This window comes from Misgurnus anguillicaudatus, chromosome 19, assembly GCF_027580225.2.
Source record: "Misgurnus anguillicaudatus chromosome 19, ASM2758022v2, whole genome shotgun sequence".
Lineage (NCBI taxonomy): Eukaryota > Metazoa > Chordata > Actinopteri > Cypriniformes > Cobitidae > Misgurnus > Misgurnus anguillicaudatus.
Window position 1 is genome coordinate 45924798 of NC_073355.2, and position 60948 is coordinate 45985745.

A 60948-nucleotide genomic window follows, 5' to 3' on the forward strand; every position below is an offset into this window, starting at 1 on the left:
CCGGCTCAGACTGGGATCAATGGTTGCCGTATCTGCTTTTTGCCTATCTAGAGGTTCCACAAGCCTCAACAGGCTATTCCCCCTTTGAATTACTCTATGGCCGCCAGGTACGAGGACCACTGGACATTTTGAAGGAGGCCTGGGAGGGAGACATACCTAAAGAACAGACTAACATTGTCTCTTATGTCCTAAAGATGAGAGAAAAGATGGACACTATGGCAGAGCTTGTTCACACTAACATTGCCAATGCCCAGAACCGGCAAAAAGCTTGGTATGACCAGTCTTCACGGAAGAGAACTCTGAGTGTGGGCCAAAAAGTGCTACTGCTTCTCCCAACTTTGGACAGTGGTCTACTTGCCAAGTGGCAGGGCCCTGTTCCTACAGACTGAACCACTGTAGTGAATCCACCCTTACAGCCCCTACGAGATACTGAGGAAAATAAGTCCTACAAATTATGAGATCCATTTGCCAGATCGACGAAAGAAGAAGCAAGTCTTTCATATCAACCTTCTAAGACCCTGGCAGGACAGACCAGAGCCGTTGTCAGACCAGCTGCTTGCACGTAAGGTGGAGGAAGAGGAAGAGTCTATTGAGCAATACTTCCCAACAGTCAAGGATTCCATGATCCTTCCAGAGCTGGGACATCTAACATCAGAGCAGCAAAAGAACCTACGGTCTTTGATTCCAGAGGGCCTTTTCAACGAGAGGCCAGGCAGAACTGAGGTAATGAAACATGATATCCGACTCCTATCACCTGTGCAGTATATCAGTCGGAAGCTGTTTCCCCGTGAGGTAAACTATTCTACAATAGAGAAAGAAGCTCTAGCTATTAAGTGGGCCTTGGACACCTTGAAGTATTACCTCATTGGCAAGGACTTTATCCTAGAGACTGATCATCGGGCATTACAATGGCTTCATAGAATGAAAGACAGCAATGCCCGCATTACACGCTGGTATCTTTCGCTACAACCTTTTAAATTTCAAGTGAGGTATAATGTTGGAACCCAGAATGTGATTGCGGACTTTCTGTCCCGTCACTGTGATTAGTGACTGGCTTTGGGGGTATGTGATGACGGGTTGTATGTGGTCATCACTATCATTCTACCCTTGGTGTAGAATCTCACATTATGTGTATTGATACCTGTCTTTTTAAATAATCATTAATCATTAACATTGGGTTCTGTGGGTTGTGTTTTATGTGCTTATCTTAAATTCTATCTGAGCACATGCAGTGCACATATGCTATGTGTTGTTCATTAATAGGTGCACATATTATTGAGTAATGCTAAGCTGAGTACCTGCAATAGTTTCCAATAATGTATAATGAAACACACTGAAGCTATTTTGAGTTTAAACACAATTTATTTCAAACAGAGTATATGAACAATGGCTATTGTATAGCATGTGGCATACTCACTACTTCCTGGTTTGGTGACTCCGCCTTAGGGAGGGCCGGACAACTGTCTTGCAAATTTATTCATTTGGGTCAAACCATTTTGTTGTGAAGGGGGAAATGAATATTGCCTTTTGTCTGGGTTTATGGTCAGTGCTTGTTTAATGCTGTTTATAGCAGTACATTTTAATGTTGGGTAGTTAAAGATTGTACTTTAATTTGCTGTCTTCTGTGCATTTTATGTTTATGTATGTAAAATGTTGCAACAGTGATCCCTGTATTTGGTAGGGCTCATCAATTAGTAAGATTGGCCTAGGTTATTTAAGTCAGTCTGGGCAGTACACCGGAGGACAGAGGGTCGTGTGTTAAACTTAAGCTTTTTTGCTGCATAAAGCATTTTTCTTTGTCGAGGTACTGACAAATTTGGCACTGATTTGAATGCCTTTGTTTGAAATGTTTTGCTGTACATAATTTTCTTTCCTTTTTTTTGCACTTTTTTGAATTTGACACTCACGCCATGCTGCCTCTTATCGTTGTAATAAACAACTCTTGGAAATTAATTTTGTGTGATCCAAGCCTTCCTACCACCTCCCCTTGGCCTCACTCGGGGCACACTACGACATATTAGTTTTTGCTCAACCTCAACTCTGTAACGCAGTAATATAAGGCCTTACTAATAACATTTTTGTAATATTTTACTCGTTACAGTCTTAGTAACGCGCGCGTTACAACAATGCATTTCAAAAATAGACTGTGTTATTTTTATTTTTTTATTTTTGCCCAGCCCAGAATCCACACAGGAAAAATCTGCTAGGCTGCGTCCCAAACCGCATACTTCCATTCTATATAGTAGGCGAAAAGCACTACTTCTCGTACTCTTTGCCTACTATATAGAATGGAAGTAGGCGGTTTGGGACGCAGCGTATGGCTGTTTACAGGTGCTGTATGCAGCATGTTCATTTTTAGTTTAATTTTGTATTTAAACAGCGATTTGGACGCGGTGCGCGTTAAATATAGACGCGTTTCTTAAAGAGCCGAATATGGGAAGTCCGCATTGACTAGTGGTCGCAATCAGGTCCGGTAGCGCCGCACACGCATAATTCTGCACTAAGTTAAAGCAACAGAAAGTTTCTATCGGTCTCCCATGCTGCTTGAACCTCAGAAGTAAAGAGACTTTTAGAAATCTTGCCAGTAAAATCCATATCACACCAGCAATGACAAGGTAAGTTAACGTTGCTATGGTTACAGTCCATATACATAATAGATTGCTAGGCTATTACTATCTACAGTTTTATTACAAACAGCAACCAAACCTACAACGTAGTGTAGACTTAAACATGGTTATCTAAATAGAACATTTAAACATCACTGTTTAAAGTTTTTACCAGCCTTTGTATGGGAGCCTATATGAATTGTTTGGCAAAAAGCAGTGTTCCTCTGTTTGTCTGTTACTTTTATATGTTAGTCTACATGTAATCCTTATATTGTACTGAAATGAGCTGTATTCCTTGAGGCCTGATCCTCCAATAGCACTTTTTGATAAGTTGTGTCAACCCAGTGCATGCCAGGTTTGTGCTGTGAATCTGAATTAAAAAAGAGGAAGAATAGAAATTAAAAGAGGTTGTGTGTCTTGCCATGTTATTAGTCTATAGGTTGCATTATAGTGGGCTCTAGCTCTATTGTGGTTGGTATGTGTACCATAATTTACCAGACTTTTACCAGATCATTTGTCTATGTTTATGATTCTGACAGTGACTGTTATTGTATTTTGCCATAAGTCTTCACTCTGCCTATTCAAAGCTCAAGGGCCAACACATAACTTCTAGATTTATAAGCAGCAATAAACTACATTTTAACATTTTATAATGCCTAGTCATACTTCTGTTATTTTGATGAAAGTAACTCAAAAGTAATGCAAAAGTAGTGTAACTCATTACAGTTCAGAGTCAGTAATATTGTAATGTAACTAATTACTTTCAAATGACAGTAATTTGTAATATATAATGTATTACACTTTGGAAGTAACTTGCCTGACACTGCACGTGAGCACATGAAACTAAATTTTAGATTTTTTACGCCAACGTCACCTTAGGGGCTCAGTACAACCGCGCCTAGTGCCATTAATAAATTACGTGAAAACAGAAAGAAAGAAAGAAAGATATGTATGGAAGCCCATTTCCGCCACATAAGAAAAAAACATGCTCTGATAAATCATAATTATGACTTTAAAAGTAATAATTATGAGATAAAAAAGTCAAAATTATGAGATAAAAATAGAAATTATGACTTTAAAAGTCAAAATTATGAGATAAAAAAGTCATAATTATGAGATAAAAAAATCAAAATGATGACTTTTAAAGTCATAATATGGCATAATTGGTCATTTTTGACCTATTATGGATGGCTGTTCCGAAAATAATTGAGTTGTAACGTGTAAATATGTATTGGTTCCCTAATTCATTGTACAGTTAGTTAAAATGTACATTGGTTTGTTCAGCTATATATTGGTTTAAATACATTGGTTTGTTCAACTATATATTGGTTTGTTCTGGTATGTATTGGTTTAGATACATTGGTTTGCTCAAACATATACTGGTTTGTTAAACTATACATTAGTTTGTTTAGATATTCGTTTGTTTAGTTATATATTTATTCATTCAGTTAAATAAGATGCATGTGGTGAATGGACATAGAGGGGCTGACGCCACTTAAAGCCACTCTATGCATTTTCGGCGTTTTTGTCAAACAACGACCCATAGAGTCGCTGGAGAATACTTGCAACTGTCGTAATTTCTCACTCTAGTACACCTCCGAAGATAATAACCAGGTAATGTTTCACAATTTCATACAAATATTAGGCTACTGCATAGTCTACTAAACTACAGATGACCCAGGTCAAAAAGACGTAGTATTTAATGTATTAAAAATATACTTAAAATACAAATAGTATGTTTATAATACATTTGTATTTCCAACATACTTATTTGAAGGGTATTAAAAATACGTTAAATTGCATTTAAACGTATTTTTTAAAAGTACACTGGTAATAAATATATACTTAATTACATTTTAAAGAAATATGCTAAACTTAAGAATATTTTTAATGTATTTATATTAAGTGTACTAGAAGTACATTGGTAATAAATATATGCTTTATTACATTTTAAAGAAATATGCTAAACTTAAGAATACTTTTAATGTATTTATATTAAGTGTACTAGAAGTATGCTGGTAATAAATATATGCATAATTACACTTTTAAGAAATATGCTAAACACAAATGTACTTCTAGTGAAGTTTTAGTATATTTGGATAAAACATACTTTTTTCAAAACATGATTCATTAATTGTAATAAGCTAACATTAAAATTTCCTTAAGCATTTCAACATCATATCATTCCGATTGCATAATAAACTATTTTTTCAAAGATTTGCTTAAAATCTTACGTTTGCTAGTGTTTATTTTCAAACAACACACGTGACACACGTGACTAAACCTGATTGGTTGTTGTCATAGTAACACGTCACGGTGCTATTTGAAAGCTGTTGTTGTTCAGTTCAGTTCACGAGGTGCATGCGGTTGCTTGCATTAAAGGTATAAACTGTTAAATTAGATGGCGACTCTGCATTAAACATATTTATTTAATTAATCGGCGGTCATGTTTCACCAGAGGACTAAGATAAAACAACTCGATTTAAAATGTGAGCAGTTTTAGTGCATCTGACGTCGAGGGAAAAAGTATTTCGCTTTTTGTTTGGAGATGAACGAGACAACACGAGGGTAAGTGATGAAAGATTTTCGCATTTCTTTATTTAGTTAACTATTAAATAAGTAAAACATTACAGTTGTCCTTATTTTAACCCAGCTTCTTTATGTAACGTTATGTCGGTGTCACGTGTGGTAATTGGAAGCATTTCTCTTAAGCATTTCAGAAATCATTAAAACCTTTCATTTTTTTTAGCACAGCGACATAAATATGTCCAACCAGAGCAAAGTAGACAGGAACAAATGAAGATACAGCCCATAGAAATACTTATTCTTGGTGGTAAGTTTGTTGTTGCTATTTGAATAAGATTAAGTTCACGTTTAAGTTTTTCTAATGTTTCTCTTGCAATGCTAACGTTAGTTTAAAATGAATGTTTGAGCTGTCTTACCTGAAAATACCATGATATGACCATATGGTTATTATAACTCCAGTAATGTTCAATGGCTAATGTATAGCAGTTCAATCTTGACAACCTTATTGTCTTTTTGTTTATTTTTAAATGTATTTCTAATTACATATGGACACTTGACTTTCTCACCTCTTCGCTGGTTACAGCCTACGGTAAGTATGAGGTTCACAACGTTCGTTTCACTGGTATTGAATCTCTTCTCTCTCTATCCACAGTCAGCAGCTGGGACACAAGACACAGTTAGTTAACTTGACTTTCTCACCTCTTCGCTGGTTACAGCCTACGGTAAGTATGAGGTTCACAACGTTCGTTTCTCTGGTATTCACTCTCTTTCTCTCTCTCTCCACAGGCAGCAGCTGGGACACAAGACACAGTTAGTTCACTTGACTTTCTCACCTCCTCGCTGGTTACAGCCTACGGTAAGTATGAGGTTCACAACGTTCGTTCCTCGGGTATGCACTCTCTTTCTCTCTCTCTCCACAGGCAGCAGCTGGGACACAAGACACAGTTAGTTCACTTGACTTTCTCACCTCTTTGCTGGTTACAGCCTACGGTAAGTATGAGGTTCACAACGTTCGTTTCTCTGGTATTCACTCTCTTCTCTCTCTTTCCACAGGCAGCAGCTGGGACACAAGACACAGTTAGTTCACTTGACCATCTCACCTCTTCGCTGGTTACAGCCTACGGTAAGTATGAGGTTCACAATCTTCGTGTCTCTGGTATTCACTCTCTTCTCTCTCTCTCTCCACAGGCAGCAGCTGGGACACAAGACACAGTTAGTTCACTTGACCTTCTCACCTCTTCGCTGGTTACAGCCTACGGTAAGTATGAGGTTCACAACGTTCGTTTCTCTGGTATTCACTCTCTTTCTCTCTCTCTCCACAGGCAGCAGCTGGGACACAAGACACAGTTAGTTCACTTGACTTTCTTACCTCCTCACTGGTTACAGCCTACGGTAAGTATGAGGTTCACAACGGTCGTTCCTCGGGTATGCACTCTCTTTCTCTCTCTCTCCACAGGCAGCAGCTGGGACACAAGACACAGTTAGTTCACTTGACTTTCTCACCTCTTTGCTGGTTACAGCCTACGGTAAGTATGAGGTTCACAACGTTCGTTTCTCTGGTATTCACTTTCTTCTCTCTCTTTCCACAGGCAGCAGCTGGGACACAAGACACAGTTAGTTCACTTGACCATCTCACCTCTTCGCTGGTTACAGCCTACGGTAAGTATGAGGTTCACAACGTTCGTTTCTCTGGTATTCACTCTCTTTCTCTCTCTCTCCACAGGCAGCAGCTGGGACACAAGACACAGTTAGTTCACTTGACTTTCTCACCTCCTCGCTGGTTACAGCCTACGGTAAGTATGAGGTTCACAACGGTCGTTCCTCAGGTATGCACTCTCTTTCTCTCTCTCTCTCCACAGGCAGCAGCTGGGACACAAGACACAGTTAGTTCACTTGACTTTCTCACCTCTTTGCTGGTTACAGCCTACGGTAAGTATGAGGTTCACAACGTTCGCTTCTCTGGTATTCACTCTCTTCTCTCTCTCTCCACAGGCAGCAGCTGGGTGCGGCGCCCTCCTGTTTCGGTAAGTCACAAACTTGGGGGTTATTTAAGTTCCAATAAGGTAAGTACGGCAGACTTACTAATCGTGGTTTCCCTCTCAATAGGTCAGATCTATAGGTAGATTTCTGGCGACGTCGCGGGCAACCCTCACAACGAGCTCGTTGGTCACAGGGGGGTGGACACGTCACGTCGTCTCACCAGGCCGAGCGCTGCCCTTCTCTGTCTGCCGTCTCGGCGATCGTATCCCGAGCAGGGGCGCCCCTTTGTAGAGACCCGGGACGGCGGAGTGCCTACACCTCACTCTCTGCAACAGTAAGTATTGGGTAGATCAACGCATCAACAATAATGACCTTTAATTGTACTCACACATCCACTGATCATCCGGTCCTTCACCGGCGTTTCTCCAAAAATACCCCCCACGTCTGGACGGGAACTCGTTTCCGTAACACCGCTTCACTATGTAGACTTAAAGCGTATTCTCAGCATAAATTCAGATATTCTCTGCTAAACCGGCAACCTCTTCGTCTTCCTTTGACAGAGTGTACAGAGGCGGGGGTTTGTCTGACAAGACACACAGCAATACACAGCAATACACAGCAATACACAGCAGTACAAAGCACCACGTCAAAAGTGTAAGTTTCCACGACACAAAGACTCACCCACCACGCTCAAGTGTACATACAGGACGCCCGTCTCTTTACACGCTGCCCAGGTCCGATGGTTGATGGAAATATTCGGTCTAGCTGATGGTCTTGTCGCTGCGTTTAGCTTCCGTCGGATGTTTCCTCGGCTCACCCACCACGCTATCTCAGGGGTAGGGCCGCCCTCCTTCTCCTGGAGGTATCCACTGAAAATACAGGTTAGTGTACAAAGCGTCTTCACCAATATGTTATACTCACAGGCACCAAGGACGATAAATGTCACTGTCCTTTGTTTCTGATCCACACAACAGGCCAGCATCAATCCTGCCAAGCAGGGCGTCTCTCCAGCGTTTACACAAAACCACTTGCAGGTCTGTACTCACAAATACTCCGTTTTCTGCTTACGTTATGGCTGCGCTTCCGATTTCATCCGTTCGGTTTCCAACCTTTAAGGTTCACAACATCTCTCCAACTACACTGCTTCAGCCTGGGAAAGAGAGCCGGACCGCTACCAGCAACGCACCTGATGAGTATACACCACACTGCAATACAACGTCAACAACCAGCCCAACTGTGATTTAACTGTTCTTTTTATACTGGCCTGCCCGGCGTGTCCTCCAATCATCGCCGCTCCAGTTAACTAGGCACAGCTGCGTCTAATTCCGCCGATTTCCCTCTCGCGGCGCTACCGGAAGTTCCGGTGTTTTTCCTTACTGGCCCGGGTAGGAAACACTTTCGGGCGGAACCAAACTTCCTTAACTTTGGTTCCGCCCCTGAAGATCGTCACCTTGTGACAATTATGTATGTCTCTGTGCTTGATTAATTTACTTTAGATATTTTTGTAATGTACACAACACAATAAATTGTTCTGTATTCAAAATCTGTGTATGTGTCTTAATATTTAATGATTTTAATGTAACATTTTCAAATATTAAAAACAGCTTTATAATAAAATAGAAGTGTAATGCTAATACATTTCTATTAATGTAATGCTAGTATATTTCTAATATGCTGAAGTACTTTTAAAGTGTTCTTAAAGCACAGTTAAATTAAGCTTTAAATGTATTCTAACTGTATTTTTAAGTGTATGGGAAGTGCATTTCAAATGAATTTTAAAGAAGTACACTTAAATTGCACTAAATATATTTGAAGTTGTTCCAATTTAACACAATTTCAATATATTAAATATAATGCAAATAGAATAAAATTGACTTTAAATATATCTCGAAATGCATTTAATATATTTGAAGTGGTTTCAATATAATACATTTAATATGCATTTAGTAGCATTTAAATATATTAAGTATGTCCCAAAAAATACTATTTAAATATATTTCTTTTTCACCTGGGGATGGTAATAGGATAATAAGAAGTTTATTCCAAGTGTAGAGTGCATATAATAATAAAGTATTGCGTTTGCTAGCTTATAACGTTTTTACATGATTGCAGCTAAATCACAAGTAAACAGTCTATAGTCTATGTCTACTGTGATGCCATGACATGAAGTTAATTGTGTACATTGCATTATTTCATAACATTGGTCATTATAATGTCACTATACATGATTATTGATATTTATCATAATAGTTTGCAAATTGTGCATGTTTACACTATTTACAACCTCTAGGCTTATTAATGTCCTGATAATTATATTGACAACTGTTGTCATGATAATCGCATGACATACTACAAGCAAGCGCAACAACATACAACATAGGCCGCAAACAAGTTTACTTACTAGTCCATCAACAAGATCGCCTGATCAGCATCTCATCCAGTGCTGTCTTTTAGTTGCCTCACGCCAACAAGTAAAAACCTGACCGAGTGGGACTCTTGTCTGGTTCCTAACGCGGTCAGATTCTCTTTTCCTTTTCCTACTCGCTTCCGAACGCGCTTTCTTAACTTTTAAATAGTTTAGCCTCTCGTCTCAAATTCGCGCGTGCAGTTGTTGTTATAGGCTTGATCGACTCATGCATCGCTGCAAGAACCGACAGCTGGATGACGTCAAAGTGCCGTCTCGGATCATTCTCGCGGTACTTTGATGTCATCCGGCGGTCGGTTCTTGCAGCACCACACGAAGTCGAACAAGCCTAACGTGTGTGACGTCGTTGCCGTAAAGCAAGTCGTGATACTCGCGAGATTTGTCAGGGGCGCTTCTCTCAAGCTTGCATTGCTGGTTTTGCTAGCGGCGTCTTCCCCGAGCTTCAACAGGAGGATGATTCACCCTACTATGACTTTGTTTACCACCGAAATAACTTTGAAGCTGTTATATTAAGGTAAAATAACTGCATAGTGTGTCTTTAACTGCAGATCAGTACAGTAATGGCAGAGGGGAAGAAGCTGTTCTTGTGTCTGGTTGTTTTAGTGCGCAGGGTTCTGTAGCGCCTTCCAGAGGGTTGGAGGTTAAAGGCAGGATAGGTAGGAATTGTCTAAAAAACTTTTTTCCAAATTTGTTTAAACTGTCTTTATATACCAATACATAAGTAAAATGTAAGTACTCTGAAAAAGAGAGTATAAAACTTGAGTGTCTGTAGACCTTTTACGATTGTTTTAAACACAACTAATTATTTTCATTCGGGACGAAACAAATGACTGGCTTGCGCGACTGTCACTCTCTCTCTCTCTCGCAACCATGGCACCACCCCTGTTCCTACAGGATCTGCCCACACATGCGCACACCCGTTGATTTGAAGTGCACATGGCACTCTAGGAAGAGTAAACGTACGGCAGAGAAAGAGCATTCAGAAGTCACAGTACCTGCATATGCAGTCTGCGAAGGCAAACAGGGCAAAAAAATTAAAAAACAAAGAAATCAAACGAGAGTAAATATCGCGTGGCTTTTCCTTGAGTCGACGATGCGGTAGCAGTATTGTCTCCGGAGTGTAGTACTCATCCGAGTCAACAATGCTTTCATCACGGAAACTCTTCCATGCAAAACACCTTATATGTTATGAATCTTCCACAAAATTCACCTTCATCACAGTGTAACTGATGGTAATGAAAAAAACTTGTATCAATGCAACCTGTTTTTAGCTTTATCTTATAAATATAACTAGCTCGTTTGTTACCGAATCAAACAAAATATATTTTAAACTTTACCAGTATCGATATGCTAGTATGATAGCGAGTACCAAAAGCCATTCTATTTGTTTATATTCATAGTGATAAAGTTAGGTGTATTATTACATGTGATTGTGACATGATGTTACGTGCACCGCGCTCCTTCCTCTCCGCTCGTCTGAGGTAAATGCTTCTCCCAGCAAAGCAGGCAGCGTAGCGTGTTAATGTGTTTCGGGGCGTGGCTTTAGAAGAAACCCAGAAGGGAGGGGGTGGAGTGAATGGAAAAATTAGCTGTATTTAAAACCGTCGTGAGAGGTCTACAGACACTCGATTTTTATACTCTCTTTTTCAGAGTTCTTACATTTTACTTATGTATTGATATATAAAGACAGTTTAAACAAATTTGGAAAAAAGTGTTTTAGACTATTTTAGACTTAAACCTGCCTACCCTGCCTTTAAAGAGGGTGTATGTTGGGTGTGTGGGGTCTTTAAAGTGTAACTAAACCCCTGGTCAGAGCCTGACTCCACCCACTGACAACAATTGATAAATGCAAGAAAAGTGGCCAGATCCCAACGAAGATAGGGGGGACAAACTAAGCTCGTATCAAGTGTGTGGTGAGATCGTTACAAGGGCGTGGTGAGCTTGAACCTGCTTACGTCACAAGGTTTTTTTGGACCCAATATCCAATAGGAAAATTCAACTGCAGTAGCCACCATTCAACCTGAAGAGTGCAGCAACATTTTTACACCATCAATTCAATTCAATTCAATTTCAAGTTTATTGTCCAAAAAAAGTGGAAATTTGTCTTTGGCTCCACAGGTGGATTTCTAAAACACATACACAATGAATAGACAATAAATACAACAGACAAACAACACAGTAACCCTTACAAACAACAATAGATAACACCTTTATCACACACCAATATAAAAAAAGATAAATATGGATATCATGGACTATTGTGAGTTCAGTAATGATATAGCACTCGGTATAAATGACTTTTTGTAAATATTTTTGGTTGCTAATGCAGCTGTGTACCTCCTTCCTGATGGTAATTTCCTAAATTCTATGAACAGAGGATGCACTGGGTCAGACACAATGTGGTGGGCCTTACGTCTCATATGTGTAGTATATAAATCTGCCAATTGTCCCTGTCCTTTACCAACAATTTTACTGCCCAGCTTTACACTTCTGGATAGTTTGTTTCTGTCCTTAACCCCCAGGTTTTCAAACCAGGTACACATATCGAATGTCAGCACACTCTCAATCAAACTCCTATACACAGTCTCTAGAATTTCCTTTCTGACCCCATATGAGTTCACCTTCCTAAGTAAATATAGGTGCTGCATTGCCTTTTTAAAAATATACTCAGTGTGTTTAGTAAAACTAAGAGTGGAATCAAAGAATGTTCCTAAATATTTGAACTCCTCTACCTCCTCTACATTTTTATTATTGATTACAGCAGGTATAAGATCATGGCAGAAATTTTTCTGCCTCATTATCACCATCTCTTTGGTCTTCCCTTCATTAAGGAGAAGGGCACTATCATGGCACCAGTTAATAAGCTCCTCAATAACATTAAAATATACAGATTGGTTGACCGTATTCCCTGCCTGCATTAGACCAACCACAACCATATCATCAGCATACTTATACAAGTGACAGGTGGAGTTCATAATATGCATTTCATTGGTATACAAAGAAAACAGGACAGGTGAAAGAACGCAACATTGTGGTGCCCCCGTATTTAAAATTACAGTCTCAGAGGTAATGCCACTGAATACAACCTGTGTGGACGATCTGTAAGGAATTATTTTATCCACTGCACAAGGAAACTATTTGTGCCAATTTCACATAGTCTTTTAACTAAAATATGTTTCTGCATACAGTTAAAAGCTGAACTGAAGTCAATAAATAATAGTCGTGCATAGTTTTTTGGCTGCTGTATGTGTTTGCTAACCGTGTTCAATGTTCAAACCGTGTAACAGTGTCAATGTTGCGTCACCCGTTCCCCGCCCCCTCTTATATGCAAAATGGAGTGGGTCAAAATGTTCTTCAAGTGAGGATGAAAGATGGTTAACTATTACCCTCTCCATACACTTGCACAGAATACTGGTCAAAGCAACTGGCCTAAAATCATTAAGCTCTGTGGCTTGAGATTTCTTAGGGACATGAACTATATGTGAAATTTTCCATGACTTTGGAACTTGATGGTTATTCAATAAAAGCTGAAACAGTTTTGTGGACACAGGGGTGAGCTCAAACCTACATGTTTTAATCACTCTAGCCTTAAGTCCATCCGGGCCGGGAGCTTTGCCTAATTTAATTCTGGCTAAAATGGTTGCTACCATGTATTGCACCATATATTGTAGTATTGAAACACTTTATATCCGAATGTCAAAACACTAAAATCAATGAACAGCACTAATAAAGCATCAATCTTACAGATCATTAACTAAAAAAAGTTGGTTTAGGGTTTAGTTACTCTTTTATGATGTTCTCTGCCCGCTTCCTGGTCCAACAAGTGTTCAAGTCCTGGAGGGAGAGTTCTACAGAGGATTCGTCTGCCTGTTTTGGTCTGCCCATTGTGTCCCTGCGCTGCCGAGTCTCTGATCTTCTCTGTCTGCTTCCATCTTGACCAGCTCTCTTTTGACTACTGTTGTGTTTAAATAAATTCATAATTTACTTGCTATTGAATCTGTGATTGTTTTCTTCCCGCACCATGGCATTAATAAATATTGCAATTTAAGACAAAATTCCAAAAGACAAATTCGGCATGGACCAAGGAATCCATAGACACCAAATATCATAATTTTCTGGCAAACATTTCAGTAGTTATGGGCAAAAATAGCAATTTTTCATATCTCATGACCCATAGGTGGCATTGTCATCAAATTTGGCATGGACCCCCAGTTCCTGGTGCCCATTATGTAAGGTATTAACTGCAATGATTGTGACGAGAGCAATCCCATGTAGTAAGTAGAATTTTCATAGATCAAAAGGAACACCAGTTATAACAGTTTGAATAGTGAATTTATGAATTGCGGGTGGCACTGTAGAATTAATGCTAGAGACAATATTTATTACTCAAACAAACCAATGTATTCCCGAACAAACAATATATAACTGAAAGAACAAATGTATAACTGAACAAACCAATATAAGCAAACCAATGTAAAGTTTAACAAACCAGTATATATTTGAACAAACCAGTGTATCTAAACCAATACATACCTGAACAAACCAATATATAGTTAATCAAACCAATGTATCTAAACTAATATATAGCTGAACAAACCAATGTATACATGAGCAAACCAACATATAGCTGAACAAGGCAATGTATATTTGAACTAACTGTACATTGAACCAATAGGGATTATTGGTTACAATAGGGAACCAATAATCAATGGGGAACTTAGATCAGGTCTCCACACCATAGACAAAATAAAAAACGATCCAGCCCCAAATGCCAGATCACGTCAGAAAATATAAGTTTACTTGTTTAACAGGCTTCTGTCAGTTAAGTGGTGGATCAATTGTTGCTCGAGAAGAGCACAAGCAGAGGACATGAGACAAAGGTTTAGTTTACAAAATAGAACAGAGTTTTATTGATGGACAGCTTCAGTTGCATATGTCTCAATGTTCAAACCTCGTTCAACCCATGTCCAACAAGCATGAATTCAACATGCACTGTTATACAAAATGCTTAATAGCAACATCCCACAAACCTTGAGCTTCCATAAACATTCTCTTTATCTATCTCTTTTAACAGAGAGACAAGACAGCTCGTGAGACTTCACAAATGTGAGACAACTTTAAGACTGAACAACAATGAAATCAATAAGACATATAAAATATAGAAATATAATGAATGAATGAATAATATAATCAAATATAGAAATATAATAAAAAAATGAAAATATAATGATAAAAATGATAATAATGAAATTGATAATGATAAAATAATATTTAATAATCAAATACTTAATTATATGTATAACTAATGATTATAAAATGATTATGATGATTGTGTAAATAAATGATTAGGAATAAAACTATGTCAACAATAATGCCATATTTCTGACTTTTTTATCTCATAATTATGACTTTAAAAATCATAATTTCGACTTTTTGTCTCATAATTTTGACTTTGTTATCTAATAATTATGACTTTTAAAGTCATAATTTCGACTTTTATCTCATAATTATGACTTTTAAAGTCATAATTTTGACTTTTTATCTCATAATTATGACTTTTAAAGTCATAATTTTCACTTTTTATCTTATAATTATGATTTATCAGAGCTTGATTTTTTTCTTATATGGTGGAAATGGGCTTCCATAGTAATGGGCCGCGATGTACGAGTGTTATGGGCTGGTCAGACAAAAATAGTGTGAGATGTATTGGCCCAAAAAGTACTTCGGCCCCACCAGGAAATTGCCCGGTCTGCCAGTCCGCCCCTGAAAATACATAACGCACCGGCCCAACCAGACCGCGGGCCACCGGGAATCTCCCGGTAGACCCGATTGCCAGATCTACATTTCTTCACTGCGGCTGGAGTCTTGCGCTTTGCGCGCTCCTTCAGTGCGTGCACGGAGCCGCGGCAATAACGCGCCGCGCCCAGTCCTGTAGATCATTCACTGTTTTCGCTCCATGTAAATGTGCATCGAGCAAAACAATTTTTGGTTCCCAAAACGTTCCTCTAACGTTAGTTTTTTTTTTTGTTGTTGTTGTTCTTAAAACTTCTAACGTTAGTTTTTAGTTCCCATAACGTTATTTTCCAAGGTTTTTGGTTAGCCAGGAAAGTTTTCTTTCAAGAAATAGAAAGTTATTAATAACGTTCTATTTCTGTAAAGAAACATTTCCTGGCTAACCAAAAACAACCTTGGAAAAAACGTTATAGGAACCAATACTAACGTTAAGGGAACTTTTGGAAACTAAAAATTGTCAGATCGGTAACAGCACAAACCACACATGTAGTATAGATATTTATGTAGGTTACTTATGTTTGTTCTTGTTGGCAACTTCTACTTAAAAAAATGTACAGATTAATAAATGTGACCACAGTATTTCATTTTAAATATTTTGTTTAATCTATTTTAAACAATCCTCTTATTTAAAAAATCCATACAAATTTCACTCAAAAAATTTTACATTTAACCTGAAGACAAATATATTGTTAAACTGTTAAATGTTTGTATGAAAACAAGAAAACACCTACTGGAGAAAAGACAGGAGGAAACACAAAAATTGTAAAGTCATCAAAAATCCCCTGCTCCAGTGAATTCCTGGCCTGACAATTTCCAACCGTGTATCAGTCCCGCCCAGTCGAAAGTGAAAGTAATTTAGCTGAGAGTTAACGGTCCGTCGAGATTTCGTGAGCTGGATCGTCCGTCAGCACAAAATATAGGCTACTTTGACTTCAAATTATAGTAAACATGATTATTTTGTTGAATTGTGTGTATATAAAGACGCATCTGCTTTATCTTCTTTCAATGTCAACATTGCTGAGGATGTCTGATGGTGAGTCATATCTGCACGCTCACACACGGGTGGTGAATCCTGGTTTTCTACCCAAAATCTGTAGTTAAATAATGTTCTTCTCGTTTGTGCGTATACGTAGTTGAGATGGCAACCATAAAAGACAAACGATACCGCAGACTGTTTAACAATACTTGTGGAAACATTAAACAAGTTACGACTCGCCTTAACTCTTATTAATGACTGGACACATGAAGAAATATCACGACTGATATAATTTTTCCATAATACAATATGTCCTCGTTTTACAAAAATGTAATTAAGTGATTATTTTACTACCACAGATTAAAGATGTGGTAAACTAAAATGTTTTATTTGTACCAGATTAGCTTCCTTAAGTAAAACTTGGTTACACTTTATTTTGATGGTCCCTTTTGAAATTATATTGAAATTCTGTAAGTCCTTTTCGATAAAAGCATCTGACAAATGCATAAATGCTCACCTGAAACCAAAAATTCTTAGATCATTGATGAATGTGATTTTTTTATTTAAAGTGAAAATTAAACCGAAAAGTACACAAAATGTAAATGTTCTGTAAAACTTCTGTGATATCTTTATTTAATAAATAGTTTTTTTTATTGTTTAGGTTTCACACTGAAGGGTTCCTCAGGTCCTCTGGTTGTTCCTCTGGGAGGTTCAGTGGTTCTGCCCTGTTCTGTTGATTCACTCTTACCACTGAAAGATCTGGAGGTGGAATGGAGAAGATCAGACTCACAGACTCTCATTCATCTGTATCAAGATGAAGATATTAGACCAGAGGCTCAACATCAGGATTATCATGATAGAGCTCATTTCTTCACTGAAGACATTAAACATGGAAACTTCTCCCTCCTGTTGAACAATCTGACAGCTGAAGATGAGGGACAATACACATGTAAAGTTTACTCTGGACAAGAGTCTGGAGAAACTGTGGTGGAAATTAAACATGTTGGTCAGTAAGAATCACATAAATTCAGGTTAAACTTTAAACACAGATTACATATCATGTTGTTGAACTATCCTGTTCTGTTAAATTCTTTCAGAGCGTTTGATAGTGTCAGGATCAAGTCAGTCCATATCTGCATCTGTGGGTGGTGACGTCACTCTGAGCTGCTCTGTGAACTCTCACATTAAACCTGAAGAGATTGAAGAGGTTTCATGGAAGAAAATAGATAAAGATGAAGAAATTCCAGTTCTTCTTTATCAATACAATGAAACTTTATCAGACGCATCAGATGAGCGATACAGAGACAGAGTTGAGTTCTTCACTGATGAAATCCACAGAGGAAACTTCTCTCTCAGACTGAAGAGAGTCAGAACTGAAGATAAAGGAGTTTACATCTGTCAAGTGATTAATGGACGACTTTCAGCAAACACAATTGTTAAACTGGAGAGACTGGGTGAGTCATTACAAGAACTGTTACAAGAACATTTAAGTCTGTATTTCCAAATTTTGTTAATTTATTTACAGACATTTTTAAAATATGTTTTGCTACTTTAATAATGCAGGTGTGTCATTTAGCATGTCAGAATTAGGATGACTCTCTCAATCACTTAGCATATATCGTCTCGGTTACATATGTAACCCTCGTTCCCTGAAGGAAGGGAACGGAGACGTCACGCCGTGACCGACGAATTGGAAACGCATCTCGCGGGACCAATATACTTTGAGAAACTTCTTAACCGCCAATGAACTTGGCATGCAGGTATTTGCATCTGCTGGCGCCGCCTCCACCGGTTACCGGAGTATTTAAAGAGCCACACAGATTCAAAATCGAAACTAACCTTTATTGCAGTGTGTCGTGTAGCTGTCCATCAATGTAAACAACGTGTAAAGTCGTTGAACCAAAAAGTGCACGATTAATAAAGTTATTGGCTTCTAAAGCAGGGAGTCGACTCTGAATCGCTGAAACGAGTCGTTATATGGATTGAATCTCCTGCCTGTCTTTATCCACGTCACACGAACGCATCCACGTCACATGAGATACTATCTCCGCCTACAGCCTTGCCCGGGAGAAATGAACACTTTGACCCGCCCACAGCTAGTTAGTCTGTGTAAACAACATCAGCTCACGCTGTTTTCAGTTTGTGTTGTTTTCACTACCAAAGGAGACTTTTTCAAGGAGGAATATACTAAACGCGTCTGGCTGTGAAGAATCAGTGGTTAAAATTAATTTTTAACGGAGGGATTTAGACGTTTGGCAATGAAAGATGGTTTAGTACCCACTTTATTTGGAACAACATGCGTCTCCTAACCACAACCTGTAAGTATGATTATAGCTACATACTTGCTTAAATGAGTGTAAAATGTCTATAGTCGTTTTTATTGCTTGGATTAATGATGAATGATATCGTTGTTTAAACTCTAACTTATATACTGTCAGAGTCATGATAGCAAGCGGTTTTGCTATGACCTGGTTAGCTTACATAAATGCTTAAATGAGTGTAAAATTGTTAGTTTCGATCGTCATTTGTATTGTTTGGATTAATGATGAATGATGTTGTGTGTTTAAACTGTTAATTTACTGTCAGAGAGTCACGTTAGCGAACGGCTAACGCATGCTCATTTACGGTTTTGCTATGACCCGGTTAGTTTACATAAATGCTTAAATGAGTGTAAAATTGTTAGTTTCAATCGTCGTTTGTATTGCTTGGATTAATGATGAATGATATCGTTGTTTAAACTCTAACTTATATACTGTCAGAGTCATGATAGCAAGCGGTTTTGCTATGACCTGGTTAGCTTACATAAATGCTTAAATGAGTGTAAAATTGTTAGTTTCGATCGTCATTTGTATTGTTTGGATTAATGATGAATGATGTTGTGTGTTTAAACTGTTAATTTACTGTCAGAGAGTCACGTTAGCGAACGGCTAACGCATGCTCATTTACGGTTTTGCTATGACCCGGTTAGTTTACATAAATGCTTAAATGAGTGTAAAATTGTTAGTTTCAATTGTCGTTTGTATTGCTTGGATTAATGATGAATGATATCGTTGTTTAAACTCTAACTTATATACTGTCAGAGTCATGATAGCAAGCGGTTTTGCTATGACCTGGTTAGCTTACATAAATGCTTAAATGAGTGTAAAATTGTTAGTTTCGATCGTCATTTGTATTGTTTGGATTAATGATGAATGATGTTGTGTGTTTAAACTGTTAATTTACTGTCAGAGAGTCACGTTAGCAAACGGCTAACGCATGCTCATTTACTGTTTTGCTATGACCCGGTTAGTTTACATAAATGCTTAAATGAGTGTTTCAATCGTCGTTGTTATTGCTTGGATTAATGATGAATGATGTGTATTGATGTTGACAATGTCTTCTCAGTAAATCATGTTAGCACGAGGTCAATACATGTTGCACTGTTGTTGGTCTGTGCCACTGACTGATCTGTGGTCTGTGAGACTGATCTGTGATCCGTGCAAAGACACAATGTCAGTTGACCAATCAGAGCAGAGTAGGCTACTGAAAGGTGGGGATTAGGCAGACTGAGTCGTTGAACGGCTTCACACGAATCGTTTGGGGATCTCTGAGAAATGGGGTAATTTTAAATTTATATTTTGAGAAAATTACAGTGTTTTTGACCTAGCATGCATTTAAACCTGTTGTCCGGGACTTATAAATAGTGATAGGATGCTTAAAATTGTCATCTTACTGGCTCTTTAACGAGAGGCAAGTGCAATTACCAAATCACTATTTTCGCTGAGAAAGATGAGCATCAGTCTCCGGCCAGTAATCAACAGTGGAACAGCAAACCGTGGCAACGGGACGTGATGTCTCCATTCCCTTCCTTCAGGGAACGAGGGTTACATACGTAACCAAAACGTTCCCTTTCAGTTGGTCACTACGACGTTACGTCGTGACCGACAAATTCGGAATCCCTACCAAAGCGCCACTGAAGCTGACCCTTCCAGTGAGTAAAACTCTCCGAATCCACTAAGGAGACGGAGAATTAGGTTCTAATGCAGATGGCCGGTCACTACTTGTTCCTTAACCCACGATAGTGAACCAGCAACTGGGAAGCGACCTGACTGCGCAGAGTAGGAATGCTGCAGAAGCCACCTCCCGTGGGGTATGGGTGGTACAAGATATGAACAACCAATGGTTGACATCAATAGGCAGTAATAAGACATACTGGGGAGGTGCAGAGCGGGCTCTGCTGGAGGGAAAATGTGGGTTGGTAGGATTAACCCCACTGAAATACTCACAAGGGAACCCCACGTAGGGGACGCAATGTGGAGGCACGAGCCTAACACATAGGATCACAGGGATGCAGCTAGTTAGAGGCTGACAGCCGATGCTCCGCAACATGCGCTGCCAGGGCAGTGGAGGATGGTCAAAAAAACATTTGCGCCTTTTGACCGTATGGCCTTCCATACTGGTACTATAGTGTAGCGCCGGTATGGGGCTGCAAGCCAACATGCGAGCCGGTTCTCAGTGTTCCACCAGATGATGAGAGAACACGAGAGGAGACCGGCTCAAAACGAGCACTGTAAAACCTAGTAAACGTGTTTGGTGTCGCCCAACCAGCAGCTCTGCAGATGTCTGTCAGCGAGGAACCACGAGCAAGAGCCCAAAATGAGGCAACACTTCTGGTGGAGTGAGCTCTCAAATTAAAGGGGTGCCCTGCAGTTAATAAGCAAGGGAAATAGTGTCTACAATCCAATGAGACATCATATGCTTGGTGACAGCTTTCCCTCTCTGCTGACACCCGTAACAGACAAAGAGCTGGTCTGAGGTCCTGAGACTTTGAGTTCTGTCAACATACAACTGCAATGCGCGTACGGGACATAACAAAGTCATGGTTGGACTGCCTCCTCCGAGGGCAGCGCTTGCAAGCTCACCACCTGATCTCTGAAAGGAGTGATGGGAACTTTGGGCACATAGCCTGGCCTGGGTCTCAATGTTACACTAGAGACAGCAGGTCCAAACTGAAGGCATGACTCGTCGACTGAAAATGCATGAAGGTACCCTACCCTCTTAATGGAGGCCAATGCGAGCAGGGTCAGAGTTTTCATTGAGAGAAACTTCAGACTCACAGACTGCAGAGGCTCGAAAAGGGCAGCCTGCAGGGCTTTCAGCACCATGGACAGGTGCCAAGGAGGAATAGAGGGAGGGCGCGAAGGATTCAGCCTTCGGGCACCTCTTAAAAACCTTATAACCAGGTCGTGCTGACCCACTGATCTAGCGTTTATCAGGGTATGATGAGCGGATATCACAGCAATATAAACTTTAATGGTGGAGGGTGACAGCCTACCATCCAACCGATACCAAAGGTATAAAAGCACGACACTGATGGGGCATTCTTGGGGGTTCTCTCGTTTAGAGGAACACCAGTCGACGAACAGGTTCCATTTTAGCAAGTAGCGTGTCATGTAGACGGTGCTTGCACTACAGCAATGGTGTTAGATACCGCTTGTGGTAAATCACTCAGAACCTTCGTGCCAAAAGGACCATATGTGGGGGTTCCACAGGTCAGGGCGCGGGTGCCATAACGTGCCACCCCTTGAGAAAGAAGGTCATTCCTCAGGGGAAACCGCCAGGGAGGGGTTGTCGCGAGAAGCATGACTTCAGGGAAGCAGTTTCTGGTGGGCCAATAAGGAGCAACCAGTAAGATGCGCTCCTCGTCCTCCCTGACTTTGCACAGTGTCTGTGCGAGAAGGCTCACTGGGGAAAATGCATATTGCGTGGACCCCGCTGCCAGCTGTGTGCCAGTGCATCCACGCCTAATGAGACATCGGTTAGGGAAGTAAACAGGGTTGTACAATGGGTTGACAATGGGTTGTATCCAGAGATGCAAACACATCTATTTGCGTTCTGCCAAAACGTTTCCAAATCAGCTGAACCGCCTGGGGGTGGAGTCGCCATTTGCCGGGATGTGAATGGCATGAAGAGACCTCAGATTCTTCTGACTCCAAAAGGAGGAGATGACGGGCGAGATGCGACAGGTGACGAGAGTGCAAACCGCCTTGGTGATTGATATACGCAACGGTCGCAAGTTGTCTGTGTGAACTAATACATCTTTTCCTCGTAGCCTGAGACAAGACGAATGAGTGCCAGGTATACAGCCCACAGCTTGTGGCCATTGATGTGCCAGTGCAGTTGGGGTGCTGTCCACCCTCGAGACTGCTAGCCTGTCGTACGTGGCCCCCACCCCGTGTTGGAGGCATCTGTATGTACTACAGCATGTCTGGAGACCTGTCTCAAGGGCACACCAGCCCAAAGAAATGCTGGGTCTATCCACAGAGTGAAAGTCAGACGGCAAGCAGGTGTGATAATTACATGGTGTATGCCGGGGCTCTCCTCTGGATTTGGTCGTGAAGCCAATGCTGAAACAGTCTTATATGGAGCAGCCGAGTGGTGTCACAGCCGCAGCTGCTGCCATATGCCCCAGGAGCCTCTGAAATTGTTGCAGGGGGACCACTGACTTGCATTTGAGAGTTTGAAACATGTTAGAATTGACTGTACACGGGCTTCAGTTAGGCGGGCTGTTAATGCAACCAAATCCAGTTCCATACAGAGAAAAGAGATCCTCTGCATAGGGCAAAGTTTGCTCTTTTACCGGTTGACTCGAAGACCCAAATGAGCAAGATGCCGAGGCGTTAAGTCTCTGTGTTTGCACAGCGTCTGCCTCGAACGCAAAGCGGAGAAACGACCTGTGGTGAGGGAGAATGGACAAATGAAAGTAAGCGTCTTTCAGGTCTATGGCTGCAAACCAATCTTGGGGGCGAATACATTGAAAAATAGTCTTGGGCGTTATCATCCTGAACAACATTTTAAGAAGTGCATGGTTCAGTACACGCAAATCCAAGATCGGACGTAACCCACCGCTCTTCTTGGGTACTATGAAGTATGGCTGTAAAACCCTGACATCATCGAGGTTAGAGGGGCCGGCTCTATTGCGTCCTTCGCCAGTAGGACAGCGATCTTCGCACAAGCATCGAAGCAGCACAAGCATCGAAAGTATGTGGTGTAACACTGACCTGAGTCCGCTGAAGGGTGGCATGGTCGTCTGGCTTCTGAAACAAAGTGTCCAGACTTCCGGTAGCACGCGCTGGTGATGGAGGAAGAGGAGGGTGAGCTGGTATGGGCCCGCTCACAGCTCTCATGTTCCTCTGGAGACCTGGAGAAAAGGGGGAATGCACTCTTGATAATTGTGGGTGCCGGCTGAAAAGCCGGCGGAACAGAAACAAACTAACCTTTTGAGAGTGATCCTCTGCATCTCCAGGTCGCCCATCTTATGACCGCTTTGACCTTTCTTTACCTCCATGGGTGGCGGGCTGAGCGGGCAGGGTGGGCTTGCTACAGCGGGTACCTCAGAGCTGCCTTGGCGGGGAGCAGGCTGAGGTGGCGGCGTAGATGGACCGGAAGGGGTAGCTGGCTACTGACGCGGCATGATGGCCTCAGTCTGCTTAGCGGTTGAGAACTGCTGTGAAGCACTCTACCACGTCGCCGAAAAGGCCAGTCTGCACTTTCTGGAGACGATTCTTATCGACCTCATTCATGTCTGCGAGACACAGCCTGAGATGGTGTTCCTGGACCAGTAGTGTAGACATTGCACAACCAAGAGCCTGGTGGCGACCTTGGACGCCTGAAAGACGACTGAGTCGTGACCTCCCTTATGCAGATCCATCAGAGCCTTAACCTGAAGTACCTGCAGAAATGCCATGGCATGTAGTGTAGAGGCCGCCTACCTGTGAACCTGATTTGCAGACGCCGAGGTGAGTGTTAAGACGCACAAGCAGCTCCAAGTACCAATCGTGAAGGCACGACAGTTCAGGTGGGGGAGATTGAGTCCACTCCACTCTACTGCCACCACCGCCCGAGGGAGCATGGCCATCATCTCAGGGTTGAACTCGGGGTGCGCTACCCGGCCCGAATGGGGAAGCGGATCCGAGTCAGCCTTAGAGACAGACGGCCCACCTGAAATGCAGAGACAGGTATGGGGGAACCAACAGATACCGGAGGCGTCGTAGAACACGAGTAAACTGCCTCGATCGGAATCGCTGCTTGCTGCGGATCAGCACTGAGAGTCGGAGGACGTACCTGCTGTCTAATTCAGTACTGTGATGCAGAGGATATTTCTCCCAAATTTTGCCATGGCACCTTTAGCAGAGCTCAGCAACAGAAGGGTGAGGAGCGTTCCCGGAGGAATGTAACCCGTCTCCGCATATCCGCGAGGGTCATGCTCTCGCAGTGACAACACAAACCCCCCACAAACGCCGCCTCAGTGTGCTGAATGCCCAACACGAGAGACGGAGATTGTGACAATCCTTAGGACCCATACATTTGCCGCATCCGGAACTCCACGTCTTTAAAAAGACACAAATTCAACCCGTGCTGCTCTTTTAAGGGAAAAACACTCTTTAGCTGTGCTGAGTTTATGAAAGCATGCAGGGGAAAGGTAATGCACACACTCAGACTCAAGTTCAAAGAGGTGAAGATCCGCTGCAAAGCGCTGAATCGGAATCGTCAATCAACTATGAGCCAGCAGCATCTTCCGGAGCAGGTAAGACAGCTTCTCAATAGCAGTTGATCTGCTGGCTTTCAAAGCAAAAAATTTAGATTTGGTAACTGCACCTGCCTCTCGTTACATACTCAACCGGCGGGGCGGCGCTGACAGATGCAAATACCTGCATGCCAAGTTCATTGGCGTTTTAGTAGTTTCTCAAAGTAGATTGGTCCCGCGAGGCGCGTTCCCAATTCGTCGGAACCCAAGATTCAATGAATCATATTTGAGCTGCCTTCATTTAAAAACACCTTGTACTGACATTACTTAAAGGGGACATTCCATGAAAATCTGACTTTTTCTATGTTTCTCTAAAGATTAAGTATATGAGGATAACATGAGCATTAAACATGTTGTTTTATTACAGAATATTTAAATGTGCTTGTGTGGTTTGGTCAAAAAGTAAACTCCTGAGTGTTTTTGGAAGTGTATTTTATAATAAAATGCTGAAACTCAATGTGCGTGTTTAAAACACTAGCACGTGAAGGCAGCATGAGACCTAAAGGTCTTGATTTTTATCCCACAATGCTCCCCATCTGCTGATGAACACATATTTAGTATGCATAGAACATATGATTGACTTTTTAAACTGGTTCAAATATATAAAGCTGAACACCATTACTAACTTTGTGAAACGCTTTGTGAGAATTCCCTGCTTTGTTGTGTCTGTCTGATACTGTCTGCAGCAGGCAAGCTCTTGAGACTCCGCCCACCTCTGGAAAGCGAGCTGCGAGCATCAGCTCATTTGGTTTTAAAGGGATACACACAAAACTGTGTATCTTTGCTCACAAGTGCTTATTTTGACATGCTATTATAATGTTCTATGGGGTATTTTGAGCTAAAACTTCACTCTGTGGACACCAGAGACTTATTCTACATCTTGTAAACAGGGGCTTGTAATGTCTCCTTTAACATATATCAGTGCCATTGTTTTGTCTCAAGATCCACACCAGTATTGATTTTTTTGTAAGGTTTGTTTGTAAAAACTACCTAAATGTCCTAATATAAGTAAGTGTCATGGTTATGTGATGAGGAGGACAAAGGTTAACAATAAACATATACATTTTAATAACACACTGAGGAGACCCACATCAAACATACCACACATGAAATACTAATAAGATCGTACAAGGACTGAATTAAGGCAAGGATATAAATACACATAGACACAGGTTATAACAATGATGATAATATAATTAACAGACAACAGGTGCAGACAATGAAACATAAGGGAAAACTAAACAACAACGACTATACTATAACAGTACTCCCTCTTTCCCCTAGGCGTCTCCCGCACTGTAAATGAAACACCAAAGTGGTGGGAGGGGGGTTAACTAAACAAAGAAAGCCAAAAGGCTTGTTTGACTTCATGCAGTGCCGCAAGAACTGACAGCCGGATGATGTCAAAGTACTGCACATCAATTCAAGAAACCATATGGAGAAGCCTAATTTTGAGTCGCCCTCACAGTACTTTCACGTCATCTTGCTGTCAGTTTTTGCAGCGCCGCATGAACTTGAACATAATTAAGATGTCCAAGGGGGTGACGAAGGTGGGAGCAGCCAGGGAGGAGACTGGAGCAGGAGGAGTTAGATGTTGGTCCAGAGAACAGCCAGAATGAAGCCCCAGGGTGGAGTTGCCAGAGAAAGGAGCCAGAGTGAATTTTTGCTGCTCGACACCCTGAGGACGAGTGATTGTGACAGAAGTTCTGAAAGAGCCAAGCAGACAGAGAGCTCGGGGGATGCTGAGGTGCCAGAGTGCCAGGGAACTGATGCAGAGGTGAGGATCCGGAAGCCTGCGGTAAAGCCAGAGCGAACCAGGACTAAGAGATGGAGGGAGGAGCCCAACAGAGCCGGTGGGACAGAGCGACGAGGAGAAGACATATGAGTGGAGTCCTGAGGAGGAGGCGGGATGACGACTGACCAGGACGAACCAGGAGGGACAAGGAAGCCTGACGGAGCTACTGGGAAGATGGGCCAAGGTGGAGATAAGGGAGCCAGGAGCCAAGGTGGAGCTGATGGGTCAGAGGGCCAAGGCGGAGTCAGGGTCTTGAAGGATAGTGATGTAGACTTGGGGAAACTCCCCCGAGACAGCTGGCAGATGGTAACACCCCAGATCCTCCAACCTTGCGTTGCCGACACACTGAGGATAAGCTGGAGTGTAAACAGATGCCAGTCATTTTGTGTCTTAACTACTGACTGACGATGATAGAGGAGAAGGAATTGGGAGGCTGAGTGGGACCAGCAGGAACAAACAACAGCTAGACGTGACCAGCAAGGATGTAGCGGTGGGCTCAGGCTCAGTGCAGCGAAGGTGATGGCTGTCTGGTCTCTGGTTTGGGAGGGAGAGTGAGTCATCCTCACCGGTGATTGGAGATTCGCGGAATACCAGCACCCACTCCACGAATGCAGTGAAGCTCCCTTGAGCCTCCTCGGACACCTGGACTCATGTGGTAGTGTTCAGTCCAGCAAGCAAAAAAGTGCAGAAGCAGCTGTCTGGAAAGGTGGTGAATGGAACCAACTTTAGAATGTCTAAAAGGTGTTCCTTGAGTGAGTGATCTCCCTGCTCCAAGCACAAAATATGCACGATGCGTCACTGATTGGCCAGCTAATCTGTTCGTTGTGATTGGCCTGAATACCTCTGACATCAGCCAGAAATGTGACACTTATCCTTACCATGTTTGAAAGATTTACTCACAATGCAATGCTGACAGGAGTTAACTAACAGGTTGTGAGTCCAAGCATGAGGAATTATGATAATGTCGGTCTTGTTCACGTCATCGTCCCAGGAAGTAAACGGTTGCCTACAATCCGTGTGTTTGTTGTAGTCCAAGAAAAGAGATTTACATTGGAGAGGATAACTCACGTCATCGTTTACTTTGGGGTTTGTACTTTTGCATATGGTTAACGTACTAATACACACTTACACACCAAAGGAAATGCAAAATCGTAAATCGGACCATAGGTGCTCTTTAATAACACACTGAGGAAACCCAAATCAAACATACCACAAACGAAATACCAACGAGATCGGACAAGGACTGTGTCAGGTTTAAAATACTTATGAACCTTAACAAAACCAGACACACTCAGACCACGAATGGGGTGTATAATATTCTGCAGGGAGAACCCAGATTGAGATGTTTCATCAGGAAACACTCAACTGTCTCTCGAATTGAGCCCTCCTGCAGGACTGTATTTATTTAGTTTTTAATCACTGGTTCACTCCGTTCATTCCGAAGGTCGAACCTCACAGACTTTCATAATTGCAACAACATCACACATTTTGCTATAAGTCTAGAAAAATAGGATTGACTACATTCTACCAAAACAAGATAGTAACTTGATGATGCAGCTTGATGATGCAGTTACCAAAGGTCATATGATAACAAAAGAACATTGTACGCTAGGGATGTCCCGATCAGGTTTTTTTGCCCCCGAGTCCGAGTCATTTGATTTTGAGTATCTACCGATACCGAGTCCCGATCCGATACTTCTATAATACATTAAAAAAGAATAAATAAGAGCGAAAAAAACAGAACCAGATGTTCCTTATGTCATGCCGCACGCGTTGCTGTTTCTGTGTGGAGTCAAAAGAACTCTGTGCCAGCGCATAACTACAGATGTGTTAAAAAAGAATGAGAATATATATATAGTATATGTACAGGGGTTAAATTGGGATTTGTTTTGTGGGGAGGCTCTGTTGGGAGGGAGGGTTCGAGGGGTAAAATGTTTAATCCTGATGACAGCAAAGGCACTGGTGTGTTTCAATGACATTTTGGACCTCTGATAGGATTTTATAAGTTTCGGTTTTAAAGCTGTGCCACATGTTGACCCAAACTTTAAAACCTGAACTTTAAATTATGCAAATCTATGAGTCTGACACCCTATATGCATGTGTTGCACATGTCATTATGCACAATTGATCAAACTTTGAAGGAAGTTATAAGAATCAACCACCTTGACTAATTCTAGGCATAAGATAGGCTACCCAAAAAGACTCAATTAACAAGATAAACAACAAACTGATTCAGCAATATATCTTATAAATTAGCCATAGAGATTCCCTAAGCTGGTCAGCAGTTAGTTATAAAATACCTATAGTTAGGTCGCAATTAACTTGTATAATCAAAATACATTATTTTATTAAACTATACAATAAGTTGTATCCAGTTTTCTAGTGTAATGAGATGAGTGACATGGCTATACATACTTTAATACTTTGTTTCTAGACTTCTATTAAGTTTTTTCGACGTGTGCACCATTCTTACCTCTCTCTCTATCTCTCATCTCTACAGTAATGTCAAATGATCCTGCGCGAATGCGCGTTCTTGAGGTTCTGAGTGAGACGCGGAGCTGCGTCTGAGCACATGTTGACAAAAACGATCAATGCGTCGTTTAAATAAGCGATAAAAACACGGTTTTGTCGTGGGTTCCTTGCACGCACGAGCGTGAAGCCTATGAAATGAAAGCACGTCTATAGGCTTGTTCGACTTCATGCGGCACCACAACAATTGACAGCCGGGTGACGTCAAACTACCGCGAGAGTGATCCGCGAAATCATACGGAGGAGTTTGCTTTTAAATCGCTCTCGCGGAACTTTGACGTCATCCGGTTGCCGGTTCTTGTGGCGCTGCATGAAGTCGAACAAACCTATTCTCTTTTCATCAGTTCACACGCACCAGCGCAGCGCGTACACTGGCGCGGAGCAGAGCGAGACCTTAATGGATTTTAAACCCTGCATATGTATCCGAGTCCTGATTGGGAGGTAACGTCCGATTCCGATCGAGTCTGAAACCACGTGATCAGGGCCGATTTCCGATCACGTGATCGGATCGGGACATCCCTATTGTACGCACTATTTTACCTTGGCAGTTTTTCTAAGTAGCTAGTCAGACTTAATATGATTCTAAGCAAATGATTATATATTCATAAATCTAAACCAAGGATTATACATTCATAAATGGTAACAAAACATTTTCAAATATGTAATAAGAAATAAATTTTCTCCAACAGACTGAACTAATGCAAGTGTATAAATACACATAGACACGGGATAACAATGACGATGATATAATTAACAGACGAAATGTGCAGACAATTAAACATGAGGTAAAACTAAACAACAAAGCCTATACTTTAACAGTAAGGCCTAGTCCTGGATTAATCTAAACCCTGTCCAGGAAACTGCCCCTTCAAGTATTAGATCAAGCATTGGGATCTTAACAATCCCAAAGATCTTTTCAATAAGCAGCAGTAGGTGTCAGTAATGTGATGTGTATAATGTGTGTGTGTGTGTGTGTGTGTGTGTGTGTGTGTGTGTGTGTGTGTGTGTGTGTGTGTTACAGGTTTCTCTGGTTTACAAATAATGGTGCTGATTCTCTGTACTACTGCATGTGGATTTGCTATTCTGTTCTGCTCTCTCATATACTGCAGACCAAACAACCAAGGTAAATTTACAAGAAATTATTCAGTTCAATTCACAGCATTTGTGTAACATCCCTGTCTGTGTCTCCCTTGTTTTTAGTGTGTTTTGTTTCTTATTGTCACTGTGTTGTTCTGATCCCTTGTTTGTTACCTTGGAGACTGATTAATTCCACACACACACACACACACACACACACACACACACACACACACACACACACACACACACACACACATATTCTGGTTTCCATGTTTTGTTGGGACATTCCATAGACGTAATGCATTTTATACCATACAAACTGTATATTCTATTCCCCTTACCTACCCCATTCCCTAACCCCAACCATCACAGAAACCTTTCTCTTACTTCACATTTTCAAGAAACATAATTTTGTTTGATTTATAAGCTTGTTTCCTCATGGGGACGTCCAAATGTCCCCACAAGGTCACAAAAACACTGGTATTCCTATCTTTATGGGGACAATTGGTCCCCACAACGTGAATTACCAGGTACACACACACACACACACACACACACACACACACACACACACACACACACCTTGTTAGTTGCAATGGTTATTCATTAGTTCTCTGCCACTCTCTCTCTATATATATATACAGGGTATAGCCCTTGTGTCTCAGTTGTCCTTGGTCAATCATTGATTAATGTGTTAACTTTCATTAAACCACCTGCATTTAGATCCTCATTCCTGCCTGCTTCCCTTGTGCTCCTTGTGACAGAATGACTGACCAAACTTTGGATCTAGCAGGAGTTATTCAGGACCTTTTGAGCATGCTTTGCTCTGTTTATCAAGATGCAGGGCTCCAGACTGCGACCAAAATTTGAGAGTGTGCGACTGAATTTTACATCCAGTCGCACATGTGCGCCCAGTATATTTGCCTCCCCCACCCTCCGTATTTTTTATACATTAAACGTGGAAGGGGCACGTCAATGATCAATGAAATGAGCAATGAAATAATCAATGAGAAATGAAATAATCAATGAGACCCGAGCGCACGCAAATACACACACAGCAGGGGTCTCCAACACGTCGCTCGCGATCTACCGGTAAGTTAATTGCAGGTAGCTCACTCGTGGGTTTATTTATTTATTTTCTGTGGTTATGGCGGCATTTGGATGTCTGGTTAGTGTTACAAGCGCCTGCTGTAGTAAAGACTGGGTGCGTGTTTGACGTCGCTTTGAGCTGTGTAGACTGGCGTATGACATCAGTAATCTAACATGTATGATTCAAAAACAGCGCTTCTCCTAAACTGACGAGGGGTTTCAATTTAAAGCATGCGCGCAGCCTGTCTCTCTCAATGCTTGTTAAATACTCGCGCCCGTTTCCGCATTGCAAGACTTTGCGCGCGCGTCTTCCACAACAGACAGGTGTTTAAACTTGACGCACACGCGCAGCCTGTGTCTCTATGCTTATTAAATACTCACGCCTGTCTCCGCAAGTTCGCATCGCAAGACTTCACACCCGCGTCTCCCAAAACGGATGATGCGTTAAAACTTTACACACACACACACACACACACGCCCAACAATGCTTACAAGCCTGGCTCCTTATTTAAAACAAACTGAAATACCATTTAACTTGGTTGCTAATGTCACTTGAATGAAATGACATGACATTTAACGCATTTGGATTTTATATTCATTTAAAAATCCCAAATGTAGCTATTTAATATTTTGATAGTTATGAAGTTGAGTATTACAGTTCTTTGTTTACAAAAAAACAAACATGCATTCAAATCTTTCCAGTTTAACTCAGTCACCCATTTAAATATTTTAACTTGTTGTTAAAGTTGCAGCTATAATGAACTTACTTATTTAAATTAGGGCTGTCAAAAGATTAATCACGATTAATCGCATCCAAAATAAAAGTTTGTGTTTACATAACATATGTGTGTGTAGTGTGTATAATTATTATTTATATATAAAAACACACACAGTCATGTATATATTTAAGAAAAATTGGTTATATTTCTATATAAAATATTTATAATTCTATATAATATAAATTATATAAATGTTCATACAGTATGTAAATGCTAATATTTCTTAAATATACACATGAATGTGTGTGTATTTATATATACATTATGCACATTACACACACATATGTTATGTAAACACAAACTTTTATTTTAGATGCACTCTAAAAACTGCTGGGTTAAAAAACAACCCAACCATAACCCAACTGCTGGGTCACTATTGGACAGAACACGCGCTGGGTTGGCTTGACCCAACTGCTGGGTTAGACCATTTAACCCAGAATTCTGGGTTGTTCATTTGACCCAACCATTTGGGTACAATTAACACTCTTGCTGGGTTAAATGTTACTCAAGTGCTGGGTTATTTAATTTGACCCAACCAGTGGGTACAATTAACACTCTTGCTGGGTTATATGTTACTCAAGTGCTGGGTTATTTAATTTGACACAACCAGTGGTTAAAATTAACACTCTTGCTGTCTCATTTCATTTGTTTTACTGGAAAGAACCTTTTTGTTTTCTAAAAAACATCCCAAAAATGTACATAACTTCACATAATGTAAATAAATTGTTACAGATTAAAAATATGTGAATAACTGAATTTTGACAAAAATCTCAGATTGAACCTTAAAATTCCAATGTGACAAATTGTAAGATATAAAATAAATGTAACAAATACCCCCTGTAAAACAAAACTGAGAGGCCCCTGTTAATGTGATTTAAATTGCATTTAATTTTTTTCACATTTAATACAATGTTTTAATTACATTTTTGTATATTTGTATAATACAAAAGTTACAACCCCCATATCACATCAAACAATCCCCACGGACTTTATAACTCTTAATATTTAAACTATGATGATTAGCATTTCATTTACTTTACATTTTCATTCATCAAAATGTTATTAAAAACAAGAAGCCCTGAAACAAAATTTTTTTTAAAGAGCAGCTATGGTCCGATTCACATTTTTACATTTCCTTTGGTGTGTAATTGTGTATTAATTCATGTTAACGATATGCAAAAGGTACAAACCCCAAAGTAAACGATAATGCGAGTGATCTCTTTTCTTGGACTACAACAAACACAGATTGTAGGCAACAGTTTACTTCCTGGGATTGGTGACGTAGACAAGACCGAAACTATCATAATTCCTACCACTTGACCTCACAGCCTTTAAGTAAACTCCTGTTGGCATTGCATTGTGGGCGAATCTTTCAAACATAGCACTGAAATAGTTAATTATTAGTGATTAAATGTTGTCTTCAAAATGTTAACAGAGGAGGACTCATGTCCATCAATCTGATAAATGTCATCCTGGTGAAACTCCCAGGTGGGAAGACAATAGGTGTGTTCGAGATCATCCGGCGCTGCGCAGACCGATCGACGAGGTTTGCCGCTTGCAGTCGAGGGAGGAACTGAAGACGGAGCCGTCAAGCCGGACACCTGCTGCTTGCCGTAGTGACGTGTGCGCCGTGTTTCCTTGTTTATAATCGCAAATTAAGTGAATTAGATGCTGAATTTGATAAAAACAAACCTTTTGATAAAAAGTTGCAACCAGAAACATTTTATATCGAATATTTTAATTGCTGCTTAAACTGTATACCCGAAAATAACGGGAAACAAGCCTATATTATTAAAATACCAATAGAGTTTGTTATTTTCATTTTTATTTTATTACACGACACAATATAACATATTTTAGGATATTAAAGTGTTTTTTTCCTGTTTTAAAACATGAATTTATAATGTTTATTAGTGAAACTAAAGGTTGGATTAAACTTGAAACGCACGTGATCGTTGTCATCAATGAAGCGACCAATCAAGTAAAGCTGTTACGTCATCACAACTCCGGGCAGCCGCTCTGGAGAAGCTGCACCGGCTGAGCCAGCTGGCTACTCTCGAAACGCTCTCGCGGTACTTAAAAACCATATGACACAGTCACGTGCCTGCAGCGCCAGCTGAAGTCGGACAAAAGTACTAACCAAAATGCACTGCTTCAAGTCACCTGCCGATCGGTCTGCGCAGCGCTGCATGAAGTCGAACACACCTATTGCTTTGTGTAGTTAACATCAAAGACAAAAAAAAACTTATCAACATCCTTCACCAAAGAGTTTGTCTCAGAGGCATTGCCTCCAACAATGGCAAAGGTCTGGCAGGTCCTTCTTGGCTCGTCCCCAAGTCACAAAACGTGCAACATCTCTGATTTTGCAGATATTCCACCATGTTGGTCCCCACAGGTTGAGTACACACCACAACTTAGTGATGATTTAAGTCAAGCATTTTTGTGAAAGTATCAAAAAATACAAATAAAATAACTGCAAACATTCATTCAAGCTTTTTTATTAAAATAGTTCTAGTAATTAAGTAGTATATTTCACTGCTCATATTATGATATTATGGATTATTAATATAATCACAATACATGTAATATTATCTTAATATTACAGTGAAACTATAATTAGAAGACAATTAAAAGATTTTAGTTAAAACACCTCAAGCATAAAGATTGTGCATCCATCCTTTACAAAAGTAATCCATCCGGCTCCATGAGGATAAACAAAGGCCTTCTGAGGGTAATCCATGCGGTTTTGTGATAGAAATATCCATATTTAAAACTTTACAAACTAAGATAAATAGCTTCTGGTAACACCACGCCTCTGCATTCAGGAGAGAGTATTAGCGTAGTCTACGCACTTTTATTTGTGACGTAAGACAAATGCGGAGGCACAGAGCATCAGCAAAGACTGCAAAGTGCGTACACTCTCAAAGCTAGAACATTTTCTAAAAATAAAAAATAAAAATGTGATCATCCGATAAATAGATATATGCATCTTGGATGGCTTGAGGGTGAGTAAATCATGGATTTATTATCATTTTAGGGGTGGCACGGTTCATGAAAAAAATCTGAACTGTTCAGTTCACTTGTCTCGGTTCGGAGCGTGTGTGCGCCGCACGGTTCAATGGTTCATGGCATGCGCAATGTATGTAGCCTCGTGCCCTGTATGTGACCTCAGATAGCGTGTTTCCCTTTCGCGAATCGCGCGAAAGAAGAGGTAACTGGTGTGGAGAGTGAGTGCTGCATGTCATGTTACGTTTAGAAATGGCAAGTGGGAATTAAGGAAGTCTGCCCAGGGTTGGAGGATGCGCCAGCATCGTATAAGTTTGGTGTGTGGAAACAGTTTTTATTTCATGTTACCTATGATGACAGCGGAAATAAAACAATAGATAGAACTGCAGTCTATAGGCTGAATGTGTTCGAACAGCCACAGGAGACCACCTTCTCTCCGACCATTTATCTGATCTGAGGTACTGAACACAATGTTTTACCTCTTTTCTGACTTCTGCCGCGCTATTTTTAGTCTTTCATTGATAAAACGAAAGCGGCTGATTTCCGCGTTTCATTTTGCTAGCTTTTGAAAGTTGCGTGATCTTATTTCATAAATTGCCCCTCAAAGTAATCAGGACAGAATTGGTCAAAAGTGGACAAAAGAGACGGGTTTAAATATTACAGGTGTAAAACTTATGTTTCTCTCTCGTCCACATATACTCTCTGCAGTATTTAAGCAGCCTCTCGGTGATAAATCTTAGAGCTACACTGAAGTTTGCAGTTTGATAAATGAAAGTTCTCTTTGTGTGCTAAAAAGGCACATAAGTTCATGTAGATGGCAATACACATTCTATTTTTTTGCCAAATAAATGTAAAGCATGTTGAAATCATCAATGTCTTCCCTCTTGCTGTATAAAAATCTCACCTGGCTTTCCTCAGAGATGGTCCTAATAATGTGCTAAGTCAAATTCAGTTTATGCATGATTACATGATATAACTTTTTTAATACTGCATTCTAAATTATGGATAATTAATACATTAATAAGATAATACATTTCTGGAGTGTTAAAAAATTAAAAGAAAAAAAACAACAACAAGAACCGTACAGAACCGAGAACCGTGACCATAAAACCGTGATACGAACCGAACCAAGGGTTTTGTGAACCGTGCCACCCCTACAGGCTATTATGCGAAACATATCAATAACTACAAACATCCACGGACTGTAACGATAAATCGTGCAAATGCGCGATTTCTCAATGAATGAATTTGAATGAATTACGGTAAAATGCCGCCACATCCAAAGCCAGAGGGCGCTCTCATGCAGAAACTCCAATTGTGCCACAGAAGAAGTAGCATTACAAACCCTATTCCAGGAAATGTCTAAAGAATATCACCGTTCTTCAGATTGTTTCAGGTATTTTCATGATAATAAAGAATATTTTGAATAATTTTGTAATGCACGTTATAAACGACTCCGACTCAAAATGATTTTAGATTGAACACATGAAACACAGAATCGCAGCCTTGCGATTCAGAATCGATTTTAGACAGGTCTTTTTAAAAGGACACGTGATTTATTGTTACAGCCCTAACATCCACCCTTTTCAAAGTAGAAACACTAAAGCAAAAACTTACAGGTTGCATGTCAATAAAGGACCTCTGGGCCTCCACAGTGGTAGGTCTGAAGACTTCTCCTCCTCCCCTGTAAATGGATGGAGCTAGCAGAGTTGGCATCTTCAGTGCTGTTTCCCCTTTAGCAGCTAAATAATTTTGAGCAAATACAGTGTTTCAATAACATTTAAATAGTTTGCTGTAAATAACAAAGAAAAGAGAAACAATAAAGGTGCATTCACACGGGGCGAAAGGGTCAAAGCTTGACGGAAGGCTTGTCTGAAGCGTGGCCAACAGCCAATCACAGTGGCCGCAACGCATGCTCTTGTCTTGCATAAACATAATTGGCTGGCTCGCACTAGGTTATTTGCATAAGGTGATCTGATTGGCTCACACACACAATGACGCTTAAAAAGTTGAGAAATGTTCAACTTCTGCCGTGAGAAACAGCAGTGATGCAAAGTTGGTGGATCCACAATTAAGTTCGGCAAACGCACGACGTCACCCATTTAAAGTAAATGAGAAGGGTTAACACTTTCGCCCTGTGTAAAGTCATCAGGAGCCTTATTTGATAGCCCGCCCTCCCAATCGCACTTCCAAACTCAAATGCGTGAGAGAATCGTGACAAAACTGTAAGCACAGAGGGACCAGTAGATGTTGGGTTATTTCTAGGGGTGGGGCAAAAAAATAGATTCTTAGATGACTCGCGATTCGGACATGGGCTGATTTTGAATCAATTCACAAATGTCAAGAATCGATTCTTAAATGTTAGTTTACAAAATAATAATGTGACGTTATCAGAACCAAAAGGCGGAACTCAACTGGGGGAGCGGTGATGCACACGGACAACTTAAGAGAGCGAGCACTGCAAGAGCACATAGCGGAGCTTACAAGAGCAGAAGAGAAAGAACATTTTAAATGCTTGTAGGACTTACTATACTGCATATATCTCTACATTGAATTTAGGGCTGTCACCATTACTCTATTCTTTATGAGGAGTTTCAAAAAAATCCTTGAGAACATCTTGAGTAAAATAGCGGAGATGCGGTTTAGTGAAAAAAAAAAAATTACAACACTATCAGAAGCATACAAATCTGTGCTACGCTGCCTCTCTCTCTCTCTCTCTCTCTCTCTCTCTCTCTCTCTCTCGTTTGCTCACACACACACACACACACACACACACACACACACACACACACACACACACACACACACACACACACACACACACACACACACACACACACACCGTGCGCGTGGATCAGCTCCTGCGTGGGACAAGAATGCGCATCCTTGTGAATTTTGGAAGTTAAAGACGACTGAGCTGCAGTGGCCTGTTATAAGATTTATAAAACCACATTTGAGAAGAAAGGCGCAGCAAATCAAAAAGACCTGCGTGTTTCACAATTACTCTAAACGACCATAATGACAATGGTCTTTTATGTGCGATCTAACTTATGATCAACGTATTGGACACCCCTGCCCTAAACCATCCGTTGACTGTTTAACATGCATATACTTCTGTAAAAATATGCACATAGTTTGTTATTCAGTCGCTGGGTGCGCTGCATTATATAAATACAGTAATACTGCCAATCACTGTGTATAATGATGATGATTAGACACCTAACGTTACTCAGTTCGTGGAAGTTAATGCCTGTTAACATATAGAATTAATATGTCACGTTTAATAACTATTTTTACTGGTTTTAATGTCTTACATAAGAAACAGGACATATACTGTACTTTAATGCAACTAAGGGATAAATAATGTCATTCTTATATACATATATGACAGTTCAGAGACTAGTAGCAAAAGCACAAACATTAACCTGGCTTTGAGAGCAAATGTGATGGAATGACGTCACAGATATGCAAATTAGTATGTCAAGAATCGATTCTGAATCGAAACAGGATCCTAAGAATCGATTCCGAATCGATTCATGAGGGTCCAATCGATTCCTACCCCTAGTTTTTTGAGAAAACTGTTTTGCCCTCTGTACGCAACAAGTCACTTACACATAAAACTTAAAACTGGTTTATTTTACAAAAAGAAACAGATTATGCGTGATTAATTCGTATTTGCCGCTCATGAAACTGTGTTTGATTGCACGGCACTGTTTGCAGACCTGCAATGCTTTTGGCAGTATTTCAGCGCAAAAAACGTGCCAAAAGTGTAAGCGTAAATATTAAGTTTCAGTTTTACCTGTATATCCTTCAGGCAAGGAAATTCATACACCAATGCCTTGTCACATGCCTTCTTAGTGTCTGATGATGGCCTGTTATGTAGACAACAGCAGTTGATGAAGAACTTATGCAATATGGTAAGCAATATGGTAAGCTATTGCAGAAGCCTGTGTGATCTTACTTAGAATTTACTTAAAAATAATGTTGGTATTTTCATGTTCAAACACTAATGTTGCGTACACACCACACTTGAAGCATTGCGTTCCTAGCTCTTTACTCACGATTACATACAATATTTAACTTTGTGTCCTGCGCATTTTCCACTTGAGTTGAATATATTGTGGCAGATAAGTTTGAAACAAATAGCACATGTTTGCGGCAATCACACCGCCCTATTCGCGTCATTTGCATCACCCAGCGCAAGTTTGTGTCTTGCATTGACTTTGTATGTAATTTACTTGCGCAAATCTTTGAATTTGCGTTTGGTGTGTACGCCCCTATAAGACTCGCTATAAAAAAAGAGAATGGTCATTTATGTTTTCTAAGCATTTGCTTGCTACTATATGTTTGCAGGCTTATTTAAATGTAGCTTACTCAGGTTTCACCATTGGTTTCCAGCAGATGGGATGCAAGGAGTCTCACAAGTAGCCTCCTCTGCTTGTTGGTAATTGCTTGCACTTTAACGGTTTAATACGGATTTCCTCTCAGGGGTGCTTTCCAAAATCTGACAAACTGCCTATAAAAACAGAACAATCATCAATGTCTTTTTAGGTCCATTAGAACTGAAATTTTATTCAGTTAATATCCAATACAAATAAAGTCGATACTTACAAAGGCTGAAAAAAGTTCCACTGTCATGGTGATATGATCTGTTGGGGTCAATTCAGTGGATTCTACTGAACTCTGTTGGTGGATTGAACAAAAATCAAGAAAGAATATTTAAAGCGACACTCCACTTTTTTGAAAATATGCTAATTTCCCAGCTCCCCTGGAGTTAAACATTTGATTCTTGATGTTTTGGAATTCAGCAGCCGATCTCCGGCGCTACCACTTTTAGCATAGCTTAGCATAATCCATTGAATAGGATAGGAACTATACTCTCATACTGGCGTAATAATCAAGGACTTTGATGCCGTAACGTGGCTGCAAGAGGCGCAATGATATTACACAGCAGCCAAAAATAGTCCCTATAGTATCTTTCAATAGCAGGGGACTATTTTCGGGCACTGCGTTATATCATTGCAAACATGCAGCCATGTTACGGCAGCAAATTCTTTGAATATTACTCCAGAATGAGAGTATAGTTCCTAGCCATCTGCCTAGAAAATAGCAACTTTAAATTTTCCGTCAGTCTTAGTACACGATGTAACTAGAGAAGAGTCAAGTATTTAAATAGGAAAAATATTGAAACTCTGCTTATTTTTATTTTTGAGCGCGATGCTAAATGGTTTAATCAGATTCAATGAATTGTGCCAAGTTATGCTAAAAGTGGTAGCGCCAGACTCGGAGATCGGCTGAATCGGTTTCAAAACGGTAAGAATCAAATGTTTAAAGCATCATGAAACACTAACCAACACTTTTTTAGATGTTTAAAGAGTTAGTTGTGTTGCACATCATAGAAGACAATGTTAGTATCTGTTAATTTTGAACATTAGGTCAAAACTAGTTAATTTTTAGCTTTTTTTGTGATATTTTTGTCTTCCGGGTTTAAACTCCATATTGCATAAACGTCACGGGCTGTAGTAGTGGGCTCAGGATCACACATGGATACGGTTCTGTATAGTAAAGTAAATGTGACTGCGCCATTACGCACACTCTGTAAATACGTTGGAAGATTTTCCCAGCGATGCTGTCAGGGCTAGACTCACCATCAACTGAATTTGCTCAGGAAAGCTTCGGGAGGCAGGTTGACTTTGATATGTCCTGAGGACTTTTCCTTATCTTCAAACACGCTCTTATTTCAACTATAACAGTTTTACTTGACCTTTGTTTAAATAAAATAGTATATTCAGTTTAATTATTTTTGTAATAGGCCTACTGCTATTCCTAGTTAATCTTAATATTTGTTACACTATATCAGTTGCCCTGCCCACTCATCTGCTTTCTTCTCACAGCGTCCACGCCCATTTAGGTTGAATTTTTGGTTGAAGTGGAGTGTCCCTTTAAAATCACATACTTCAGCGTGCAGTCGGTGTAACTCTACTTTCCCAGCAAACATGTCCCATTGGGCCCCAGGTGGGGCCACTGCGGGCAAAAAATTGGGGCCCACAGCGGGCTGCCCCTGTGGGCCCCACTACCGGCGTGAAATGCGGGGCACGTGTGGGCCCCACACTATGGGCCCACAATGGGGCCCCAGTGGGACAGCCCAAAGTGTGGGCTGGGTGTGGGCTTACTGTGGGCACATTGGGCAAAGCGTGGGCTAACTGTGGGCAAAGTGTGGGCTTACTGTGGGCACATTGGGTAAAGTGTGGGCTTACTGTGGGCACATTGGGCAAAGTGTGGGCTAACTGTGGGTACACTGGGCAAAGTGTGGGCTTACTGTGGACAAAGTGTGGATTTAATGTGGGCACACTGGGCAAAGTTTGGGCTAACTGTGGGCAACGTGTGGGCACATTGGGCAATAAATACAGTAGGCACCCTGGCTGTAAATACACGGAAGTAAAATATAGAAAATTATGTGCAAAACATGTGGATTAAATAATGAATTTCTTTTATTTTACAAAATCACATAAAACCACTTATTACAAAACAAAAGAAACGGAACAATGTGAATCTCCTCAGGGGCACCAGTTGATATTATCTTCTGGTCCTTCTGATTCCTCCCCCATCCTGCTCTCTGTCACTGCAGATGTGGTGTCCTGGTGGCTTTTTTGTCACAGCATCTAAGTGAAAACATAAAAAACAATATAAACATCAACATTAAAACAAGTTTTTTTTTTTTACAAAAAGTCAATCATGATTAATCCAAGTAGGAAACTAATTATAAAAGGGGTTTTCTACATTTTAACATTGTATTTAGCCCCAATTATTAATACTTCAATTGCTTGATTTGAGACCTAGTTATTATGTGCTTAACCTTTTAAGTGTCACCCCACCCTATTGAGTTAAATCTACACTCTTGGAGCTTTCAAACAATATACAGTTTGTCATGATTAGATAAGAATTCATATGCAAACATTGAAGTAAGAGTAGGCGTCCTGCTGGTGGGACAGTGACATTTAGCAGAAAATAAATGTTTTGAGGCACACTCTCTTCATAAATGAATCAATTACTCTCCCTACATAATTTATTTTATAAAACACTGTTGAAATGTCTATTCTGGAGGCTTAGACCTTTCCAACGATATATAGTTTTTAGTGATAGATTAAAATTTACATTAACAATATTAATGCAAACTTAGGTGTCCCGTATTCGGGACGGCGGCGCTTAACAGTTTAAAGTCTAAGCTAAGCTATAATATATATATATATATATATATATATATATATATATATATATATATATATATATATATATATATATAAATCGTTCAGTGCAAGATAAGATTGGTGTAGTAGCATATATAAGTAAATGTATACTTGTAAATGTAAGCAAAGGGACTTACATTTGCTCCCGCCCGGATTATGCCTAAAGAATCCGTACAGCTGATCTGTCTTTTATAAGTCTGATAAAACTAAAAGGTCTTTATATATTTGAAGGATGCAATACTACTCTATAGGTATATAAGATTAAAGGGAAGTCCATTCTTAAAATGGGGCCCATTGAATTTTCATAGTAGGAAAAATTACTATGGTCAAGTCAATGGTGACCGTTTTTGAGTGAACTACTCCTTTAACATTAGCAGAAACAGTGTGTGGTGTTTTATGTGAGCTTTAAGGTGGCAATAATAAGATAAGTGCTAAGATACTATAATTTATACAATGTATACTGCACTAGTTTTTCTTACCAAGTATTTCAAGTAGGTTTTATTGCTTTAACTGGATCCAAATGGATGATCTTATAATTGTCTTTGTTTAAGGGTACATCTTTAGGATTTTATTTCAGAAAGCTGATGGATATTAACCAGCGAGTCACTATTTGATTTAGGTGAATGAGCTGTGTTCTGAACTTGAGCACAATAAAATATAAAATGATGACAGAAAAACATTTTTTATTAAAACTATATGCATCTTCTAATACATGATATGGGACTGAGGTGTACATCAAGTCAAAGTGAGCTCTGACTTTTTAGTTGTACTTAATATTTTGTAGTTATATTTTTAATTTATCCATTGTATTGAGGAGAGCGTTTTGAGCACTTATTCTGACCCATTTATTTTGGGTGCAAATACAAACAAAGTAATACTTACTCTTCAGCCAATGGAAAAGATCAAACACAACAAGAAAATTAGCTGAAAGAAAAGTGAACATAAAAGTACAATAGTTATTAATGCAGAATTGATGGCTTCTGTTTAAATTCTTCTACTGTAAACTGTGTTCCCGTACTGTAAGTTACGTTATAACCTTATTATTTACGCGTAAAAACCCTACATTGAAATAACCTGCGTAATAATTAACTAAACAATGTAAAATACATTTAAGAACGAGGATAACACATTTTATAGAAACTAAAGACAAATAAAAGATCTGCTCTACATTAGCTCATAGCTACATCACGAGGTCAGTCAAACAAACAGCTTTAATCAACAGTAAACATTAAAGTTCATAATATTTTAGTCATATCAATTTACTAACAACAAAATTAACATTACTGTGAACTTATTTTAATGAAGTAACCAGGATTTAAGGAAAACTTACCTCAGAATTTATCACAGAAACGAAAACTGTCGTCTGAGGTAAACATCGGTTAAATTCAGTTGTTGAACTCACGAGGACGGAGGCGCGTGCCCGCAAATAATAGGTGTGTTAGACCTCATGCGGCGCTGACATGATGATGACGTCAATGTACCGCGAGAGCGGTTCGAAATTAGACCTCTACGTGTAATTTCTTGACTCAGTCTCGCGATACGTTTACGTCATCAACATATGATGTGGGTTCTCGCAGCGCTTCATGAAGTTGAACATGCCTAATAACACATGACAAAAGACAACATGTTAAAACACAATAAAGATGGTAAAGAAAGCGTTTCTCATAGCGAAGCACTGCGTTCAGACGGACTGAAAATTAGAACTAGTTTAACATTAAATATTTATTGTATTAAAATAAACAGAAATGTTGTGCTTTAAAGCATAGCTTTTAAGATCCTTATCCGGGGGTGTGTTCAATTATTTCTACATAAACATGCATGCACATTTTGTTCTAAATGGACAGACCTTCATAAAAATGTATAAAAATGGTTTTATTATAGCAAGTGTAGTAACTATGGTTTTTGATTTAACAACAACAATTAACATCAAAAGGAAATTATCTGCTAAGATAATAACAACCAATGATAATTATTTTAATAATTTAATAATAATTATACTTATTTTAATCATTCAAATATAAAAAAAAATATTATTACTATATGATAAATGAATCAGAAATCAGAATCAGAAAGAGCTTTATTGCCAAGAATGCTTGCACATACAAGGAATTTGTTTTAGCTTCCAGTACACAAACACACCAACACACAGACAAAAATTGTAGGCAAATAAATAGGTGTGTAAACAATTGTGCTATAAATGACAATTTAATAGGATTAAATAAGATGCAGGGATGTACTAGAATGGAGGGGTAACAAATAAAATATAAGGGTATTGCACTTTTTTTGCATAAGCATGAGTGGGGAACATTTAACTGTTCATGAGGTAGATTGCCTGGGGGAAGAAACTGTTTTTGTGCCTTACTGTTCTGGTATTCGCGGCTCTGAAGCGCCGGCCAGATGGCAAAAGTTAAAAAATGGGGTGACTTGGATGTGTGGGATCCAAGAATAAATGGCAAAATAATTGGGGCTAGCTAGAAAATATGGGGCTTGTGTGGGTTTTTTGTGGGCAAGCCCACAGTGGGATGGCCCACAAAAAACCTCATGGGGCGCAAAAGGGCAAAGTAATAGAGGGCCCGCATGGGCTAGCCCATATGGGCCCTGTTTGGGTTTTTCTGTGGGCAAGCCCACAGTGGGTTTGCCCACAAAAAACCCTCATGGGGCCCAAAAGGGCAAAGTCATACGGGGCCTGCATGGGCTGGCCCATATGGGCCCTGTTTGGGTTTTTCTGTGGGCAAGCCCACAGTGGGTTGGCCCACAAAAAAACCCTCATGGGGCCCAAAAGGGCAAAGTCATATGGGGCCCGCATGGGCTGGCCCATATGGGGCCTGTGTGGGTTTACTATGGGCAAGCCCACAGTGGGCTTGCCCCTAGTAAACCCATGTAGGGCCCCCAAAGGGCAAACTACTGTGGGCCCCACATGGGCTAACCCGCATGGGGCCCATTTGGGGTTTGGTGTGGGTTTGCCCTGCCCACAGTGTCCCACAGCATACCCACAGTGGGCCCGCATGGGCATGTTTGCTGGGTTGTGGTTTGATTGTCGGCCAAAATGGCGAATTGCAACGGGGGATAATAATATCAGTGTTATGATTGGTCAGGCACCTGTCAATCAAACTCCCCTAATACTTTCCACACACAACTCACTATCATTGAGTCTAGTTTCCCGCCCGATTTAAAATAAGTAGCTATACTTGTGGATTTAATACAAAACGTGTTTTCGCCTTGTAACTAAATACAAAACAAAACTATGGTGAACATGAACGTCAGTGTATATTTCTGACTGTTAATTTACCTCAGGATTTAACGTGTGACGGCAACGGGTAATTTACAGCGCTCCGTCTAGATTTAATATGAAACACGAATCCCCCTTTCGAATTTTAAATTATTCATAGATGAATACGATTTTAGTGATTAATTTACAACGTATAACTTACTGAATATTTCAAAAGAATGCAGATATAGCTCGACTACGACTTAACGATGAGGCATGTTTCTAATAACAACTGTTGGCACAGAATAAAAAACATTAACCCCACTCCCCCACATCAAAGCATGTATTCTGAACAATGAAATATGCTTTGTCCTACGACAACTTCTTACAAAAATAAGTAAAAATTCACATTAACTCACCATGAAATACCGCCTGGTCCGAGTAGCGTGATCCAGTCAGAAGCGAAGAATCCAGAAAGTGCGGCAATTAATAAACCAATTGCTGGGTCAAAATAACCCAACCAGGTGTTTGTTTTTCAAAATGATCCTGGCTTTGACAGAAACAGAAGACACTGTCATTAAACGTGCCCCAATCGCTTCCTCTGACAACTATAAGATGTGCCAACATACTTTCCGCACACAACTGTAGTGAATATTATGTTTACCTCCGGAATTACAAGTGTGCTAACGGGATGGTTTCGTTTCAGCAACAACATAGGCCGTTTCTCAATCCGAAGGTTGCAGCCTGCGGAGGTCGGATATGCAGGCTGTATACGTCATCAAGCCTTGTTTATTTAAGTTAACTGAGCATTACGTTCGCAAGTCATAAGCATATTACAACAGTTTACAGTTAATAATAGTCAACTTTATAATAAGACAGTCATAATGACGTATGCAGCCTACAAATACGACTCCAAACACTAACAAATGCGGCCTCCGAAGGCTGCAGGCAGAAACGGCCATAAACAGGCTTTTGTGATCCGAACTACTTTTAAACTTCCGGTAGACTTCGCATATAATTATTGACAAAATAGTCAACTGAGAGTAGATTATGTCTGATAACAAGCAATTTATATAAAAAATAAATTACCTTAGTTTACACCACATAGCTAGCTACTACGCTGAAATTGTGTTACTGTGACAACGCGCTTCCGAAACTACGATCCTCGTTCTGGATTAAATATGAAACGCACTTTATCAAACATAGCCTACATACAATAACGTTACCCATATCTGTGGAAAAGCGAATGAAAATAGCAATGAGCTTGCCCCTACCACAACTACAACATTTATAATATAAAAATTGACATGAACTTACCATAAAATACTGCCCGCTTTGAGTGGCGTGCACCTCGCTTCAGAGGAAATGAAGTCCTCCAGAAAGTTCGACAAAAAATGGCAGAACTTGCATCCTTACAGTAACGTAACTTAATTCGGACTTGGCAAGAAACAAATAATAGATTTATGAGACCCGAAATGAAATAAATCCGCCGTTCTAAACACTACAGAGACATTACAGCCAGCGGTGATTTCCAGAATGACGTGCCGAGGTAAGGCTGTGTTGGGCGGGTACATCCAGTGTTGCCAACTTGGCGACTTTGTCACTAGATTTAGCGACTTTTCAGACCCCCTTGGCGACTTCTTTTTTAAAAAGCGACTAGCGACAAATCTAGCGACTTTTTCTGGCATTGTTGGAGACTTTTGGAGACTTTGACGTGAAAGCGCATGTCGTTTACTCTTCTCAACGAGCAGCTGCCGCCACTTCCGAAGGCACCACCCCCATCCCAAAGCACAAACAGGCGGGGTAGTACTCGCGCAGCAGACCAGTTCTCTCCCAGCTGCATACAGTCAGGACAGGAGATGTGGTTAATCTATCTGCGTTTAGACGGCATAATCATGCATGCGGGAAGCCGGAGCTGGCTGATCCCGAAATGACTTACATTTATGGCAGGGTGTAAATGTAAAATGATCTTTAAATAAAAAAAATCACTGTAACAAAAAATAAATGTATTTGAGTGAGCTGAGCAGCAGCACATTCAGAACAGACAAACTGTTATGGAGCTGATTAACGCGTTAATGAGCTATGTACCTAGAAAACAACGTTTTCCATCATTTATCAGTGTATCCTCATATGTTTTGAAACTGGACTGTTTGGGCATTTAAATATAAACATACACACGTTTCGTTTCATAAGAACAGAAGCAGATAAACGAGCGAGAAAACATTTTTAGGCATTTATATGTATTAAAATTAAATTTGTGAAAGTTTAGAGGGAAAGAGAAACATGAAACAGCCAATGTAGTAAGAATGCAAATACGACGTGATGACGTCACTGATATGCTAATGAGGCAGTGACGTAATCTAGCGACATTTAGCGACTTTCCAAGCAAGCTTTAGCTACTTTCCATTGAAAATAGTTGGCAACACTGGGTACATCAGCGCAGAGCGCTCAGTGATTGCCTGAATCTCGAAGCTTCGACATCGTTGGAGCACATTTTTAAATATACGCTATCTTCAAAAACCGATCGAAGTTTTGAACTTTACACACATACATTGTCGCCTAAAAAACTCTTAAAACTACATTTGGTAATATTTAAATGATAATATTTTGAACATTGTGAAGGCTGCCTTGAGAAACGGCCAGCCAATGCAAAGGAAAATAAACCATTTGCTGGGTCAAATTTACCCAACCATGTGTTCATTTGTAAATTACCCACTACATTTCATTTGACCCAGCATGGAGTAGCGTCTCGCTGCAACCTGCGGTGGACATCCAACCCCGCCCACATCCAGGCGTGACGTCAGTTACCACGTCCATTCACATCTCACTCCAACACAGTAGATGGCGATAATGTACCTTATGTTGGTGCTTCCCGAAGAAGAGAGAAAGCACGAAGTTGAAGTACTAAAGTTGTTTACCACGTCGGTAAGTAAAAGTATTTGTTTCGAAAGCCTAATGTAATTCCAAAATGTATTTATATTAATACATATATTTATGCTTGATAAAATCATACGATATATTCACAAGGATTGTACTGTGGTGCACGTAACCTCTTTTGCTGCTGTTAACTTTACGTATCAGATATCTGTCAAGCCAAAGTAAAATAAAACTTAATGGTAGCTTGTTTTGAGAAATTGTTAAAATGTAAAACATTGATAACTTAAAAACTGTGAGTCATTTGTGTAGTTTATGCACATACAGCTTGATATGCCTAGTTGAACTTCACACATGCACGTTGTTAACGTTCAACAGTGTTGATAAATTTGTTGATACATTCTTACAGGTTACTTTATCTAAAAAAAAGAACTGAACTGTGCAGGACCACATCCCATTTTTACTGTTTGAACTGCAGCCAGACTGTAGTACGCAAGGAAATGCCAAATGCTTTATGACAGAAGCACTTGCGGCATCTTCAGCTCCCTCTGTAGCTGTATGCTCCACAAATAAACCTTTATTTATTTTTTTATTACAGGATTACAGAAAGAACATAAAGTGGAAGTTCATAAGGAACATTGGTCCAGCATGGTCCTGGGTAGAGAGTCACAGCAAGATATTCCTTGGAGAGGTGAAACAGCTTGCCTATCTCCAGATGGATTTATTTTCGAATATCTCGAGGATCTGAACACGTTTATTTCAAACTGTTATGAGGAACAAGGCCTGTAAGGGCCATGAAATATTTTTGTTCAATAATAAATACAAAAATGCCCAGTGAAGCAAGAAGTGTCTTTTAATTTATCTTTAAGTATCTGGGTGACCTGGACATATTCATGTCAAGTTGTTAAAGAACAAAACCTCTGAGAGTCAAAGCCATGTTACTAAACTTCTACTGAAGTGCAATATGACATTCTAGCACATGCCACTTTTGGTCTCATTACACAATGTTTCCATTATTAACATTTGGCGTCTATGCTCCACTGTCAATTCTAACACAACCATTTTGTGTTTCATTGCACAATGAAACATACAATGTTCACATCTATGAACATTTATGCTCTATGCTGAATTGTGTTGTGTTTTATACTATATTGGCTACTTCGTTGTGATTATACTGTATATTGTAATATTGTTGTGAATATTGTAAATTGTACAGTCATGCTTAGTGCTTCTAGTCTAGTGTATGAAACTTGTGTATAGTTTTAAACATGAAAACTGATATATATTTGTATTTATCATGAAGGCATCTGAAGCTTGCGCCACCAGAATGTCATTGCAAATGTACAGTGAGAATAAATATCTTATATAATCTATCAAAACAAGTAATTTCTCTATTTAGTCTATATGTATGTATATTGTGTATGCTATTGCATATTGATCCTATAATTGACATATTTAGACTTTATGATGAAGTGGAACAAATGTTTAGAAAATGAAATGAAAATAATCTCATGAAAATATGTTAAGCATTACATTTACAATACTAAAAAGTAATGTCCACTTAAATGTAAACTTGTTTTGGCTATGTTACAATCGATCAGATTAAATGGGAATTTATATCATTACATGCTGTAAAAGAATAACGTAAAGCAAGCATATGTTATTGTTTAACCAATGAAATTAGCTCCGTTTATAATGTTTTTATGAAATTGGGGGAGGGTGGCCTAGATTTAATTTATGTCATATTAGTTTTGATATCGTTTACAAATATAAGAATACGTGTATTGTTAAAACGAAATATAACCTTTTATTTAGATTCTAAAATTGCAATAAACTGCTTTAACATACTTCGATAGGATCAGCGGGTTTCCGTGGGGAACCACGCTTTGCCATATATGGGAGTCACGCGGTGACGTATTGGACATGGGCGTGGCATCTGGCGTGACACTTGGATGTGGGCGGGGTTGGATGTCCACCGCAGGCTGCAGCGAGTCATACTTGCCAGCATGAGCAACCCAACAGTGTGTTTAAAGTACTCCAAACAACCCAGAATTTTGACCCAGCATAAACAACCCAACAATGTGTTTACAGAAACAACCCAGCATTTTTTAGAGTGTGTGATTAATCACGATTAATCTTTTGACAGCCCTAATTTAAATACTGTTACAGTGTTCATTTCATTAATATGTGTAAAGAACTGTATAATATGCAAAGTGTTTTCTATTAAAATAAATTCTTCTGATACACGTGTACACAAAAACTCAAACTGAATTTGAGAGGAATGATATTATCTAAGAGATTTAGGTATTACGTGACACAAGTAGCTCTCGACCACTTTTATTTTTTAGAAAGTAGCTCTTCAATGAAAAAAGGTTGGAGACTCCTGGTCTACAGTGTCACCGTCGGATGATGATGCATACATACATTTAAGTATTGTTTGTAGCTGTGAAATGACCGAAAGGTTACTAAGCACTTTGTTACTAAGCACTTTTTATTCTGAATGTATGGTATTTTGTTTACTATTTGTACTGTCATGACAGCGATGGTGCTGTCAGTTTACCTTGTTGTTGCATCTTCAAAAGTGCAGAATAAAATGTGACACTGAATTTGAAACATCACATTTGTAATTTCTGCATCTATTATTTAAGTATTTATTAGTAATACAGTGGAAATTAGTAGATTTGGTTAGCATGTTGATTTACGTTGTGCGCCCCACGCCCCTAAATTTTCTGGTTGTGCCCCTAAAATTTTCAGTTGGGGGCCACTGTGCTCCTAGTGAAAAAAGTTAGTCTGGAGCCCTGAGATGGTCATCCCATTAAGACATACGTTCCTGGCTTACTGCCACCTTGTCCCTTTGGATGAGGTAGGAGTTATGGACTGTTTTTGGGCTAGTTTGGACTGTAACATCAGCCAGTTGACGGCAGGGGGAGATACCCGCTGGACCTTGGCTCAATATCTGGATTTTGGCATTTTTTTGCCTTGCAGTTATGTTGATCTCCTTGTACTGTGGGCGAAATAGAGGAGGATCCACCCATTAAACATTTTTCTGTGTTCTTGGGCCGTGGAGTAAGGCCGGATACAGAGTCCTGCATGCTGCAGGTAATGGTGGCTGGCCTCCAGTCTGGCAGACCCTCTGCTGGTTTCTGTGCCTGCAGCAGGTGTTCTGGTGTTCCTGTAACCGCCAAAATGGCTGAATCTGAGTCTAAGCATCCTGTCTCAGCCAATATGGCCGCCCTAGAGCTCCCTGAACGTTCTGTGTTTCCTGCCCCAGCCAAGATGGCTGAACCTCAGTCCCCTAAGCTTCCTGTCTCAACCAAACTGGCCGTTCCAGAGCTCCCTGAACTTCCTGTGTTTCCTGTCCTAGCCAAGATGGCCACCCCTCGGCCGGCTTTGCCTTGGCTCTCTGCTTTGCTGGCTCTGCCTGACTTTTGCTTTGCCGGCTCCACCCTGTCTTCCTGCTCTGCCCTGTCTTCCTGCTCCCCCCTGGCCTTTGTGCTTTGCCACTTCACGGGCCATGCTGTAACGAATTACAGTTTCTTTTTTGGTATCTTGATTACGTTATCCTGTTACATGTAACCCGTTACTCTTCAACCCTCATAATTAGACCGTTATATTTAATTCAATTTTTTTTCAATTCAATTCAATTCAATTTTATTTATATAGCGCTTTTCACAATACTCAATTGTTTCAAAGCAGCTTTACATTAACAGAAGCAGTAAAAGCACAGAAAAACGACAGATAGCACAACATAATACACAATAGCATAAGCAGTCAAATTTGCTGCGGCTATGACGCGACATTATGAGCGAGCGTATTACTAATGTAACGTCTAGGAGAAGAAGCTAAGTTAAGCCCAAGCAGGCTACCTCCCCGGGGTAAAAAACCCCCTAGGAGAAAAAAAACAAAAACCCCGGGTTGTTTAGCCGAGGAAATAAAAATAAAAAGTCCTAGGAGGGAAAAACCCTTGGGAGATATACATGTATATACACACATATAAACGGATAAGGAGCTTAAGCTGAGATTTAATGCTGCTATTCAAGCAAATGCGTGTATCATAAGATATTATTTATTAGGGATGGTAACTGTAAAAATAATTGTCTGTAACCACTTTCTAAATAGAAAGATGACTGAAATGATGATAACTACATCAAATTTAAACCATTTTAAGAAATAGAAACACATCAAAAATACCTGTCAATTCATTCAAAGGCTCGTACCTATACTTGATATATTAGCAAACAATGTATGAAGATAGTCTATTAAAACAATATATACAATTATCATGATAGATGACAGGTATCTTTATACTGGACATGCTATTTTATATGGAAGGTACACTGTAAAAAATTGTTTTTATTGAATCAACTCAGATTTACAAGTCATTTCAACTTACTGTTATTTATATTTACAACAGATGAGTAGTTATAACTTATAAAATATGATGTCAAATGTGTGGAAAGTGAATAAATTAAGTATATACAACTTGGAGCTGTGCATGAAATTGATATAGATAGAAGAAAATTCAGTTCCTTTACATACAGTGATTTCAGAAACAGGGCTCAATTCTCTTACTGTGGGAAGAGATGGCAACCTGTATCACTGAGAAACATGTGAAGGCCCATGAACACTTGACAGGACACAAACAGTACAAGAGAGAGCATGCACACATACAGTATGAGAGAGTCAGAGAAAGTGAGAGAGAAAGAGAGCACACATAGTATGAGAAAGAGAGAGAGGGAGAGTGTGTTGTACAGTGGGATAGAGAGAGTAAGACAAGGCACACATACAGTAAGAGAGAGAGAGAGAGAGAGAGAGAGAAAGAGAGAGCACATTTAGATAAAATGCTGGTCAACAAATACTCATCATGCATCTGAATTTATTTTAATAATTTACTGACATTTATAAAGATAGAGAAAATATTCTTAACATTGTTGTTCTCTCTGTTTCAGCTATAGATTCAATTTTACATCTTCAGATGTGTCTGGTCTTTTGTCCAAATCTCATCATGTTCTTTGCTTTTATCTCCTGGGGTGTTTTTGAGGGTCAGTGACAGTGTTTATAATCATTATATCACTTCATGTATTCATTAAACATCTCTGTAGTTGGCCAAATGTTCTCATGTTGAGAAGCAGTTATTAAATGATTGTCATCATTATTACCCTTTGTTTGTATTTTAGGATCTGTGAATGAGACGATCTGCTGCTGTGCTCTTTATTTTCTCAGACCTCTCACATTACTCTGGGCGGCTCCATATATAAATGATTTTCAAGGTATGAAGTTTGTTAGTGAATCACTGAAGATATGCAAATGATTTATAATATAAGATATTCTGACTCTGTCTGTTTTTATTCCTAATGCTTAAAAAAATATGACATTGTTTCTGTTTTAAAGACAAAATTAAAACTCTGGTTTTGGAGTACAGTTATGTTGCAGAATATTTTGTTTTGACAGCTGTTGTTTATTCAGGTAAACTAATTCAACACACTTGACATCCATAAACAGGAGCAGGGTGCCAGACACTAGAGAATGAGTAACATTTAAATGGATACACCTGTGCATAAAAAGTTTTTAGTATCTGACCACTAGATGTCTCTTGAAAGTACAAAAATTCTTCAATCATTTCTAAAACAGTCAAAGAAACTTTCACATGCAACCCAAAAATGTTGGCATAAGAAATTGAATGAATTCACATAAAAAATAACTTGAAAATATTTATATAAAAAAATATATTTAACCAAACCCAAATACAAAAATATGTTTTTATTGATTTATGTTTTAGGCGGCACTAAAACACTAAAATAAAAAATATGGACAAACTCAGCTGTTGGGTTATAATTAAACATATCCTAGATTGCTGTTACCTAACCATAGGTTGAAACAACCCAGCATAGGTTTCTTTATAACCCAACGGGTTTGTCCATATTTGACTCACCATAGGTTAAAACAATAAAACATCTTGATCTCCTCTTTCTTCCAGCTATTGCTACAAGTTCCTGGGAAAAACTTCTGAGTTATAAAGCAATAGACAGAAACGTTGTATTAATCCTCTATGCAGTAATATTTCTGTGCTGTTTTACCAAATTCATTTACAGTAAGTATTTCTCTATGAATATCTTTCCATATGCAATCATAAACCAGTGACAATGTCAAAATCCACATTTCTCTTATAGTTTTAGCTGCCCAGATTGGAAACAGAAGAGGACGAATAATTAAAATATTTGAAAAGGTGGCTGAAATGATCTTTGAGATTATTCCTGCAATACAATTCACCTCTCTGTTTTATACATTTGGATCAGCCAGAGGAGGTGAGTTCACATTTATAAATTTGTGTGTGTGTGTGTGTGGACCTGGTAATTATGACATTGTGGGGACCAAAAGATAGGAATGCCAGTAATTTTTGACCTTGTGGGGACATTTTGAGGACCTCATAAGGACACAATCTTATAAATCAAACAGAATGAAGTTTCTTGAAATTGTGAAGTAGGAGAAAGTTTTCTGTTGTGGTTGGGGTTAGGGAATATTATATTTGAGTTTGTACAGTATAAAAATAATTATGGAATGTCCTCACAAAACATGGAAACCAGTCACTGTGTTACCAGTGTGTGTTGTGTGTGCGTGTAAATATATTATTGTAGCTTTAAATTTCAACAGGAGCGCTGCAGAAGTCTCTGTCTCTTCAACACCAATGCGGTAAAATAAAGTTAAAATCAATTCGTGTGACACTCAGGTCCAAAATTCAGATGAGATTGATGTGGAATACACTATAATCAAATACATAAATTTTGTCACAATAAAATAATAAAAAAATATATTTTAGTAACCTAATAATTATTATTGTGATGTTTTTTATCTAGCCTGCAACAATGAATAACACCAAAGAAGTAAACTAGTTTGCTGAGGGTTTTCTGCAGCTCAGACAATTGAACTGGAACTTAACTTCCTACAGAACAGAGTTGCAGCTGAACAGCCTAAAATTAAACAACATAGGTTCTTTTTATAACAAAAATAACCATTAAATATAAACAGAGCTATTTTTATTAAAGATGTCAAAACAGAAATGTGTATTTATTTAAGATTTATTATAATGACATGTGTATTAATTATTGGCATCCATGGTAAATGTGGACAAAGAAGCCTGTGTTAATAAATCTGTATTATAATTTTTTTATCTTTCATTTAAAAAAAATCACAAAAAAATTCCCTTCAGTCAGGAAAAACAATTGAATAAAATAAATATTTTTCTCCATTACACGTTGGCCAAAATGATTGGTACCCCTAGAAATTCTTATCAGCGAAATACCCCATTCATATTTACAATTTTTATACACCACAGTGACTATAGAAACATGAAACTGCCCACTACGTTCATACTGCAGGGCTTAATGCTCACTTCCGATTTTTTGAAAAAATTTGATTTTTTTTGCAAGGCCGTTTGCAATCTCCCTAATAACAAAGGTGATCCTGCCTTGGAAACTCCGGCTACAATTCAGTGTTTTTATTTAATTTCGAGATTTAGTGCGTCAAAGCAGTCATGACAAAAAAAACAACAAATGAGAAATGACAAAAAATTTGTGATTGTTATTGCAAATGATAAAAACTGAGCTTTATATATAATAAACGTTAATTTATAACAAGAAAAACACTGAAATTAATGATTTTATAGACACTACGCAGTGCAGATATTTTCCGTTTCAGCACCAAAATTTAAAGAAACGGCTTACCTGTTTTGTAGTTTAACTTTTGACAAGATAACCACTCTGTTTAAATACATTTTAAAAACTTTTACCCGTCGAAAAACATCCGTGTTTGTATGTTTAGTTTGATGAACTTCTAAATATGAGACGCAGAGCACCTAGCCCGTTCGGCTAAATTGCATGCGCAAGCATGTCCAGCACGCAATAGCGCAACATCGATACAACGAAAAGCAATCCAAAATTTACAGACTTAAATTAGATCAGAATTTACGTTTATAATAAATACAATTTTTTAATAAAATAAGAAGTAACAAAGTGCAGAACAAATGTGCAAAATGCCTCAAGTGCACGGAAACAAAACACAAGCCAAATAGATAAATCAGATAACCCAGAGTGATTTATAAATAAAATAAAATAAAGAAATTATTAAAAGAACGAAAGTATAACCAGAATTGCCAGCTTTGTCTTTTAAATGTAGAAACAAAGAGGCAATGGTTTATAAACATATGAACCTCTTATGGATTTGTAGCCCGGTGACAGGGGTTGTTGGATTTATAAACACATTTTAAAAATATTTATTGAAAGCTGTTACTTCACATATTATTTGCAGCATTATAATAATATGCTGTATATTAATATAGTGGGAGAAAGCTGTTATATGTGAAATCAGATAACCTGTGCACCCATACGGGCAAAATTGAATGATCCTCATTTCATAACACATCTGTGACGATACGACTGTAAGATTTGTAGTCGAATCAGGCTTCTCCTATCGATGCATTGAATCTTCGACTATTCGGGGTCACACCTACAATCTTCTCGTTTTAAAAAAATGTAAAAGAAGGAGGAGTGCAAGGTTTTTGGCCATGGCGTTTTGTGAAGCAGTGTTAGCAACGTCCGCCATGGTTGTCGTTTATCTTCTCGTTTCAGCCTACTTCAACACAGAATTATGATGTATGGGTCGGATACATGTGGCCTGGCCGTTCAGACGGAGGACGCATTTCAAAAGATCGGATACGTATCGGATTCAGGACCACATACCCAAGTGGCCTGGGTCACATTTGAAAAGATCGGATCTGTGTCGTTCAGACTGTCATGAAAAGATCAGATACAGGTCGCATAAGGGGCAAAAAAATCAGAATTGGGTCGTTTCAGCCTGCAGTGTGAACGTAGCCAAATGTTTCACAGGAGTGTATACATATGAACAAATGCCAAATTCCTTTATATTATTCCAAATATAACAATAATGCCATTAAAGCAGTGAGTTAATTTATTGCATAAAACATAAATATCGTTTCTTGGTCAAAGACATTTGAGATGATAAAGCAGGTGCATATACAGTATGTTTGTGTAACACTCGTATAAGACTCAGCTGGAGAATAATTAAAGAACAAAATTAAAAGAATGCAAGGCATGTTAGTTAACAAATTCTTTTGCACAGTACTGTATATTAACATTTCTGTTCTGTTTTAAGGATTCATCATTTTTGCAGCTTCACCAGGAGTACTAATACTGACAACCGAAAGAATGTTTGTTAAATGTTCTTACCACTTCAACTGTAAGTATCTGATGAATTATGATTTGATTGTTATACAGAATATGTGCATTAATATCAACGGTAGTAATGCAGTAATTGAATCTCTATTCTCATTGTAGTGTTACATCTGAGATTACTGTAATCAGATTATTGACTAACTGTATTCACTGTACAGTCATGTTACTTAGAATACATAGAATATTTCTACAATTGTGTTAATCAATTTTGTAGAAATGCAACGGTATTTCAGCCAATAATAGGTATCGATTGATAAAAGCAATTTAGAATAGAAACAAGAAAACACGAAAAGAAATGTAAAGAAACATTACTTGTTTAATGTTAAATATTAATGGTCATTAGGAATAACATTCAGAAATGTAATCTTTATAATTTTGTTAATGCAAGTTAATATAACCACCAAACTATCAGTATCCACAGATATCAGTCAGAATAATCAGCTATTGGTGGAAATATTGTATATTGGTGCATCTCTAATTGTTTGCTTTTTTATAACTTTTTTATAAATGTATTTTCTAATTTGTTGGACTTTTAAGATTTTTTTTCTTGTGAGTTTTACACTGGGATCTCTTGGAGAGGATAGGCACAAGAACATGTATAACTACAGAACATAAATGTTTGATGGAATTCAACTACAACTGTTCAAGAAAAATAAGACTATCACGAGTATACACAGTTCCTTTATATTTAACTCTGGATGTCTTTTATTCCGCATACATTTCTTAATGTTTAAATATGACTTTTCTATGATGGACAATGGACATGTTTTTCCTGACTCTGAAGAATAAGTGTGCTAAATATAAACATATTATGCACATTGCCTGCTACATTAACTACATTTCTATATCATTTTTTCAAAGGAGTGACAATTCTGTGTATAATTATAGTGAGATAGGTAATAGAATATATTTACAGTATGTATGTTTAGACATTTATAAAAACAAGCACAACAAGTGAATATCAATGAGTGCAACCAGCTATAACACATCTAAGGAGAAGGTAACTTTCCTTCAGCGTCTTATAGGGAAAGAAAGTAGACTTAAGAAGTCAAATATCTATTGTAGGCCCACTGTAGTAACTGGTATGTTAGTTAAAATCACAATATTTGGGTCACTGCATTTATTTCTTTCAATAGTAATCGATGGGAGTGTCGCAGTTCTTATTTGCAATGGCTCTGAGAGTCACAAATATATGTAGTGAACATGTTTTATAGATTTTTGTGATCATGTTTAGTTCTTTCAGTTTTTAATACTGACCACTGAGTGTCGCATAAAAAGCATATTTGACCCTGAAACACAAAACCAGTCATAAGGGTCAATTTTTTGAAATTGAAATGTATACATCAGATAAAAGCTGTATAAATAAGCTTTCCATTGATGCATGGTTCGTTAGGATTGGACTGAGATACAACTATTGAACATCTTGAATCTGAGGCAGCAAAAAATACATTTTTGATATACTTACTGTAGGAAATGTACAAAATATATTCTTGGAGCATGATCTTTGCTTAATATCCCAATGATTTTTGGCATAAAAACAATAATTTTGACCCATACAATTTTGACCAGTGTCACATATGTTGTGAAGTTTTCAAATAATTTACATAAACAGGTAAATCGCATGTTAATCAGTCTTTATAAATAAATGACAGTCTTACATTATTGATGGTTTTTAAGAGGAACAGATACTTCAATGAGTTCACCATAATGTGTGTTCAGATGTTTAATCTGATATCTGATCCTCTAACGTGTTTTATTGATGAAATTTCAGGGTCACATCCACTCATGAGAACAGTTTGGCTCATTGTCACAATAGTGTTGAATGCACTGACGATGGGTGTTTACATCTTTACACAGGGATATCAAACAGGTAAGATAATATTGGTTGGCTATTAAAACATTTTGGCGAGGTTTACCGGACAGGGTTTAGATTAATCCAGGATTAGGCTTTTTACAAAAATACCTTACAAAAACAATACTGCTGTGCATACATTTTAGTCTGGGACTAGGATAAACCCTGTCTGGGAAACCAGCAAAATATAACATTTGAACATTATCTGTGTATTCATGCTAACAGTTTATGAAATTCTCATTTGTACACAACACTTACTGTATGTACAGGATTATTCGGTACTGTGCTGAAGTTTTAGGCAGATTCTATGAAGTGCATGAATTAACTTCATAATTTCAAAGTGCAGTGAGGATACAGGTTTGAGTCTGTTGTGTGTCATGTATTAATCCCTTTTGCTTTCACTTGTCTCTCATTTCATGAAGGTAAAATATTTTACTCTTTTTTTTAATATTCACAGATCCTGTTGGATGGGCCATTGTGATGATGCTTCTGCAGATACTCTGGGTTGTTTTGAAGTTCACTGATAAGGCTGTCTCGAAATTATTACCTGATTTCTATATTGAACTGGGTACAGTATTGATTATTTATTTTAAACATCTCTGTGTCTGTGTTTTTCTACTTAATATAAAGCTAATTATTTAGAAATTACATTTACATTTTATATGCAATGTCTTGGTTTTATGTACATCTTTGAAATGATTGTGATCCTTTTCTCTTTATTTACAGTACACTCTAAAAAATGATGGGGAACACACAACTCTTTCAAAATTATTACCCAATGATGGGTTGTTTCAACCTAATTCCTGGGTTATTATTTCAACTCAATTGCTGGGTTATTACAATCCATGGTTGGATGACAACAACCCAGCATTGAATCATTTTAACCCAGCAGTGTGTCTAATATTTACCCAATCATGGGTAAAAATATTCAGTGTTTTCATTGGGTGAGGCCATGGCTTATGGTCTTACTCTAAGCCAATGTGCAAGTACTCATTGGTACGTCGGAGCTCCCTTTATGCTCGAGAATGCCTTAAACCTATCAACGCCTATGTCTGGAGTATAGTTTGTTTGTTTTACATGTACGCGACAAAGTATGCACAGTTACAAAAATCTGGGGGTGCGCTTACATTGCGCGGTCACACTGGACTTTTTGTTCCATTGACTTCCATTCATACATATAGGAATGCGTCAGACCGAAACCGCAAGCTTGTGGAACAATATTTCGCAGTTCGCTGTGTACCAAAGTTCAAGTCTGGTGAACTCAGCAAAGTCATATCACGTGGAGATATGTGAGAAAACTGGTACGTCACAGTGTGTCATTTTTCTCTTTACTGAAAAACAAATGGAATAAGAAAAAGATCTAGATTGA

General features: G+C 39.1%; 1 protein-coding gene and 4 long non-coding RNA genes across 8 annotated transcripts; 3 read left to right on the forward strand and 2 right to left on the reverse strand.

Annotated features, from left to right (window-relative positions):
• The first annotated feature begins 6530 nt into the window (after nt 1-6530).
• Nucleotides 6531-31045, forward strand: LOC129426077 (junctional adhesion molecule-like). Its single transcript, XM_073856704.1, has 10 exons — nt 6531-6557; nt 6653-6658; nt 6722-6791; nt 6920-6958; nt 7056-7156; nt 14612-14627; nt 16968-17312; nt 17404-17760; nt 30218-30319; nt 31041-31045. Exons 1-10 carry the CDS (start codon nt 6531-6533, stop codon nt 31043-31045), a joined length of 1068 nt encoding a protein of 355 aa, XP_073712805.1.
• Nucleotides 31046-36823: 5778 nt separating this feature from the next.
• Nucleotides 36824-47067, reverse strand: LOC129423217 (uncharacterized). Of its 4 annotated transcripts, none has more exons than XR_012359439.1 (6): nt 46923-47067; nt 46025-46155; nt 39762-39833; nt 39525-39666; nt 38950-39022; nt 36824-36892 (listed from the first exon to the last, which is right to left on the reverse strand). It is a non-coding gene; the product is annotated as an uncharacterized lncRNA (long non-coding RNA). The 4 variants fall into 4 exon arrangements; XR_012359440.1 differs by lacking the exon at nt 46923-47067 and adding an exon at nt 46270-46462; XR_012359441.1 differs by lacking the exon at nt 46923-47067 and adding an exon at nt 46235-46253.
• Nucleotides 41138-44474, reverse strand: LOC129451190 (uncharacterized). The gene is made up of 3 exons (XR_012359437.1): nt 43728-44474; nt 43280-43321; nt 41138-41812 (listed from the first exon to the last, which is right to left on the reverse strand). It is a non-coding gene; the product is annotated as an uncharacterized lncRNA (long non-coding RNA).
• Nucleotides 47068-53425: 6358 nt separating the features above from the next.
• Nucleotides 53426-53749, forward strand: LOC141350990 (uncharacterized). Its single transcript, XR_012359131.1, has 2 exons — nt 53426-53521; nt 53657-53749. It is a non-coding gene; the product is annotated as an uncharacterized lncRNA (long non-coding RNA).
• Nucleotides 53750-54655: 906 nt separating this feature from the next.
• On the forward strand, nt 54656-60323 carry LOC141350932 (uncharacterized). The gene is made up of 3 exons (XR_012359021.1): nt 54656-54784; nt 57648-59597; nt 60037-60323. It is a non-coding gene; the product is annotated as an uncharacterized lncRNA (long non-coding RNA).
• The last annotated feature ends 625 nt before the right edge of the window (nt 60324-60948 follow it).

What these genes read in the sequence shown, in the direction of transcription:
- LOC129426077 (XM_073856704.1), top strand. Translation starts at nt 6,531, where the DNA reads ATGAGGTTCACAACGGTCGTTCCTCGG. An exon ending in TCACAACGGTCGTTCCTCAG is followed by an intron (nt 6,959 to 7,055) that starts GTATGCACTCTC and finishes TGCTGGTTACAG; the next exon opens with CCTACGGTAAGTATGAGGTT. An exon ending in GGTGGAAATTAAACATGTTG is followed by an intron (nt 17,313 to 17,403) that starts GTCAGTAAGAAT and finishes AAATTCTTTCAG; the next exon opens with AGCGTTTGATAGTGTCAGGA.